General features: G+C 37.3%; 3 protein-coding genes across 7 annotated transcripts; all 3 read left to right on the plus strand.

Annotated features, from left to right (window-relative positions):
• The first annotated feature begins 2,472 nt into the window (after nucleotides 1–2,472).
• Nucleotides 2,473–2,847, plus strand: LOC138904513 (uncharacterized). The gene has a single exon (XM_070193017.1). The coding sequence runs from the start codon at nucleotides 2,473–2,475 to the stop codon at nucleotides 2,845–2,847; it is 375 nt and encodes a 124-aa protein (XP_070049118.1).
• Nucleotides 2,848–23,484: 20,637 nt separating this feature from the next.
• Nucleotides 23,485–55,234, plus strand: LOC104117757 (BTB/POZ domain-containing protein FBL11). 5 transcript variants are annotated; one of them, XM_009628842.4, is made up of 20 exons: nucleotides 23,485–24,091; nucleotides 24,593–24,983; nucleotides 25,069–25,119; nucleotides 27,640–27,760; nucleotides 34,683–34,824; nucleotides 34,949–34,995; nucleotides 40,651–40,739; nucleotides 40,832–40,937; nucleotides 41,799–41,835; nucleotides 41,937–42,088; nucleotides 42,858–43,407; nucleotides 44,147–44,422; nucleotides 45,000–45,145; nucleotides 45,986–46,333; nucleotides 47,742–47,985; nucleotides 52,572–52,627; nucleotides 53,780–53,860; nucleotides 54,176–54,220; nucleotides 54,298–54,366; nucleotides 54,678–55,234. In XM_009628842.4, exons 2-20 carry the CDS (start codon nucleotides 24,802–24,804, stop codon nucleotides 54,849–54,851), a joined length of 2,916 nt encoding a protein of 971 aa, XP_009627137.1. In that variant the 5' UTR covers nucleotides 23,485–24,091; nucleotides 24,593–24,801; the 3' UTR covers nucleotides 54,852–55,234. The 5 variants fall into 5 exon arrangements, with proteins under 5 accessions (XP_009627137.1, XP_033517562.1, XP_009627140.1 ...); XM_009628845.4 differs by lacking the exon at nucleotides 23,485–24,091 and adding an exon at nucleotides 26,731–26,853 and having other exon boundaries at nucleotides 24,926–24,983; XM_033661671.2 differs by having other exon boundaries at nucleotides 23,485–24,983.
• LOC138906811 (uncharacterized) lies at nucleotides 35,004–40,569 on the plus strand. The gene is made up of 3 exons (XM_070196517.1): nucleotides 35,004–38,001; nucleotides 38,754–38,776; nucleotides 38,823–40,569. The coding sequence occupies exons 1-3, from the start codon at nucleotides 36,610–36,612 to the stop codon at nucleotides 39,853–39,855; spliced, it is 2,448 nt and encodes an 815-aa protein (XP_070052618.1). The 5' UTR covers nucleotides 35,004–36,609; the 3' UTR covers nucleotides 39,856–40,569.
• Nucleotides 55,235–72,089: the final 16,855 nt, after the last annotated feature.

The following is a 72,089-nucleotide window of genomic DNA, read 5'->3' on the forward strand; positions in this document are numbered from 1 at the left end:
TTTTTTTTGTGAAGTTTGTTGGGTCTCCTTCTTGTTAGTGATCCACCAGAGTATTTTTGAATATTATAGGGTATTGTGGGGACGAAAAAGAAATCTTGGAAGCTTTTTTACTTAAGAAATCTGTCCTTTTTGTTGGTTTGTTTATGGAGTTGTGTAAAGGTGTAACTTTTGATAACAAATAGTCATTGATAACACTGCTTTTTTTATTACTTTGCACGTATGAGAAGAAAATGGCTTCAAGCCTAATTAACCTACAAATCTACCACAGTGGTAATTTTGTATCGGACCCTGACCTAAGGTATGCAAATGGACTACCTTGTCCTCAATTAGCTACAGTTGATGTTGATGAGCTGCATATTATGTTGTTTCACAAGTTTGCTAGGGACTTAGGATTTTTAGAAGTTGATTTGTTTGGATGCAAAGTTAACAAAAGGGGTGGCTATTACGTTTTAAAAACAGATGTTGATGTGTTAAAGTTTCTTAATACATTGAAAGGTAGTGACTTTGTTGATGTTTGTATTGTCCATAAAATTAGTGATCATATTCTTGTTGAGGATATAACTGAACTAGACCCCACTATACAAACACATGGGCATGACATTGGGTTAAATGCTAGGGCTGATGTGTCACCTCCCAACAATGATATAAATAGGACTGAAAATGATAAAGATAAGGGTAAAGGGATAGATATAAATAGAGAGATAGAAGAATCAGATGAAGGTGAAGGTAATAACTTCTCATCCTATCACTTTCAAACATCATAATCTGATTTTGATGAGGACTTTGATGATTCTAAAGGGTCTGATTCACTGTTTGAGATAGATGAGAACATTAAAGAGTGTAGTGATTTGGAAGATGACTTAGCTGAAATTAGACAGTCTAAAATCAACAAAAAGAAGGATGCCCAAGTAAATATAGATGAGATACCATCTGGTCCAGTTGGTATAGATTCTGATTTTGAAGATATGCATAAGAACAAAAGGGGAAAATATGAAGGAAAACTAGGAGGGGATGACCAGTATTTTGATAGCTTAGATCCAGGTAGTGAGTATAGTGATGATAAAAGAGAACTTGTTGGCACTGATAAAGTAAGGGACGCACCATCTAGGAATCCAAGTAAGAAGGTCTACTTTGACACAAGTTGCAAAAAAATATTATTTGAACTATATATGATATTTGAGAATGTTGTACAGTTTAGGGGGGCATTGCATACCTATTTTATTCAAAAAGGTGTGAATCTTAAGTTGAAACCTAATGAGAGGGAAAAGGTTAGGGCAAACTGCACAAAGAAAGGTTGTCCGTGGCATATCCTTGACATCATAGAAGGTAGCACCAGAAATTTTAGGGTGATTACATACTACCCTGTCCATAAATGCTTTAAGAATACAAGGAACAAGATGTGTAACCACCATAGATTGCAAAGAACTTCAAAGACAGAATAATTAGTGAGCCTCAAATTAAGCTTCATCAAATTCAAGCCTTAATTAGGAAAGCATATGGTCTGTATGTGAGTAAAACTTCTTGCAGAAGAGCAAAAATGATAGCTATGAAGGAGAATATGGGTGATTACAAGAAAGAATTTGCTAGGCTTCATGATTATGCAGAAATGCTAAAGTCTACTAATCCTGGAACTACTATAGTGATAAGGACATCTAAAAATGCAGAACCTGGCAAGGAGGTGTTTATGGGCATTTATGTCTGTCTTGAAGCATTAAAAACTGGATGGTTAAAAGGGTGCAGAAACATAATTGGCTTTGATGGTGCATTCCTAAAGGGAACATGTAAAGGTGAACTGCTTTCCTGCATTTCCAAGGATGAAAATAATCAAATGCACCATGTGGCTTGGGCAATAGTTGAAAAGGAATCAAAGGATACATGGTCTTGGTTTATCAAATGTCTTAAGCATGATCTGAACTTGACAGAATCTGAAGGAAAAGGGCTGACAGTCATGTCTGATATGTAGGAGGTATGGTTTCTAATACTTTGTCTTTAAAGTGTAATTATTTTCATTTATGTTTAAGTTATAACAATATAATATTGTTGATTATAGGGTATTCATCTAGCCATAACTCAGTTATTGCCAAATGCTGAGATGAGGTGGTGTGCTAGATATATTTGGACTAATTGAAAGCAAACTTGGCCTCGTGAGGAAAGGAGAAAAAAATTCTGGCAGTATGCAAGAGCTACATTTGAAGTTTACTTTAGCAAGAAGTTGGATGAAATGGTCCAGCTAGGGGGAAATATCGTTCAAGACTTACTGAAATACAACAAGGAGACATGGTGTAGGGCATACTTCAAAGAACATAGTAAGTGTGATGTAGTGGAGAACAACATATGTGAGACATTCAATAGTTGGATATTGGTAGCTAAGCACAAATCTATCATTACTATGTTAGAGGAAATTAGAATCAAGTATATGGAGAGAATAGCATGAGAGAGTTTTCTGGAAAATGGGTAGGTGGTATATCACCCATGGCTATGGAAATACTTAGAGAGAATGCTCAAAGGGCAGCCAAATGTGAAGTCAAATTTAATGGTGAAACAGGGTATGAGATCCAGGATGGACCATATAAACATGTTGTTGACTTTAGGAGGTGTTCCTGTACTTGTAGATCATGGCAACTCAAAGGAATTCCACGTGCACATGCAATTACATCAATGCATTATAAGAACTATGAGGTTGAGCCATATGTTGACCATTGGTATAGGAAGGACACCTACCTTAAGGCATACAACATATTCATTCAACCTTTAACTAGTATGAATTTGTGGCCAAAAAGCACACTGCCAGCTATTGAGCCACCTGTTATAACTGCAATGCCAGGAAGGCAAAAGAAAAAAAGGTGAAAAGCTGCTGATGAACCAAAGAAGAAGTTTGGGAAGGGTACAATGATAGAGAGACAAATGAGATATTCTTTGTGCAAGACTCTTGGACATAACAAGAAAAGATGTCCATTAGCAGTAAGTATTAATGTTCTTCGTGGTCATTATCAGATGAATTCAATTACTAGTGTTTGTTTTGTTATGTGTATGCAGAGAAATCAAGGGGGAAGGGCTGGGACTAGTTCAGTTGGAGGTGAAACTGCTGAAAATGGTTCATCAACAGCATCAGGTGGAAGGGCTGGAACTAGTGGAAGTGCATCAGTAGCAGCATCAGTAGCTTCAAATATGGAAAATAGCACCTTCACTCAACCAATCACTGATCCAAACACACAACAATCAACTAATATTGCTGGAGGTCCAAAAGGGAAGACCAATGAGCCTAGAAGAGGTGGTGCAAATGCAGGGTCTAAGAGACTAAAGGCAGCAGGATATGGTGTGCTATTTGATTCAAGTGGCACTGTGATACAGAGGGTAAATATTTTCACTTAATTACACAATCAACATATATAGTTTACTAGATAATCCCTCACTCACAACCTTTTATCTTTGTACAGTCTAGAACTACTGACAGAGTAGTACATAATCCTTCTACACTCATAAGTTCCGCCCCTACCAACATTGAACATAGGTTCAAACCCCCAGGCTAATGTGGAAGGTCGAGCTGCAATTACACAAAGGCAGCTGCAAGAACAGAGTTACAGAAGGGCAAACTCTGTTACAACCACTCAACCCACAATAATGACACAATCCACACCAAGCAACCAAGCCACAACAGATATTAATTGAAGTGCTCAACTGATATTTTGAAGACTTAATCATGGATGTATTTGTTGACTGCCTGTGGTAGACAATATTTTGTAAAGCTACTTCATTATGTATGTTTTTGTTGACTGCCTATCGTAGGCAATATTTTGTAAAGCAATTTTCTTATTTTGGATGTTTTATTAACTGCCTATAACATGTCATGATATTAGTAGTTCTTGTACTTGCTGCCGTAATGGAACCTTTGTCAATATATTCCATGAACAAAATTTTACATCAACACAAAATATGTAGCTTAAACCCAGAAAATAAGAAAGTACACTATCAATCTTGAACACATAACATAAGAGATAACATTAGAACAACTACAACCGCAATTAAATAGCAGCAACTCTGAACATCGACCTTCCTTGTCTTCTCTGACAATGGCATCGATCACTCTTCTTAATAAGATCCGCAAGAAGAGTCTTGTAGTGTTCTTCCTCAATCGCAGGATCAACCCATCGGAAAAAGTCACAACTTTCACCAATCTCATATCTTCGGCAGCCTAGGAACCTTCTTCCAGGATTGGTGGATGTTCGTGATATTTTAAGATCTGCAGCAAGTCCACAATAACACAAAGATTCCTTCTTCATTGCTAAATGAGAAGACGCGACAGTAGTTTATTTCTTGCCGGAGAAGAAGAAAATAATCGACTTTCAAAAGAAAAGGAGATGGAAAAAATTTATGGGCAATGAAGAATCCCAGCAAAAAAATTTATTTTGATAGAAATCAGCTTCTATAATGTTCAACAATGGAGAATAAGGTAGAAAGAAGAAGATGGTTGTTAAATAGGCCACATTATTACCGTTAGGGCTTTTTAAACTGCCTTCACACCCCTTACAGGCGTGTGAATCATGCACTAAAGCCAAATATGATACATAGGATCAGTCACATAGGACAAGCGTTTATTATTCACGGTTTGAATGAGTGTAAGTGTTCAATTGGCAAACTTCAAAGTTTGGGGATCGGCATGACAAAGTGGCTCAAGTATAAGTGCCATTTAGGCCATTCTGCCAAAAAAAAAAAGAAGATATCAAACGGAATTCAACACAGTTGCACTACGGAATTCAACATAGCTGCACTCGCCACTCGGCAACCCAAAAATTAGGTTTAGCAAGGAGATATCTATATTTATCTATCTATATACTATATTAATAGCACGAACGCCCTTAGCGAAATGTCGTTCGACTTTTTTACCCTTTTAAAATAGATTTCACATTGGATAAAATTGTAATTATAATTTAATTATTTTTCTAATATTTAGAACTGTAAATTAATTATTCTTTTCCGTAAAATATCCTAATATTTAGGAATATGATATTGAGTTAGAGTTAGATTTTACTTAGATAATTTTTCTATATTTAGTGTAACTATTTTTCTTACATATAACTCTTCCATGTTTCCAAGTTTGTACACGTTAGGAATTGTAATGAATTGCAAAGTTTTTGTCTTCGTGCATGTTTTCAAATTCTAATTCTTTGTCCATTCCTTTTTTGGACCATGTGAGTAGCAAAAATTCTATTTTTTCATATGTAGATAAAGTGTTTAAGGTGACTTGTACATTTTTTATGCTTAGCATAAGCACTTTAAGATGGTGTTTGGCTAAGCTTATAAGTTGGTCAAACTGGCTTATAAGCATCTTTTAGTTTATCTACGCGTTTGATAAATATTCAAAGTACTTATAAACTAAGTGCTTATAAGCTAAAATCAGCCATAATTCATAAGTTGGTCACCTCCAACTTATGGCTTTTCAGCTTATAAGCACTTTTAGTTTGACCAACATTTTTACTAGTTTATCCTTAATAATATTTTCTAATTCACAAAATACTTTTCCCAAAATAAATTTCTTGACTTTCTCTTCATTCCATATTCGTTATTAATTCTTTTCTTTACAAAAAATTTTTTAATTTATAATCTTTTAAAAAAAATTCAATGGTATTTTAGTCATTTTAACAAAAGAATAGCTTATCAACAATTTTTAATCAAACACATCAATTATTTATTATCAGTTTCAGCACTTCTATCCAAACACATAAATACTTATTTTAAAAATCAGTTTAAGCATTTAAAAATACTTTTCAGCACTACAAGCTTATCATCTATATACGATCAGCTAATCCAAATGGGCTCTAATTAATAATGATAGATAACACGTACATCATCTTATATATTAAATATCATTGTCAATAATTATTTTATTTAAAATTCAAAAAATTAAGTGAAAGTTTTGTTATAATAGGAACTCTTAATATTTAGAATTCAAAATTGAATAATATTTTAATTCATATTAATTTTTTACTTGAATTGCATAAAATAACTATAACTCCTTAGTTTAATTCATGTTCAAATAAGAAAAATTGAAATTTTAATTTCAAATTCCTATTTTATCAAGATCTAATAGCAACTAGATAATGTATATGAACGAACAAAGTTACACCGGTTTTGACAATATTGTTTTGAATTAAGGAGTAATCAAAATATCAAGGTATATTTTCTTTTACTTCTAATGATAAATTCAAATAAAATTACAATATTGTCAATTCAAACGAGAGAAATGAGTTTGAATATAATGATAAACAAGTAAATGAAAAATGATAAAGTCCACAAAGAATAAGTAAGAACTATTTATTACTAAAATTGATAATATCAGTCTGTGCTCCTTTTATATTCAATGATATTTTAGGTTCTCAAACTTTGTGTCTTTTGCTTTGTAAATATATACGACTTTTAAATCTCTAGATGTTACTGACATTAGTGCTAAAAATATTTCAAAATTCATAATTATATTAGTTAATAACCAAAAATACAAAAGGGATATTGCATTTTTTAAAGAAAAAAACAACACTGCTTTTGAAACCTTGATTTGAAGAAATACTTGAGGAAAAAGTATGTGTTGTATATTAAGATGAAGCAAGGGAAAATATATAATTATATTCCGACAAATAACATTTGTATATGATTATATAACAATTAACGGTTGAAAAATATCCTTTTTGGAAGTTGGCTTTCAATTATTCTTCACTTTCATGCGCCTAAAGGAGAGAGTATATATCCACGCTCTTTAACACATCGACGTCCAGAGTGTATCAATTATCAAATAGCTAATTTCAGAGGGTAGCTAAAACTACAAATTGTTTAGGAATTTTTTTTAACATACGCTCCATATTTTTTGCTAAGTAGCAAGTCCTTTTAGAATCCATTAATAATAAATAACTTCATTACAATCTTAACCTTCTACTTCTATAAAAATATATATAAATGGTTATGTGCCTGGATAGAAAAAGAAAGCTCACTCCAAAACAAAAAAGAGTTAATATAAAATATAGCGATTGAATAATACCTTTTGCGATAATAATTTAATATTTTGTTAGATTTAATTCTATAACTCAAACACAAATTTTAATATAATATTAATGTAACTTTATAATTTTATATTCATTGAGTTAAGGTACACGCGCAACGCGCGTATCCTAAAACTAGTATAAATCAAATCAACAAAAGTGGTCTTTTCGAGCTCTTTTTTTTTCCTTCAATTTTTTGGTTTTCTCACAACGCGAGGGCTTGTGAAAAAACTCATTCGAAACCTTCAGTAATTGGGAAAATTTTGAAAAAGATAAAGAAAATGGAACGTGGTCTCTTGAATATAACGACTCAATCGGTCATTTTGACTGTTAGAATCTCGTTCCCCTAAATAAGACTCCCCTTATGTGCTTTTACTAATTTATGACTTGTGGAGATGGTTGGTTTCTGGATTTGAAAGTGTTCGGGTTGAAATCAGAGCACTTGGTTCCTTAGTTGGCTTTAAAAAGGATGAGTTTGACTTCGGATAACATTTTTAGAAAAGGACCTCAGAATCGAGATTTGATGATTCCAATAGGTTTGTATGATAATTTTGGACTTGGGTGTATGTTCAGATCGGGTTTTAGATGACCCGGGAACGTTTCAGCGCCTATTGTAGAAGCTGGTATTTTGGAAGAATTTCATAAATTTGGGTTGAAGTGTATTTTAATGTTATCAATGTCCGTTTGGGATTTCGAGCCTGGAAATAGCTTAGTGTGATGATTCTGGTCTTAGGAGCGCATCCGAATGTTAATTTGGAGGTCCGTAGGTCATTTCTGAGTCATTCGGCGAAAGTTAGAAATTTGAAGTTTTTAAGAAGTTTGACGGGGAGTGGACTTTTTGATATCGAGTTCGGATTCCAATTTCGGAAGTTGGAGTAGGTTCGTATGGTGATTTAAGATTTGCACGCAAAATTTGGTGTCAAACCGAGTAGTTTAAGTATGTTTCAGCGCGTTCGGAGTAAGTTTGAAGAATTTGAAAATTTTAAGTTGAATCAATTTGGTTTGAGGTATGATTTGTGGTTTTAATATTGTCTGATGTGATTTGAGGCCTCGAGCAAGTTTGTGTTAGGTTATGGGAGTGGTTGGTGTGATTAAACGGGGGCCTCGGGTGTGTTTCGGGTTGGTTTCAGATCGAATTTGGATAAAAAGTTGTTGTTGGTTTGCTGGTTCTGGTTTTGTTCTTCGCGAACGCGAAGGGAGTCCCGCGTTCGCGAAGAAGGAAAATGGTGGCTTCTATCTTATGCTATGCGAACGCAAAGAAGGGCTCGTGAATGCGGAGGAGTGCTTGATGAACCTACGCAAACGCGGTGGGCCAGTCACGAACGCATAGAAGGAAATAGAGGAGTTGGGCCTGAGGTCGTTGGCCTTCGCGAACGCGAAGAACAATTTTGGGGCAGGGCATTTGGCCTTCGCGAACGCGAGACATTGGTCGCGAACGCGAAGAAGGGGCGACAATGCTGGGCAGTGAGTTGTTTTAAACGGGATTTTGGCCATTTTAACTTCATTTCCGTCATGGGAGCCGATCTTGGAGCGATTTTGGAGCTCTATCTTCATCATCTATGTCAAGGTAAGTGATTACCACCTATTGCAAGTTTAATACTTAGATTATATATGGATTTAGACATGAAAATTTGTAGAGATTTGGGATTTTGAAGAAAAACCTAGAAATTAGTATTTTTGTATTTTAACAACGAAAATGGTTATGGAATTAGATAGAAATTGTATATTTGAGTTCTTGAGATTATGAGTAACGTTTTCCTCCAAAAATTTCCAGAATCCGGGCACGTAGGCCCGGGGTAAATTTTAGAAATTTACCATTTTGGATAGGGTAATTTATTTAATAGTCTAATTTCGAATTTTTGAATATGTATTAATTATTTTTTTATAACATTTGGATAGTTTCGGATTTTTCGGCACCAAATTGAGATTTTTCGCGATATTTGTGATCGGGAAGTGGGCTTTGAGACAAGGTAAGTCTCTTGTCTAACCTTGTAAGAGGGAATTTACCACATAGGTAATTTAAATTAATAACTGTTGCTAATTGTATGGGCTACGTATGCACGAGGTGACGAGAGTCCGTGCGTAGATACTAATATTGCTATAGTCCGGGTAGTTTAGGACTCAAATCATGAATTACTTATGATAATTGTATCCTTATTTAATTAAAGTAATAGAATTATATTGCAAATTGTTAGAGGAAATGGTAAAAGATTGAAATCTCACATACTTGAAATTTTGTTCAGAATATTTAACTGTTGTAGAAATTTATACATTCTCCTGCGTTAAATCTCAAAAATGTATATATATATATATATATATATATATATATATATATATATATATATATATATATTCTCATTCTGGAGCTTCATAAGAAAATGTCTTCATTTCTTGTGGAACGGGCCGAACGCCTCGGTAGTATAGATGCATCTATGGATCGCGTCGCACGTCCCTCGGCAGTGTACACGACACTTTGGATCGAGCCGAATGACCTCGGCAGACATCGTACCTAATAATAATAATTACACGATATCTTGATATTTTATTGCAGCTTGTGAAGCAAATTGATAAATGGAAAATTATTAAAATTTAATGAATTAATTATTTCTGCATATATATATATATATATATATATATATATATATATATATATATATATATATATTCTCATTCTGGAGGTTCATAAGAAAATGTCTTCATTTCTTGTGGAACGGGCCGAACGCCTCGGCAGTATAGATGCATCTATATATATATATATATATATATATATATATATATATATATATATATATATATATATATATATGTATATTATCATTCTGGAGGTTCATAAGAAAATGTCTTCATTTCTTGTGGAACGGGCCGAACGCCTCGGCAGTATAGATGCATCTATGGATCGCGTCGCACATCCCTCGGCAGTGTACACGACACTTTGGATCGAGCCGAATGACCTCGGCAGACATCGTACCTAATAATAATAATTACACGATACCTTGATATTTTATTGCAGCTTGTGAAGCAAATTGATAAATGGAAAATTATTGAAATTTAATGAATTAATTATTTCTGCTGGTTAAGGAACATTATAATCATTTCTATAAATCATGTTGATTTAAATATTTCCATTTTTAATATTATTGACCCTTAGTGAGTGTCAAAGTCGACCTCTCGTCACTACTTCTTCGAGGTTAGGCTTGATATTTAATGGGTACACGTTGTTTACGTACTCATGCTACACTTGCTGCATATTTTTGTGCAGGTACATATATGTCTAGCGGCCTTGTGGGCGCATAGGTGTGGTTAAAATGCGGGGACTTAGGTAAGCTGTATTCTATATTACGATCCGCAGACAACATAGTCTCCTTCCGAGTTATTTATATTTTCCTGTCTAATTTATATTCCAGACAGATGCTGTATTTTATTTTACTCTCTAGTTAATGCTCATGAACTTGTGACACCGGAGTTTGGGAGTGGTTATGGGTTGTTTAGTAATTTTAGTTGCAAAAATATTTATCACTTACTCTATGGGTTCTATCTTTACTATTTAATTGAGGAAAAATTTCGATTCAAAAATACTAAATTGAGTAACTAAATTAATTAGTCAAGGTTAGCTGGCCTGATAGCGGTGTTAGGCACTATCACGACCTTCAATGGATTTTAGGTCGTGACATTGAACGGACTAAACAAAGACTCATAGAGTATAATTTAAAGAGTGCAAACTTAAATTGATGAAAGAAAATGAATTATGGTCTGACCAAATATGTAATGGAATATATCTAGCACAATGAGAGAGAACAATAGGGAAGTAGTAAGTTTTTTGGGATTTGGCTATACAATATCATTTTTTTTGAGTTACTTTTGTGGGACGTAATATAAGGTCAAAAATTTGTTAATTCTTATTATATATTGTCGCCCGATATCAATTTCTCTTTTTATTTTAGGGAAAGGGTAAAAAATATTCCTCTACTATGCAAAAAGGATCATAAATGTCCTTCGTTATGTCCGTCCATTATTACCATTATAAAATTGGTGCAAAAATATCCTCACCCAAATATCCTCCTCCATGACCAACACCATCCAACGTGCCCTGACATGGTATGCCACGTCACTGACCCAATCCTATTTTAACCCTCTCACCCAGTTCTTCCACCCCTACCTCCCCTTCACCCAACCACTCACAACCCAAATCATTGTTTTCCCACAATAATTTTTATTGGAGATAGAGAAGTATAAGAATGTATCAAATTGTGTGTCCTCCAAGATTACAAAACAAAAGATCTAATGTATGAGTGTACAAGAAATGAAATCTCATCGCTCTCGAAAACAAAATATTGCCTCAAGACATGATTGGTTTTGGATAGAATGCTTTTGCTCTAAGTATTCAAAAAAAAAAAAGGAATCCCCAACGTTATAATCATTGTTTCTAGTTTCTTCTTTGTCAATTGATGAAAAATATAACTTTTGTTTATTGATTTCTCTACGGCCATCTTCAAAATTAGCCATTTACGCATGTTCTTAAACAAAGCAAAATTAAGGTAGAACAAGGTGTATACGGTTAAAATCGAGCCTACCCAATTTTTTTATCTGACGAGACCGAGGAACTGCATCGAAGGTCGGCCCCGTAGTGGATCAGACCAAGGTACGAGGATAAGGTACCAAGTTCGGGATTCGAGGTACCTGTCGAGATCGAGGACAGCAGCGATCGAGACCGAATGAGACAGACATCGGGCAAGATCAAAAATAACATAATAATGGAAATGCGAAATATCCGTGATTGGTCAAAAATCATGGCGAAAATCTCGGAACGAATAAAATTAGGAATGGTTAATTAGCTAATCATGGAATTTCCTTCTGTAATTAGAGTTATACCATAAGTAGAATTCCTTTACTATATAAAGGGGAGTATTAACCATTTGTAAGATACAATGTTCTCACATAAAAAAGCCACTCTCTCTTTAGCTTATACTCTCTTGTTCATCAGCTTGCTTTATTTTTAACTATTTTGGTATTAATCAGTTCGAGGGCACCCTAGCTCGAGGGTTGAATTCCATTTCAACACTTGTTCGCTGTACTTTATAGTTCATTTCTGTCATTAATCTTCATATTTATCAATTTGTATTAAGTGAAATTACGTATCTTTAGAACCTCATTATAAGTTTAATTGTTATCCAATTTTAAGGATAAACAGTTTGGCGCCCACCGTGGGGCCAAGGATAATAGTGATTGCTTAATACTGATTCCGATAACACACACTGTTTTACACTTGTTCTCGTAAGAATCTTTGTTTTCAGGATAAACATGTCAAACTCGCAAGTAACGCCTACACATGGTGACAACAGCCTCAAATTTCACGAGAAAAATGACAATATAGTCGCCCCAGGAATTGAGGTGCTTCGGGCTAACTTCGAGGGAGCACCAATTGCAAATCCCGTCGATGTCAGTTCACATGTCGCCCTAAATGCAAATTTGGGCGTGGATCCCGAAGGTAGCGTACGCAGGGAAGTTCGATCAGGTAGTCGAGGTACGCAGGACAGAGAAGATAGTTAGCCTCCAATTGATATTAGAAATGTTACATGCTCAACAGGCCGCTATAGCACAACTACAAAATCAGTACCGAACACCGAGTAGGATCGAACCAGAAGTCGTCCACAGGACCGTACCTGTGCCGGAAAGGTCGAATGCCAACGAATCGAGGACTGACCCCGTCGTTATAAAAATACTCGAGGAGCTCACTAAACGGATTGAATCGGGAGAAAAGAAAATCGAGGCAAATAACAAGAAAGTAGAGACATACAACTCCCGGGGTGACCAAATATTGGGGGCACCGCTGATTCTAAAGGGTATGGATTCAAAGAAATTCATACAGAAGCCTTTCCCTCTAAGTGCGGCTCCGAAACCCATTCCAAAAAAATTCCGAATGCCAGAAATTCCTAAGTATAATGGGACCACTGACCCTAATGAGCATGTCACTTCTTATACATACGCAATAGAAGGGAATGACTTGGAAGACGATGAGATTGAATCTATTTTACTGAAGAAATTTGGAGAAACCTTGTCGAAACGAGCAATGATATGGTAAAATAATTTGCCGCCTAATTCTATCGATTCTTTTGCCATGCTTACATACTCCTTTATAAAGGCACATGCCGGAGCAATAAAGGTTGCAACTAGGAAGTCGGACCTCTTCAAGGTGAAACAAAAAGACAACGAAATATTGAGGGAATTTGTATCTCGATTCCAGACGGAACGCATGGAACTACCACTGGTCACAGACGATTGTGTTATTCAAGCCTTTACTCAGGGTTTGAACGAACGAAGTTCGGTGGCATCACGACAGCTAAAGCAGAATTTAATTGAATATCCAGGGGTAACCTGGGCTGATGTACATAATCGATACCAGTCAAAGATCAAGGTCGAGGATGATCAATTGGGGACCCCTTCCGGTTTCGTTTATCCAAACAGACCCTTCGGCAAAACTCAAAGGGATATCGACAGAGAACCCCGGTCGAACAGAGATCAGTATCAACCATACAACGCAGATCATAGAAACGGCGGCCCAGGAAGCAATCCCACCCGAAATGATCGAATGAACGATCGAGGACAGAGCTCTCGAGGGCTTATGAGCAAAAGCGGCTTCGATAAATATGTCGATACCACATAAGCACCACGATTATCAGAATACAACTTCAGCATTGACGCATCAGGTATTGTGTCAACCATTGGGAGAATCAAAGATACTAGATGGCCCAGACCCCTACAAACTGATCCATCCCAAAGAAATCCCAATCAAATATGCAAATACCATGGTACACATGGTCATAGAACCGAAGACTGCAGACAACTAAGGGAGGAGGTGGACCGTATATTCAACGAGGGTCACCTTCGAGAATTCTTGAGCGACCGAGCTAAAAACCATTTTAGAGTCAGGGATGCAAACAGGAAAAACTAGCTAGAAGAACCATATCACGTGATTCACATGATCGTTAGTGGGGTCGATATTCCACAAAGGCCCGTGTTCAAACGCACTAAAGTATCAATCACTAGGGAAAAACAAACTCGAGACTATGTGCCAAAAGGCATTTTATCATTCAATGATGAGGAAGCAGAAGGGATCTCACAACCCCACAATGATGCTCTAGTAATCTCTATCCTTATCAATAAAATTCAGGTTAATTGTGTTTTAATTGATCCAGGAAGCTCGGCCAATATTATTCGATCGAGGGTCGTGGAGCAACTCGGCCTACAAGATCAGATCGTACCCGCGGCTCGGATTCTCAATGGCTTCAACATGGCGAGGGAAACAACTAAAGGTGAAGTCATCTTACTAGTAAATGTAGCCGGAACTATTCAAGAAACAAAGTTCCATATGATCGGCCTAATTCAAGAGCCTAAATGGCCATTTTATTTCTGAGTTCGAGAAATCATCCTTACTCAATTAAAACTTAAGAGTCATCCTACTCCGAGTTCGAGCAAGTACTCACTCGATTAAAACTACACTAGTCCGGCTTCGATCAAGTTGCCTAAGCCTCGAGCTTATGAGCAAATTTTTCATAAAGTATGAATGAAATATAAAAAAAGATATTTTATATATACGAAGATATTTACGAGGACCGATCAGGGTCCCGCACAAAAAATCAAAAAAGAAAAAGCCTAAGATTCCTAATTTTCCTCAAGGGCAGCTTCTTCTCCATCGAGGTCCTCCCCATTCTCGGATCCGCTCTTGCTGCCATAATCATCATCATCATCGGAAAAGGCCAGTGCTCCAGCATCAGCTTCATGCTCTCTAGCCTTTATTATCTCGTCGGTAAGATCGAAATCTCGAGCGTGGATCTCCTCGAGGGTTTCCCTCCGAGATTGGCATTTGGCGAGTTCAGCAATCCAATATGCTCGAGTTTGAGCGGTCTCAACTACCTCTCTCGCTTGGACTCGAGCGGCTTCAGCTCGGTAGACGGCCATGATCGCAATTGCCTCATCCTTTGCCTTTTCGGCTTCAGATTTGGCCTTTGCAAATTCGAAAGCCAACCAAGCCTCGAGCTCCTCTATTTTCTTTGCTTGAGCCGAGCTCTTCTCCTTCATGCCTCGAAGCTAACTTTCGACCGATGACAATTGGGCTTGAGCAGTCTCTTTTTCAGCAGCAAAGAGGTCTATATTTTCTTTCCACCCCAATGTCTCCGCCTTCATCATGTTGACCTCCTCGTGGAACTGCTCGATCCTCTCGACCTTCTGTTGCAGATGTGAGATTGAAATGTTAGCCACCATTCCCGAATCGAGCCCATGATCTTTTAAGATTTTCATTACTTGCTCGATCAAGTCGGTCTTATCTTTGTGAGTCGTGGCCAACTCGGCTCGGTGGTCCTTGATCTTTTCTTCTTTTTGCCCACCGAGAAGGTTGAGGGCATTCCTCTCCTCGGTAAGCCTTTGAATGTCGGCCTCGTATCGACTCAGCTCAGCTCGAGACAAAGAAAATGCTTCCCGATGAAGTGTTGAGGCCTACAGAGAAAGAAGAAAAGAAGTTAGACATGAAGAGAAAATGAACACAAAGGTAATACCAAAAAAGGAAGTTAAGGCTTACCCGATTCAGAGCTTGCTGCGCTTCGTTAAAAAGGCTCAATGCCTCGCCCGAGTCCTTTCTCGAGACCTCCAAGTCGCTCAGGCCGGTAGCATCTTCAACCCCAGTAAAGTAATCACGGAAGGGGTCCTCCCTTCCGTGGACTCCTTCGATGGAGGGGATCTTCAAGGCCCGAGCCTCTTGAATCATCTCCTCAGAAAATGAGGGGAGCAGCGGGGAGCCTCCAATTTCTATTGCCCCAAGTGGATCACTTGGGGTGTTCTCTTATCCACTTGGGGCGTTCTCTTCATCTCGAGGGGCCTCGAGACCAGCCCCTACAGTTGTACCCACCGTTGGCTCATTATGGTGGGAGGCATCTTCAATCCTTGATGACTCGGGGACTTCGCCAAAATCTCTTCCCGAGACCCCCTCATCTCGAGATGGAGTCTCTGCAGCCTTCACCGATTCAGTGGCCTTTGGTGCCTCAGTGCTCATTCCCACCCGGGCTACTAGCCCGGAGTCGTCCTTTTCCTCTTCTTCGTCTTCCTCCCTTAGACGCCGAACAGAGTCTTCGGTCAGAAGGATGATGTTTATCTTCGGCTTACGAACCTTCTTTTTCTTAGGTTATGGATCCTCGGAGGTTGAGGTCTTTTTCCTCTTTTTGTCCTTCACCGGTTTCGGTGCAAGGATCGAAGTCTCCTCCTCACCAAATAGGGGTCTCATGACAACATCTTTGCCAAGGCCTGTATGAAAGGAAATTAAGTAAGAAATGCTTTAACAAAATCATCAAAGACATGGAAAAGGGGCTTACCATGAGTCTTGGCCTCCCATCGACCCTTTGATAAATCGCGCCATGAGCGCTCTACGTATGTAGAGGTCGAGGCTAGGTTTCAAACCCAGCCCTCGAAGTCGAGAATCGCATGGGGCATCCAAGCGACCGCTATATCATGGAAAAAGACATCGATGAAAAAAGACAAAGGACCAAATAATACATGGAAGCTAACAGTGAGATGGTACTTACGATTCATGTTCCATTTCTCAGGAAATGGCATCTTCTCAGCTGGGATTAGGTCGGAAGTCCTCACTCGAACGAACCAGCCCATCCAGCCTCGATCATTGTCCTCGTCTATGCTCGAGAACAACACTTTGGTAGCCCAACGTTGAAGTTTTATTAACCTGCCTCGATAGAGGCGTGGGGCTATACAATCTGATAAGGTGATCGAGGGTGAAAGGGAGCCCCTCGATTTTGCTCACGAAGAATCGGAGGAGACTAACAATACACCAAAAGGAAGGATGGATTTGGCTTAAGGTTATACGATATTGATGGCAAAAATCAATAATGACTGGGTCGAGGGGTCCAGTGTGAAAGGGTAAGTGTAAACACTTAGAAACCCTTCCACATGGGTGGTGATATCTTCTTCGGGGGTCGGGATCACCACCTCTTTACCCTCCCAGTTGTAGTCTTTCTTTACCTGCTTAAGGTATCCCTCAGTTATCGAGCATATATACCTCGACACTGGCTCGCATCGACCAGGAATCGACGAGGCTTTATCGATCTTGAAATAGGAGTTTAGCACGCACCCCCCAAGAATACATTCCTCAAGACGGGGTTCCACCGGCGTTTTCCCGCCGGCCGGTTGAAAAGATGAAGCAACTTCTTTTTGTAGTACCGTTTTTGATGTTTTTGCCATTTTTGTGATAGTTTAAAGAAGAGGAAGAAAATAAGACTTAATGTTTGAGAAATGATTAACGTTTGAGAAAGGATTAACAGCAAAACCTGAAGATTTTTAAAAGGGAAGAGCTTAAGAGATGTAAAAGCTTTGGAGATTATAAGGAAGTAAAAGTAAAGTTTGAATCAATGAAGAAGGGGTCTATTTATTGGATTCACGGCGACGGTTCAAAGGCACTAGTGGCCGACCACCAACTGACACTCATTAATGATTTGGGAAACTGTACCGACGGGACGTTTCGGTCACTTCCGTCGCTCACGTCACGAGGATGACATCATGACAGGTCGAGGTAGAAGATCGAAGACTCAATTCGTTTCTTGTCATTACACTCCAACAAATGAGGGAACTATCTGTATACGGTTAAAATTGAGCCCACCCAATGTTTCTATCTGACCGGTACCGGAGAGCTACATCGAAGGTCGGCCCCGTAGTGGATTAGACCAAGATACGAGGACAAGGTACCAAGTTCTGGAATCGAGGTACCTGTCGAGATCGAGGACAACATCGATCGAGACCGAATGAGACAGGCATCAAGTAAGATCGAAGATAACATAATAACGGAAAGGCGAAATATCCGTGATTGGTCAAAAATCATGGCGAAAATCTCGGAACGGATCAAATTAGGAATGGTTAATTAGCTAATCATGGAATTTTCTTCTATAATTAGAGTTATACCATAAGTAGAATTCCTCTACTATATAAAGGGGAGTATTAACCATTTGTAAGATACAATGTTCTCACATAAAAAAGCCAATATAACGCTCTCTCTTTAGCTTATACTCTCTTGTTCATCATCTTGCTTTATTTTTAACTGTTTTGGTATCAATCAGTTCGAGGGCACCCTAGCTCGAGGGTTGAATTCCATTTCAACACTGGTTCACTTTACTTTATAGTTCATTTCTGTCATTAATCTTCATATTTATCAATTTGTATTAAGTGAAATCACGTATCTTTAGAACCTCATTATAAGTTTAATTGTTATCCAATTTTAAGGGTAAACAAAGGTTATAATGTATCAAATCTTGAATGTACCAAGTTTCTTCACTTTAATCTTTACAAATACAAGAAAAGAACATTCCAATTAATTGAACCACGCAATAGTCATTTCCTTTGATTGACTGCAGTATCATAGCTTTTCTAGTTCTACAATCAAAAATGTTAAAACTTGGACCCACATTTGTAGAAACCCACTGTCAGAATGAGGAACATAAGTTTTTTTTCTTGAGGACTTTAGAAACAAACTACCAAATTTTCACTAACCATATAGTAGAATTACAAATAAAAATCAAGAACTATTAGTTAATAAGAATTAAAAAGAAGAACAAAATTATCATGGAAAGAGGGGGAAGAATTAGATATCCATTGGCAACGGACCTCAGGCAGAGGTGATGTGGACGGTGGTGGTTAGGTGAAGGGGAGGTAGTGGTGGAAGAAGTGGGTGACGGGGTTAAAATAGGATTGGGTCACTTCGGTGTTGGTCATGGAGGAGGGATTAACAGAGGGGGGTATTTTTGTATCAATTTTTAATATAATAATGGACCGAAAGTATAACAAAAAATATATGATCTGTTATAAAATAAAAACTGTAAAGTAAAGACAAGTATAGAGAGAAACTGATATATTATTTAAATTTCAAACTTATGTACATAATGAACTGAAAACTCCTCTATTTATAGAAGAAAGGAAGCAGTTGCGAGACTTTTCACGAAGCAGCTGTAAGGCTTTTCTTTAGCTGCTTGTAAGCTGTCTGCATGAGCTGCTTGCAACCTGCCTGTTTAATAAGAAGCTGCTGCAAATTATTTCATTGAGCTGCTTGCAACCTGCCTGCATCAACTGCTTGTAGATAAACTTCAACAGAGTACTAAATGGATAATCTTCTTCAGGAAGATTATCTATAGCGGAGTAATAAATGAACATTCACAATATAATTATTTTCATAACACTCCCCCTTGGATGTTCATTAAAAGGTATTGTGCCTCGTTAAACCTTACTAGGAAAAATCCAGTAGGAAAAATCCTAATGAAGGAAAAAGAGTACACATATTTAGTAATACGCATTTCTAGCTGCCTCATTAAAAACCTTATAAGGAAAACCCTGTGGGAAAAAACCTTAGTAAGAAAAAAAGAGTACATCGCGTATTTTACTCTCCCTGATGAAAACTTTGTTTCAAATATTGAGTCTCCACATTCCAATATTGTATATTATCTTCTCAAAAGTTAAAGTTGGCAAAGATTTAGTGAACAAATCTGCTGGATTGTCACTTGAACGAATTTGCTGCACAACGATATTACAACTCTTCTCGAGATTATGTGTGAAGAATAACTTTGGTAAAATGTGTTTCGTTCTATCTCCTTTTTATGAATCCTCCATTTAATTGGGCTATGCATGCAATATTGTCTTCGTATAAGATTGTGGGTTTCTTATCACATTCCAACCCATATTTTTCTCGAATAAAATGAATCATTGTTCTCAACTATACGCATTCCCTACTTGCTTCATGAATAACTATTATCTCATCATGATTTGAAGAAGTAGCAACAATAGATTGCTTTGTGAAGTTTCACGATATGATAATACCTCCACATGTAAACGCATACCCGGTTTGAGATCAAGCCTTATGAGGATCAGATAAATAACATGCATCTGCATAACCAACAAGATATGCACTACCTTTGTTAGCATAAAACAAACCCATATCAAGAGTTCCCTTTAAATATCGCAAAATATGCTTAATCCTATTCCAATGTCTCCGTGTAGGAGAAGTTCTATATCTTGCTAGTAAATTAATAGAAAATACTATGTCAGGCCTTGTAGCATTAGCAAGATACATAAGTACACCAATTGTATTGAGATAGGGCGTTTCATGACCAAGGAGTTCCTCATCCTCTTCCAGAGGTCGGAATGGGTCCTTATTCACTTCAAGTGATCGGATAACCATTGGTGTACTCAATGGGTGTGCTTTGTCCATGTAAAAGCGTTTTAAGACCCTTTATGTATAGGCAAATTGATGCATAAAGATCCCGTCTGCTAAATGTTCAATTTGCAGTCCAAGACAAAGCTTTATCTTTCCAAGATTTTTCATCTTAAATTCTTTCTTAAGATATTCAATTGCCTTTTGGAGCTCTTCTAGAGTTCTAAAAAGATTTATGGCATTAACATAAACAGCAAGTATAACAAATTCTGATGTCATTTTCTTTATAAAAATACATGGACAAATAACATCATTTATATAACCTTCTTTCAACAAATATTCACTAAGGCGATTATACCACATGCGCCCAGATTGCTTTAAACCATATAAAGATCTTTGTAATCTGATTGAATACATTTTCCTAGATTTTGAATTTGCTTCAGGCATTTTAAATCTTTCAGGGATCTTCGTATATAATTAATCAAATGAGTCATGTAGGTTACGACTTATATTTAAATGGCATGACATCTTAAGGTGTCTGGACTACAAGTTTGATCCTCACAATCTTTTACAATATTGTACACTATATTGTATAAAATATATCGTCGACGATCATTTCTTATCAGTTCGCAAATGACATAACTTGTTGAAATCTCATCACTTTCTTTATTTTCAGGTACCTGAACTTCTTCTTGAGTTTCATGAAATGTTATGTCGGGGGCTCTTCCAAAGCCTATTTCCTCCTTATTATGATCATTTTGATCATTTGCTCCTATTCTTTTCAAGGATTGTTACCTTTGGAACCGATTGGTCTACCGCGCTTCATGCGTACAGTAAACTCTATCCTTCAGGGACTTTAATTTTAATATAAGCGTTTGCAGCTGAAATATGATATTTAATTTTGGATCAGCAAATGCTTCTGGCATTTGACTTGAATTATCTTCTAAGCGAGAATCATATTAATGATAATTCGATCCATATAGCATATTTTTCAGCTGTTTTATTCCATCCCCCAAATGTTAGAAAAACTAACTCATTTCCCCAATCTTCTTTGGGAAACATATCTTTGTGCATTGTGGTAGAGAAATTAATCATATACCACACATCAAAAGTTATTAGATAGTAAAAATATTTAGTTTCTGATCCTAAACCATTTGTGAGGGGAGGACTTATCATATTTTGTTGGTCTGATGCATACAAGTGTTGTTGTATGCAATTTAGAAAATCTTAGACCAACACATGAGGCTTTGTTCTCATAAGCAATAGTTTAACCATTAATAGGAGGTATTCAATGCTAACCTGGCTTGGATATAAACCAACATCATCAAGATGAACTATCTTGATTTCATAATCTGAAAATTATGCTCTTAATTGAGAAAGACAGTTTCAAATGCCAAACTGCAGGTTAACAATAAACATACATGTAACCATCTTATATATGCATCTATAAGTGGTTCACATGATAGGTGAATGGACCCATATTCACCTTTTATATATTTTAGAATTCGGGGATTTTAGTCCCAACTTTAGCTGGTATAATCAAGTTATTATGAGAACAAGCAACACAAGAGAATTCTTGAAGAATCTTCTAGTTCTTCAGTATATGCTTATCTGAATTTTCAAATATCTCATTTAAAAATGGTAAATGAAAACTTCAAGTTTATCATGGCATGTGCTATCTCTAAGTAAACTTCTGGTTTACTATGGCATAAACTTTTGCATCAGTAAACTTCTGATTTACTGTGGTTACTTTTGTATCAGTAAATTTTTGATTTACTGTGACTGCTTTTGCATTAGTGATACATGATGTAGTACAAATTTGAAGAATAAGGAAGGTAATTTCGCACATACATATTTACACTATATGATTGTGAAAACACGAAGATTTTTAATCTTTCAATCATCTGTAGTCTTAGTATGATAGTCATATGTATTAGTAAACTTCAGTTTATCATAACATATGTTTTGACCACAATAATGACAAATAAGCTCTTCGGGAGCCTTCCATTTATTGTCCACAATCAAATATTATTCAGACACTACTGTGTCATGTGTCTTCTAGACAAATAATTAGCTCTTTAGGAGCTTTTGTTGTACTACCAAATATTGCTCAGACACTTCTGGTGTCATGAGAGAAAATCATAATCAAATGAACAATATAAAGTTAATTCTAAATTTATAAATGACAAAAATTAAGAATTTTAATATTTTTACTACTAAATTTGTGACAAATATCTCCTTCAAGGAGAAATATTATTAACATCTGAATATTTTGTATCAATACGGCAACCACATAGTCATTGCATCTTTTAAAGAAAGATGCATGAGTTGTTATTTCCTTCGGGAAACTCAATAACTAACCATAATATATTATTGTGGTTGTAGTAAAAAGCATTCTACAAGAATGTTTTTGCCTTAGAATGATACATAATAAAATTATCCAAGATGTTTTACGTACAACAGGTACGTGTAGCAATGATCTTTATGCCACAAAAATAATATTTATATCATTTGTTATTCTAGCTCTCCCGGAGGTGAGTTGTAGTATTTCTTCATTCACTCCAGGGAATGAAAATGTGCTTCAAAAATAATTTTGAATAGCTCATTATTTTATTTATGCAGAGAAAGACACAGTTTTATAATATATTCCTTCTTCAGGAGAAAAATTCAATTGTGTTACTTCTTCAGGAGCAAATTAAAATACGAAAAATTGAGTATATATTCTCTCAATCATATTACCTCTTCTGGAGGTGAATCGTAATATATTTACATCAACAGCGCGCTCATATTTATGCCTTTATTAATATTGTCACATTCACTTCGGGGAATGGCTTAATATTTATAAAAAATTTCATCCTTCAGGAAATCAAACATAATTATCTGAACATGCATTAATCACATCAAATTGTGATGCTTCAACTTCTTTTAAAATATTTACTACTTCAGGAGCAAATCGAGGCGTGCATGTAATATAGAGAATATTTCTCTAGCTTATCTTTAATTGTAACCATAGAAAGTTCAAATTATCACTTCTGGTGGTCATAGGCATATACCACTTCTAGTGGTTAACAAAATTTAGTTACAATGAGATATACGAAATATAACCACTTCTGGTAGTTGTATATTTCTTGCAAATTCTGCTGGAGTTTAAGTGGATGTAACAATTTTATCCACTTTGTAATCCTTTATTAAGATAATTAGGATGAAAACAAATACCAAAATAGGTATTGTATATGTAACATATAACCAAGCAAGCGATGATAAAGATATTAAAATATAAGCATAAGGCTCAAATTAAATTACGTAAATTTAGCCACTCTAAATGTAAGTGATATCTACGTCACTATTGCCAAGAAGAAAAACTCACCACCTCAAGAATATAATTTGTCTTATGATGCTCGGAATGAACAAGATCTAATCACGGACATAGGAGTCTCGCATCGAAGATGAACACAACTAACAAGGGATCGCTGGAGAAGGTATGCCTTTGGGATTTTACTCTTCATGTAGATGGTCAAAGAGTTCTCTCCAATGAGACGCGGCTTCTTCTAGGGTTCGAAATGACCACAGGTAAGGCTTTGCTTTCTCACGTGTTTCCAAAATTTCCTCCACTTCAGAAGATCTTTTGGTTTTTAAAGTGAGACAACCAATTAGAGCACTCCACTTCTGACTACAATTATCAAGGACACCAACTCTATAGTACTGCTGCACCTGATGGACCGGAGAGTAGCAGAACCAGAGGGCATCAAAGTAAGGGGCGCATAATACTCGCCGTGGTTGCTTTTTTGAACTCATCTGAAAGGTTTGCTGAATTCGTCGGTAGAAACGTTGATGGCAAATAAGTATAAAGATCTCCGATTAACCGGTGATGTCGGTAAGTAGCAAAATCGGTAAACTGCATGGGCCCATTAGCTCAGTTGGTTAGAGCATCGTGCTGATAACGTGTTATAAAATAAAAATTGTAAAGTAAAGACAAGTATAGAGAGAAATTGATATATTATTCAAATTCAAACTTATGTACCTAATGAACTGAAAACTGCTCTATTTATAGAAGAAAGGAAGCAGCTGCGAGACTTTTCACGAAGCAGCTGCAAGGCTTTTCTTTAGCTGCTTGTAAGCTGTTTGCATGAGATGCTTGCAACCTGCCTGTTTAATAATAAGTTGCTGCAAATCATTTTATTGAGCTGCTTGCAACCTGTCTGCATCAGCTGCTTGTAGATAAACTTCAACAGAGTACTAAATGAATAATCTTCCTCTATAGCGGGGTAATAAATGAACATACTCAATATAATTATTTTGGTAACATGATCATTATTGTATAACAGAGGCGTATTTTTTGACCATTTGCATCTAACATATTAAAATTTTATTTCAGAAGTGAAAGTTCTTCAATGAATAGTACTCCCCATTTTTTCGCTTTCCAATTGGAATGGTACCGCGAACAAAACAGGTTCAGATTTCGAAAAGCCAAAAATATAAAGGGGTAAAGTGAAAATAACACCAAAAGAGCAGCTGCAAGATATTTTTGCATTTGGCACCAATTCACACACAACACTGAAGCTGAACTACCTGAATACTTCCGGTATGGAGTCCAACGCCGGTACAGCCGACGGCGAGACTGTAATTCTCAACTGTATCGAACCCAACGGCTCCAGTCTACATGAAGATCACGAAGAGATTGTCATTTCAACAGTTGAAGTCGGTCAGTGGGACTTACCATCACTTGCTCATCGCCCAATCATTAAAATTAAAGCTAATCGGCAAAGGTAAATTACGTATTTTATACCTTTAACATTTGTAAAGAAGTGTTTGCCTTTTGCTTTTCGTTTAACTTGATCTTTGAACTTTCAGGCTCGTTCAGCAGTCGTCATATTTTCACGGACTATTGTGTGGAAGCTTTAGGTATAATTTCTTTTATTCATCTTTAGTTGTTTCTTACTCCCACAACAACAACAACAGCAACAAACCCAGTTTGATCCCATAAATGGGGTCTGTTTCTTACTCCTACATGGTAAATAAATATTCTACTATTAAGTACAAACTTAATTTTCTGTGGAATGTTATGGGGCATGATAATATGAATATGGTTAATAACTCTCCCCCTCAAGTTGGAGCATATAGATTGCGAGCTCAGAACTTGCTATACATAAATGTGATCCTCGGGGTTCATAATTCATTCGTAAATAGTGGTGATGAGTGAGGAATGTGTTTTGCCGCAGATAAAGTGATAATCAATCTCAATATGTTTCGTCCTCTGATAGGATACTGGTTTAGATGCGTTGTTATCACATCTTGATTGTGACAAACTAAAATTCATTTGAATTAACTCAAGTATATGGTTTAGCCGCATAAGATTCATGGTGTTGTTAGGACCATAGCTCTATATGCAACTTCTACACTTGATCTAGTAGCCACATTTTGCTTGTTACTTGTCCAAGAGACCAGGTTTCTACCATTCAAAACAAAGTATCAAGACGTAGGTCGCTATCTGATGGAGATCCAACCCTATATTCATTTACAAACCTGAAAATTTTACTATTTCCTTGATCTTGTAGAGTATTCCTTGTCCTAGATTACTCTTGAATCATATCAAAGGATGTGTACCACTTTATCTCATTAACTATCACAAGTGCCTTGAAAAAACTGACTGATAATATTGACAACAACGCAATATCTAGACAATGCTAAAGATAATTCAACCTACCAATCTTAGGACTCCTCAGCCTTGAAGTTGCTTGACTTTAGGATGTATAGGTGAGTCGATTGGTCGATAGTTAGGCATACCGGTTTTGCCCAAAATAGCCGGAGCAACTTTCCTCTATAGAGAGGGACAAATGAATTGGACTAACCTACCTTTATCCCCAACAAGTACTTGTGTTATTCCGTATGGAAGTAAGTGAGAGATGTTATTTTATTACCTAAATATTTACTGTTGTCTCCGGTAATAATTTATCATCCACATATATGGCAAGGTAGAGACATCAACTCTGCGTAGAGTGTCGATGAAAAATGGAATGATCTGACTAGATACGGGCTAATCAAAATTGTTGAACTACAGAATCAAAACGTCCAAACCAAGCTCATGGAGACTGGTCATATCGTCTGAGACTCCTGAATCAAGAAGTCACCCAAAGGATGAAGACTGGGGTAGATATGTAGCTGAATTACCTTTATGTGTGAGAGAGATGGTAGAAAATATGTAGGGTCCTTAAATTTTAGGAATATGTTGCAATTGTCATTAGAAACCACAATTGACTGATCTCCTGAAGGGGCTTTCTATTTTTATTTGACAATATAGTATTTATGATTAGAAAAGAAGGAATAACTTGTCTTTAATATACTTTAAGGAGTGGATTTTGACAAAATCCAACTGAAAAATAGATCCAGCACGTCGAAAAATCAAAGGACCTTTTTTGGTCTTGTACTTGCTGTCATGTCATTGACTGTACTACTGACATGGGCTAACTGGACTATTGAGTGAACTAACTGATTAATGATGTGGCGGCTGGCTAGGTTTACCGTGGCGTTGGCTGAACCTAATGTGGTGCTAACATGGAATATTACCCGAATAAAAGCTGGTGACTAGATGAATGCCCCGGCAGTGATGGACTCTGTTGGAGCATGAGGGCTCGTATGGTATGCCTTTTGACCAGTATCCTTTTTTGACTATCATGTTCATCACGACGAGATGCATCTCCAGGTGTAGTGGTTGATTGGATGAGACACAGATCTTGAAGCGACGGGCGTACACCATACTATTTTTGTCAGAAAACTCTTTTGGTGATTGAAAGCAACTCAAACTTCGATATTCCCTCCCCTTAGTTCTTACACCTTGTGAAGCACACGAGAATTAAATGAATTTTCCTGTATTGACTATTGAGTGAATAATAATGTACTAGAATAACTTCATATATAGAAGTTTTAGAGTACGTATAATATGTAAACAGTTATTTCCTTCTCCTAACGCGATAAGTAAATGTTCTCCTATTCCTTATGTTTCATTTTATATGACAATGTTTGATTGGTATGGAGTATAACTAATAAAGAGAGACTATTGACACAAGCTAAATATGTATACCATACCGAAATACCTTTTATCTTGTGGTTGTATACATGACATATCATGCTTATAAGAGAGTGCTTTAAAGGTAAAATGTGAGTGTTAGAATTAAGGAGTTACCAGATATAGTAAGATGTCAATTTTTTGGAACGTACTAAAAAGGAAAGGCTGTTATATGAAATATAATGGAGGGAGTAATAATTATATAGAATATACGTAGAATATTATATGGGATGTTACAAGAGATAATGCATGAAGAAGATTATAACATAATTACTTCTTTTTTTAAAATAAGTATTATAACGTAATTGCTTTCTTTTCTGAGATTACCTTACCTCTTAATTGTATGGTTACTGTTTCAGTGAATCTTGCTTCGACTCTATATCTATTCATTGGGACATGGAGTCTCTTTTGAGCATGTTGAGGTTTCTTTTTGGATGTTCATTGGACCTTACTTCAGAGAGCTTCCTTCCGTTGTATGAGGTAAGAATTCCAGTTGCCAATATATTTTCATCACTGAAGGTGTCAACAATTCCTTTTATCTGCTGAAGAGGTATCACTGAATTTCTGAGTGTATTTTCTGTTGGTCACCTGGAAACTTCTCAGAGTACTTTACCATTTTTTGTTAGCCTAGTAAGGTCATATTGCCTGCGGAGTAAGTAGTGCCCTTTTAGTGGATAAGAGTTCAGTATGCCTCTTTTTTTTGGGGGTTAGGAGGGTGGGGTTAAATAAGGTAATTTGTTCTATCAATCAAAACAGCACCTAGGAGGTATTGAATGTGTATCATTGCAAAAACTCAGTCTTCCATCGTAAATGTAGGGAATTGAGGAAATCTAATTTAGGGTCTAAATCATTCATTCAGCACGGTATACCAAAAGTGTGCTGCGTTTGCATTGAGCTCAATGCTGCTAGAGTATTCCAGGACAAAAACATGCTCCAACTTTAGTTTGGGAAAGGTTCGTCTTAGCATCGCAATGTTGTAACTTAGTGGAATATTTTTCTGGGATAACATTGACTTCCCTCCAAAGCAGTTACAAACTATGTTGCTCGGACTCCCCGTGCGAGTATCTGATATTGGTGCTGATTTAGAGATCAAATTCTTCAGCACATAAATTTTAAGATTCGGGGCTATGGATCCGAGTGCAGATACGGAACAATAAATTTATATATTTCGATTAGTTAAAGTTATTGAACTAAAACTAATTAAAACATAATTCTTTATAAACACCTAATATTTTTTTCATAAGATATCTCGTGTAATAGAAAAGCATTCTCATACATTACGTATAACAATGTCATATATATATTAAACATTGTTAGTGTCCCACATCGGTTGGGTGGGAGGCCATTTGTCTCCTTATATGTCCTTGGGCAATCCTCACCTTTTAAGCTAGCTTTTGGGGTTGAGTTACGCCCAAGGACCATTTAGCATGGTATAAGAGCCAGCCCCCCCAAATAATCGTTTCACCAGATGTTGGACCCCCATATTATCTTGTCCACGCTCCAGTTACCAGGCCTGGACGGCAGAGGTGTTAGTATCCCACATCGATGGGTGGGAGACATATATGTCTCATTATTTGGACTTGGACAATCCTCACCTAGCTAGTTTTTCGAGTTGAGTTAGGTCCAAGATCCATTTCTTTATCATGGTATCAGAGCCAGGTCCCTGATGTTGGGCCCCGGGATAGATTGTTCACGCTCCAACTGACAGGTCTGAGCGTCAAGGGGGAGAGGTGATGGAATCCTACATCAGAAATGAATGGGTTCCTTGGATTCTTTATATAGCTTGGGCAATCCACATCCTTTGAGCTAGCTTTTGGAGTTGAGCTAGGTCCAAAGTCCATTTATCATGGTATCAGAGTCAGGCCCATCCCAATTTATTATTATCGATGTTGGACCCCTATTTATGTTGTCCACGCTCTAGTTTGCAAGCCTGGGCGTGATGTGGGGGGGGGGTTGAGTCGTGTCCCATATCGGTGGGTAATGGGTGTCTTGGTCTCCTTATATAGTCTTGTGCAATCCTTACCTCATAAGCTAGCTATCAAACCAAATACCCAATCAATCTATATTTCTTGGTCATAAAATGTAGTTAAAGTACCCAAGGTAACCAAATTCGGTATGGATTCCACACCTACACCCATGTTGTGTCGACACAGATGCGATAGAGATTTTGAAGAGTCCGCACAACATATGTTACAAACATGTTTATTTAAAGTTTCATTCTTTTATATTCAGATTTTGTCAATTAAGGATGTTAGATAGTTATGTGTAAATGATTCTAGTCCCATATGTAGTAGGAGTAAAATATGTCATAGTCGCATATGTAGTAGGAGTAGAATATGTATTATATATAGGGCTCATTGTATCATTGTTAAAAAATAGAATTTTCTCCTGTGCATTCTCACATGGTATCAGAGCTTCAGTTAGAAAGTTATCGTTGTGCGTCATTCCAACGACATCCGGAAAGAAAGATCTCGTGGCCGTGCAATTTTCTGGCAACTTCGTCTTGTTCCCAGGGTTCATCACTGCTATAGTGGTACTGTGCATATACAAGTATCACCATTAGATTCGAAACTCTTGTGCGACCAAACCCCAAAAATCCCAGAAATCCCAGTCCTATCGAAACAGAAAAGTCAGTCACCGTGCGTCTTTCCGATTGACGAATCAAGATTGATTTGCGTTATCTCCTCATCGATAAGTGTTGTGCGAAAACTAACACTACCATCATGTTCGGAAAAGTCAGGCGACAAAACCCCAGTCAATTGCTCTGGCAAAAAGTCCCTCACGCGCCATCAGAACTAGGGTTCCGGTGAGCGCGTCTGACACACGCGCCGGCGCGTGGAGCACTTTCCAGCTAGAATTTTCAAAAAATTCTTCAGGACAGTCGTTTCATGGGGTGATTCCGAGTCCACTGGTATAATTTCCTACAAATTTCGAGAACTTTGGAGTTTTCCGGCGAGTTACAGTTAGGGGTGTTCATCGGTCGATACGGTATTTAGACTATTCGGTTCGGTATTTCCGGTATTCGGTTTCCTAAAATGCTGTACCAATACCGTTCCTAATTAAATTTGGTATGGTTCGGCTTTTCGCCTTTCGGTTTCGGTTGATTCGGTACGGTAACTTCGGTTTGTTCGGTTCTAAAGCAACTTTTCAAACGTAATATTTAGGGGAGCATAAGTTTAGAATAATGTTTACAAACTTCATCAACATGTAAATATGTCTGGTCTAAAGCTCTAACTTGCATCTCTATAATGCACCAGACACCAGTAAGCTTCTCAACATGTGACCAAAATAAGTATTTACAAGTGTTGTTTACAGAAACCATTCGTGTACCATCCATTAACCACATAGACAAAAATAGGTGGCGCACAAGCTTTAGCAAAAGAACACGGAACTAGAAACATTCTCCTGAAAACTTCGTGTTGCAAGGGTGACAGAATATTTAAAATTAATCCAATATCTAACAAAATAAATTGATGACATTTATCAACTAAATAAAAGCTTGACTTACCATATGTGTTGCAACTAACAACTATGCATCAACGATGCAAGGCTCTGTTCCATTGTTGGGCAAGCCTAAAGAGAATTCAAGGTAATTTGTTATGCAATATGAACAATAAACTAATTGCAAATATCAATATAGAGCAGTGTTGTGAAGAGCGTTAAGCGAGGAAAAACGACAACCCCCATTTCGCTTAAAGCAAGAAGCGAGAAGCGAAGCGCTCGCTTTTTTGAAGTGAAGCGGAATTTTAAAAAAATATTAAAATAAATATACCATTTGACTATTAAAATATACCATTCTGTTAAAAACTGGGCAGCATAAAAACAGTGAAAGAAGAACTGGGCAGCATTTCAACGAAGAGGAGAAGACTGAGAAAGAAGAACCGAAGGGAAAAAAAAATTCGCCAGCATTTCGCTGCTATTTGGACGCTGAAACAGTGAAAGAAGAAGAAGAAGAAAAAGAAGGAGGAGGAGGAAGAAGAAATCACATACCTGTTGCTGCTGGTCGTATGTTAAGTTGAAAAGTGTACAAGACTTGGAACCCTAGTCGCCTCTTTCTCTCTGTTGCTGCTGGTCGTATGTTTTAATAAAAGAACACCTTTCTTTTTTAATTAAATAGGTTGGCAGGTGTTTAAAACAGAGAAGCGCTCGCTTCGGTCGCCTCGCTTTGCGCTTTTTAGTGGGAAGCGCACGCTTTTGCCTACCTGAGTCGCTTCATATAGCAGAAACGGTCGTAGGGTCGCCTCGCTTCGCTTCTCGCTTTAAGCGAGGAAGCGACCGCTTTTCACAACCCTGATATAGAGTGCATACAAATAAAATATTCTTACCAAGTTTAAATTGTACGAGATAATCTATATCTTCCTCAACTCTAACAGGAAGTAATTCGTTTCGAAGCCAATCTTGACAACACACAAGAGCTTGTACTAATTTGGGAGTCAATGAGCTCCTAAAACAATCAAGAATACGGCCTCCCGTACTAAAAGCACTCTCTGATGCCACACTAGACACAGGACCAAAACATCACTAGCAATCTCGGCAACAATCGGAAATCTAGGTTTGTTCACTTTCTACCAAAGCAAGATATCAAAACCATCACCTCCATCATCACATTCTTCATCTAGATACTTCTCTAACTCTGTTTTAGCATCTGAATTTTCATTTTCAGCTTTGTGCCTCTTGTATTGTTGTGAAAATGTTGCCTTTAAAGTTTTAGATTGAGTTCCATGACTACTTGCACTTGACGTCTCTGATGAGCTACTTGATGAAGAAGATGAAGCATGATCATTTTTTGAGTGTTTCTTTGCATACTCATTAAACAAAGTAGGCATGTAGCTTTTCACTTCTCCTACTATATTTTTTCCTGTTTCTTCCCCGAACATGCTCACAAGTGCATAAGTAACATACTCAAACTTATGGCGCGGATCCAAAATACATGCAATAAAGATCATCTTATTCATCTTTTCTGGAGTACTCCAATACTTGTCAAATTTTTCTTTCATCTTTCCTGCCATTGAACTCAAGTCAACGTTATCTTCTGCTATCAAACTTTTCAAATTATAATGAAGTTCACATATTTCAACAAAATGAACATTTGATGTAACATAAAGTTAACCAGAGATCTTCAAGGTAAGTACAAAAAAAGTTTCAAGAAATCTCACCATGAGCCTCACACTTTCCCAATCAGAACTTACAAGTGAACCCACTGATTTTCCATCTTCACACACATGAGTAAGAAGATATTGCAACAATCCATGATCAAGAGCACCATAACTTGCAAATGCATGCTCGAATTCTTTTGCCACATTTAACATCAAGTAGGTGGAGTTCCACCTAGTAGGAACATCCAAGCATAGTGATTTCTTACATGCAATCTTTTCAATTTCACAACATTCTTTAAACTTTTTCCACCTCGCAGGAGATTGCCTAATATATCTCACTGCTTGTCTAACGCGTTTCACAGAATCACCCACTTCTTTCAGACCATCTTGAACAACAAGATTGAGGATGTGAGCCATACATCTCATATGGAGGTGTTTACCATCCATCATATTAGTTCCCCATTTGGTAAGTTGCTTAGACAACTCTTTTCACTGTGACATCATTTGAACTTGCGTTATCAACTGTAACAGTTCATATGAGACTGTTACATATGTAACAGATATTTTAACAAGTCCCTCGTTGGTCCTTGTATTAGTTACATATGTAATAAGCTCAGTACATATGATTTGTATGCACCGGCTTGAGGGAGAATGTTAGATAGTTATATGTAGATAATTCTAGTCTCATATGTAGTATGAGTAGAATATGTCCGAGTCCCATATGTAGTAGGAGTAGAATATGTATTATATATAGGGCTCATTGTATCATTGCTAAAAAATAGATTTTTCTCCCGTGCATTCTCATAAAGGACATCTTGTCAATATAATAGTTTTTGATTAATAATTCGAATCTTGATTTTTGTTCCCTTCCCATTCTTATTTGCCCTGGTGTTGGACGCACTGACACACCATATTCAAGGAGAGGTGCCATGGTGTATGTTATTCGCTGATGACATTGTTCTGATTGATGAGACGCGAAGTGGCGTTAACGAGAGGATGGAGGTTTGGAGACAGGCCCTCGAGTCTAAGGGTTTCAAGTTGAGCATGACGAAGACGGAATATCTTGAGTGCAAGTTCAGTGCCGAGCCGAGGGAAGCGGGCATGGACGTGAGGCTTGGATCGCAGGTCATTTCCAAGAGATACAGTTTCAAGTACCTTGGGTCGGTTATCCAGGGGTATGGGGAGATCGATGGGGATGTCACACACCGTATAGGGGTGGGGTGGATGAAATGGAGGTTAGCATCTGGAGTCTTGTGTGTCAAGAAAATGACACCGCTACTCAAAGGTAAGTTTTATAGAGCGGTGGTTAGACCGGCCATGTTGTATGGGGCTGAGTGTTGACCAGTTAAGAACTCATATATCCAGAAGATGAAAGTAGCAGAAATGAGGATGTTGAGGTAGATGTGCGGGCACACTAGGATGGATAAGATTAGGAATGAAGATATTCGGGAGAAGGTGGGTGTGGCTCCCATTGATGACAAGATCCGGGAAACGAGTCTCAAATGGTTCGGGCACGTACAGAGGAGAAGCTTGGATGCCCCGGTAAGGAGGTGCGAGCGGTTGGTGTTGGTGGGTACGAGGAGAGGTAGAGGGCGGCCGAATAAGTATTGGGGAGAGGTGATCAGGCGGGATATGGCGAGGCTTCAGATCTCCGAGGACATGGCACTCGATAGGAAGCGGTGAAGGTCGAGCATTAAGGTTGTAGGTTAGGAGGTTGTTGAGCATATTTAGTCTACTAGTGTGAGGCTAGGCTGATAGGATTTAGTCTTAGACTGCTAGTGGTCAATGTTGTGTTTACACTACTCTTTCGTTTTTATAGTGTCGGGCCTTATTTACTGGTTATTATTTTCTGCTTTCCATCTATATGCTGGTTCTTGTGATGTTATTATTTCTATGGTTTTTTGTTGATGGCACTGATATATTGTTTCTTTTCGTTCTCTTGAGCCGGGGGTCTATCGGAAACAACCTCTCTACCCCTCAGGTACAGGTAAGGTCTGCGTACACACTACCCTCCCCAGACCCCACTTGTGAGATTTTACTGGGTCGTCGTCGTTGTTGTTGTTGTTGTTCTCTCTTCTTCCGTGAGAGGGTAGAAAGGAGTGATCTATGTCACGTTGGAAAGATGTTTCATTTTTCTCTCTTTTGATGTTTTACCACAACTGAAGGTCTCTTTAGGTCTCTTTTGTTGCTCTGCAAGTCTCTATCACGTGATTAGATGCAATCTGTTGTTTGTTCAATAATTTCTAATATCTGATCGTAGACATTTTTCTTGATAAATCTCTGATCTTGCACACTTACTGCGTCAGGCTGCATTATTTTTTGGAGCGGAAAAGCTTCTTTTGGTTTGTCGAAGTTGGCTGAACTATGTAACATCAGAAGGCAGGATTCGGCCTCCTCAATTGCATTTAGGAGATTTGGTCCATATCTGGGAGTATGGTAGAGAGAATGGTAACAATGTCTTTGATTTTTGGTTACTGGAAAAATGATAATTGCAGCATATTGCTATTCATATTACATTTTTAATGTGATACCATGGGTTGTCTCTTATAGATTAACATGGGATATCATGCAGCAACTGATTTTATTCCACAATTGACTGATTGTCTGGCGAGGAACTTTGTAAGTGCTTAAATTGTACTATGTCCCAGTCCCCAAATTGTTCTGTTATTGAATGTTTTCTTGAATTGATTAGTTTGATTCAAATGTATATACACACAGCATGCCTCTATAGGATGGTCGATTAAACCGTACTGCACATCCTTTAATGTTTCTTCGTCCATCCTTTCTCTTCCTTGATTTCGCTCCTTCTCCAGCTTCATTTTTCTTCTCCTCCATCCAGTTACTATCTCTTTTCCATTTCCTTCATGCTTCTTTCTTCTCTTTCCCATTGGCAACTTCAATAAAGACAACTTGCAAAAAATTTGGCAACAATTTTGCTGTTTAGTTGCAGAACTCACTTGATGTAATTATCAGATCAATGGTGTTCTCATTTTTTGACAAGTTATCTGGAAACACTGATATCGCATGTGGTTAGGATTGGATGAAATGTGAATTTTGAGACAGTTGTTACCAAGAAAAATTTTCAGCATAGTAACTGCAACAAATTTGTCTTTCTGAGGGGTCTTTGATAATGGAAGAGGTTCTGTTCATGTTCTTGTTTTGAGACTATTGTAAGCCGGTGAGAGAATGTTGTTTTGTTACTTTTTGTTAAAAATATATCTCTCAAAACGTTTTTAGGAAAAGGACAACAACAACAAACCCAGTAGTTTCCCATGAGTGGGGTCTGGGGAGGGTAAGATGTACGTAACCTTACCCCCACCCTACCCCTGGAAGGGCAGAGAGGCTGTTTCCGATGTTTTTAGGAAAAGGACCATTTTTAAAAAGAAATAGACAAAATGTGCACACTTGCTTTGAAAACCATCCTTTTCTCCACACCCTTACTACAGCTTACCTACTCACCCTTTGTTAGTCACTCCGCATTTGTTTTAAAGAAATTTTCATGCCATTAGATCTGCTTCAGCTTTTCAGTCTTTTTTTTTATGTCAGTTCTGCCGAAACAACAAAAAATGTATTACTTTGAAATATTAGCAGGAACATTTCTAGCTATCAAACAAGCCCAGGAGCTGTTGCAGTGATTTACCAAAATAAGCCAGTGAAAACATGTTGTCCTTCATATTAGTTTTAAGTATTTTGAATTTTAAGTTGCGATGTCACTGTTAGTTTACAGCATGTATATAGTGTAGTATTGTCCCACATTGGTAGAAGAGTAGTATGTCCTTGTATAGTATAGCTATAAATAAGGACCTCTTGTATTGTATTGTTCATCTAATATCAATAACATATTTTCTCCCGTGCCTTCTCACATGGTATCAGAGCAATTGTGAGAGACTTATCGCTGTGCATAAATTCCAGTGATTCCGGGAAAGAGAAATCAGTACTTTTTTAAGGCTGTTTTCTATCTGCTTCATTTCTGTCAGTGTTGTGCAAAATCCAACACTACCACAAGAGTCGTTACTGTCCGGCGAACAAACCCCAGTGAAAAACTCCGGCAGCAGCCTCCTCACGCGCCTCCACGCGCCACCAGAAGCTCAGTTATGTAGCATCTTGTGGCGATCTATTGATTCCAAGTTGATACCCTCGTTTCGTCCATTCCAGACATGTTATTTGGTTTGGGCAAAGGCACGGACCTTATACACTAATGACATATCTCGCTTCTATGATGTGATATCACGGATGACAAACTTAAAGAAGCAGGAATTGGATATGTCTACTTACTTGGGTCAAGTACAGGCAGTCATGGAGGAATTTGAGAAGTTGATGCCAGTTTCTGCTAGTGTGGAAAAACAACAAGAGCAGCGACAGAAGATGTTTCTCGTTCTTACCCTCGCTGGACTTCCTAATGATCTTGATTCAGTACGCGACCAGATTTTGGCTAGTCCGTCTGTCCCGACAGTTGATGAATTATTCTCTCGATTACTCCGCCTTGCTGCAGCACCAAGTCCACCAGTGATCTCATCACAGATACTTGATTCCTCTGTTCTTGCATCCCAGACAATGGATGTTCGGGCATCTCAAACTATGGAGCATAGACGAGGAGGAGGTCGTTTTGGAAGATCTAGACCCAAGTGTTCTTATTGTCACAAACTTGGACACACTCGTGAAATGTGTTATTCCTTACATGGTCGTCCACCCAAAAATGCTTACATTGCTCAGACCGAGACTCCAGGTAACCAAGGATTTTCTTTATCTAAAGAAGAATATAATGAGCTCCTTCAGTATCGAGCAAGTAAGCAGACATCTCCACAAGTAGCCTCAGTTGCTCAGACTGATACTTCTGTTACTTGTAATTCTTTTGCTTGTGTTTCCCAGTCTAGCACTCTTGGCCCATGGATCATGGACTCCGGCGCTTCTGATCACATCTCTGGTAATATATCACTTTTGTCAAATATTGTATATTCACAGTCTCTTCCCACTGTTACTTTAGCCAATGGATGTCAAACTAAGGCAAAAGGAGTTGGACAAGCTAATCCCTTGTCTTCTATCACCCTAGATTCCGTTCTTTATGTCCCTGGCTGTCCTTTTAGTCTTGCATCTGTTAGTCGTTTGACTCGTGCCCTCCATTGTGGTATATATTTTATTGACGATTCTTTTATTATACAGGACCGCAGTACGAGACAGACAATTGGTACAGGACGTGAATCAGAAGGCCTTTACTACCTTAACTCACTCAGTCCTTCCACAACATGTCTAGTTACAGATCCTCCAGATCTAATCCACAGACGTTTAGGACATCCGAGTTTATCCAAACTTCAGAAGATGGTGCCTAGTTTATCTAGTTTGTCTACATTAGATTGTGAGTCGTGTCAACTTGGGAAACATACCCGAGCCTCCTTTTCGCGTAGTGTTGAGAGTCATGCAGAGTCTGTCTTCTCCTTAGTTCATTCTGATATATGGGGCCCTAGTAGAGTCAGTTCATCCTTGGGATTTCGTTATTTTGTCAGTTTCATTGATGATTATTCAAGATGTACTTGGCTTTTCTTAATGAAAGATCGTTCTGAGTTATTTTCTATATCCAGAGTTTCTGTGCTGAAATCAAAAACCAATTTGGTGTTTCTATTCGCATTTTTCGCAGTGATAATGCCTTAGAATATTTATCTTCTCAATTTCAGCAGTTTATGACTTCTCAAGGAATTATTCATCAGACATCTTGTCTTTATACCCCTCAGCAAAATGGGGTTGCTGAGAGAAAGAATAGGCACCTTATTGAGACTGCTCGCACACTTCTAATTGAATCTCGTGTTCCGTTGCGTTTTTGGGGCGATGCAGTTCTCACAGCTTGTTATTTGATTAATCGGATGCCTTCATCTCCCATCAAGAAATCAGATTCCGCATTCAGTATTGTTTCCCCAGTCACCCTTATACTCTCTTCCACCTCGTATTTTTGGGAGCACGTGTTTTGTTCATAACTTAGCCCCTGGGAAAGATAAGTTAGCTCCTCGTGCTCTCAAGTGTGTCTTCCTTGGTTATTCTCGTGTTCAGAAGGGATATCGTTATTCTCCAGATCTTCGTAGGTACCTTATGTCAGCTGACGTCACATTTTTTGAGTCTAAACCTTTCTTTACCTCTGTTGACCACCATGATATATCTGAGGTCTTACCTATACCGACCTTTGAGGAGTTTACTATAGCTCCTCCTCTACCTTCGACCATAGAGGTTTCATCCATACCAACCGTTGAGGAGTCTAGTGTTGTTCCCCCTAGTTCCCCGGCCACAGGAACACCACTCTTGACTTATCATCGTCGTTTGCGTCTTCCATCAGGCCCAACTGGTTCTCGTCCTGCACCTGACCCTGCTCTTGCTGCGGACCCTGCTCCTAGTACACCGATTGCACTTCGGAAAGGTATACGGACCACACTTAACCCTAATCCTCATTATATCGATTTGAGCTATCATCGTCTGTCATCTCTCCATTATGCTTTTATATCTTCTTTGTCCTCGGTTTCCATCCCTAAGTCTACAGGTGAAGCGTTGTCTCATCCAGGATGGCGACAGGCTATGAGTGACGAGATGTCTGCTTTACATACAAGTGGTACTTGGGAGCTTGTTCCTCTTCCCTCAGGTAAATCTACTGTTGGTTGTCGTTGGGTTTATGCAGTCAAAGTTGGTCCCGATGGACAGATTGATCGACTTAAGGCCCGTCTTGTTGCCAAAGGATATACTCAGATATTTGGGCTCGATTACAGTGATACCTTCTCTCCTGTGGCTAAAGTGGCTTCAATCCGCCTTTTTCTATCCATGGCTACGGTTCGTCATTGGCCTCTCTATCAGCTGGACATTAAAAATGCCTTTCTTCACGGTGATCTTGAGGATGAGGTTTATATGGAGCAACCACCTGGTTTTGTTGCTCAGGGGGAGTCTCGTGGCCTTGTATGTCGCTTGCGTCAGTCACTTTATGGTCTAAAGCAGTCTCCTCGAGCCTGGTTTGGTAAGTTCAGCACGGTTATCCAGGAGTTTGGCATGATTCGTAGTGAAGCCGATCACTCTGTGTTTTATCGGCACTCTGCTTCAAGTCTCTGTATTTATCTAGTAGTCTATGTTGATAATATTGTTATTACTGGCAGTGATCAGGATGGTATTACCAATCTGAAGCAGCATCTCTTCCTACACTTCCAAACTAAGGATCTAGGCAGATTGAAGTACTTTCTAGGTATTGAGGTTGCCCAGTCTAGCTCAGGTATTGTTATTTCTCAAAGAAAATATGCTTTAGACATTCTTGAGGAGACGGGGATGATAGGTTGCAGACCTGTTGACACTCCGATGGATCCGAATTCTAAACTTATGCCAGGACAGGGGGAGCCGCTTAGCGATCCTGCAAGCTATAGGCGGCTGGTTGGAAAATTAAATTATCTCACAGTGACTAGACACGACATTTCTTATCCTGTGAGTGTTGGTAAGTCAGTTTATGAATTCTCCCTGTGATAGTCATTGGGATGCAGTTGTCCGCATTATTCGATATATAAAATCGGCTCCAGGCAAAGGGTTACTCTTTGAGGATCGAGGTCATGAGCAGATCATTGGATACTCAGATGCTGATTGGGCAGGATCACCTTCTGATAGACGTTCTACGTCTGGATATTGTGTTTTAGTAGGAGGAAATTTGGTGTCCTGGAAGAGCAAGAAACAAAATGTAGTTGCTCGGTCTAGTGCAGAAGCAGAATATCGAGCAATGGCTATGGCAACATGTGAGCTAGTCTGGACCAAACAATTGCTCAAGGAGTTGAAATTTGGTGAAATCAGTCGGATGGAACTTGTGTGTGATAATCAAGCTGCCCTTCATATTGCATCAAATCCGGTGTTCCATGAGAGAACTAAACACATTGAGATTGATTGTCACTTCGTCAGAGAAAAGATACTTTTAGGAGAAATTGCTACAAAGTTTGTGAGGTCGAATGATCAACTTGCAGATATTTTCACCAAGTCTCTCACTGGTTCTCGTATTGGTTATATATGTAACAAGCTCGGTACATATGATTTGTATGCACCTGCTTGAGGGGGAGTGTTAGTTTACAGCATGTATATAGTGTAGTATTGTCCCACATTGGTAGAAGAGTAGTATGTCCTTGTATAGTATAGCTATAAATAAGGACCTCTTGTATTGTATTGTTCATCTAATATCAATAACATATTTTCTCCCGTGCCTTCTCACAGTCACATCACAGGATCTTTTCTAGTCTCCATCAACTGTTTCAGATGGAATTTTCTTTCTTACTGCAGATATGGATGACTTCTTGCGACTCCTTTCACAATGTCCCTTTTGAATTGTTGCTTTCCTGTGTAAAACATCCTTGTTTGACAGTAGATAGGTTGGTACTCTCTTTATCTGTTAAAATAAAGGGTTGCCTGATGCAATGTCTTATTTCAACTGCAATACTGATTCCATGGTGACTTTTCACAGTGAGAAACATCTTTGTGATGCTATTCTACTATGGCTTGCCGCTAACACCATCCCATATGATCTTTTGAACTCCACTGGGGATGCTCGCGTTGCAATTTTCACAGAGGTATAAGATACTGGAGAGATTGTGTTCAATCACATGATATTTTCAATTGAATTTTGTCTGTCTTTGTGTGTATCGAGAGAGGCTTGGGGGGGGGGGTGACAATTTCTCAGGGTATTCTTTCAGAATTGAAGAAAACTGGAACTAGTCATGCACGGCTGCATGCTAAAGTGAGAACGCATTAGCAAATCAGGTTTAACAATCTGTGTAAGAATAATCTAGCTTACTTGGTGAGGTTAGTAATCACTGCTGGTTTGGACATTTGCAATATAAGATTCCGGAAGTGTATATCCTTAATAAAAAAAAAGGAGGATTCAGGATGTTTTTTTTAAAACAGGCAAGAAGATTTGGGAAGTGGATATTCTTTTTCTCTTTTAACAAAATAATAGTGTTTTTTCCTCTTTGTTTTTGTTGTTTTATGACATCTCATATGCGTGGCTCTTATCTTAGTTGATGACATGCCTATTTAACAGATTTTGAACCTCACACTCCGTTTTCTTGTAGAAAAAGAATATGGAGCAGCTGGTGCTCAGTTGTTTGGTTTTCTTTGCATATCTGATTTACGTATAATATTACAGGTGCATTGATCTCAGTCCTGGTCTTCCAGTTGACAAAGTGGTCCAGTTTGATAATTAACAATTATATTATATATGGAAGGTATTAATGTGAAATGAAACTCACAAGCAACTGAATCCCTTTTAGGTTAAAGGAAATTTTTGCCACTATTGCTTGAAAAATTAAACATCTAAAAGCTACAAGCTGAAGGCCTATGATTCTTGCACAGATATCTCTGCTATGTATGCATTTGAATCCTCTCTGGATTACACGAGTAATTTATGTAACCTTCATTGTCTTTTTGAACAGATCCGCACTAGCCTTTTGCCATTGCCATTTGCTGCGGGTATGAGCAGCCCTTTAAGTTGTTATTTTCAAAGCACTAACGCTCAAGTGTTATGTATCATCTGATCATTTCCTTTTTTTTATTTTTTATTTTCATTTCAGGGAAACGGAGATGCCCCCTCTTCTCAAAGTTTGCAGAAAGAAGTGTGAATGCTATTCTTAGTTTAGCTACCTCCTCTTCCTTTAGCTTAGCAAACATTCTTGGAGGTGGTGATTTTAGTCAGCTCAGAATCCGCTTGAATGAATATACTAAGGTTTACATTTAGCAGCATCCTTTCAGTTCTTGTGGATTTTGGCTTTCATTTTCTATTTTAGATGCCAGAACAATATAATCAGTGTAACAACTCATGGTTTTCTTCTTTATCCCTTTAGAATGCTTGAAATCTTGGGACTAAAGTGGTAAGTCTGACCACTTAATTATGAAAGTCATTTCACTAAAAAATTTTAAATACATTTTTTAAGGTGTTGTTATTATCTGGAAGCAAAAGGAAAACAAAAGAAAAATAAAATTAAGGAGTATATATAATTTAATCTAAACCTAGACATATTGGGAGGTGGAGTTTCTTCGAATTATGATACCTTAACTTTTTTGCCGTTGTTTCTTCACTCGCTGCTGGTATTATGCTAATAATTGAAATGGGAAATAATCTGCTTATAGTTTTCACTTCATCATATCTGTTCTTGGAGACTTTCCAAGAATTGAACTTGCTAGAACTTTGGGGATGATTTCTAAATGTAACTTTCTCCCTTTAATCAGTTGTTGGAAACTAAAAGATTAACCCATTAAACATCATCAAGAACATGCTTGCTTGCTTGATATAAAATGTTACTTAACAGTGTCAAAGTGAAGATATATTTTTGAAGTTTTCCTCTTTTACTGGAAATGTAGTTGTGAAATTTCATATAATGTAATTAACACTTACAACCATTTTCATTGCTTAGTTTCTTTTTTTTTTCCTTTTCTGAATTTACTGTTACCATTCTAAAAAGAAATTCTTTTTTTTTTCTGAATCTCCTCTGTAGATATTGGACCTTTCCGGCTGCCCACAAATTAGCTCGCCTCTTCTTCTCCTGTCCATGCTTCCTTTTTCCTATAGTGTGGACACAATGCTGACAAAGAAGCTTAATCAGCTTTCCCTCAAACTTGAGCGCTCTAATATGGATGTATCTCGGATTCCGTGGGAAAATTTTCCTGTTTTGACTTTTGAAGCAGTGGAAGTGGTGGATGTTTCAAATTGTCCTATGCTACATCTTGAGGCTGCCATTGAGTGCTTTTCCAAGTCATTTCCATCCCTAACAACATTGAAAGCAGCTTATACTTTGAACTTCAGAACAATGAAGTTGTACCAATTGTTACAGAAATGCCCACTACTCTCAGACATCGATCTAACAGTGGAGAGTAATCCTGTGATACCAGCAAAGGTGTCAGTTATATCTTCATTCCCTGCTGTAAAGCTGCAGATATCAACATCTTTCAATGAAGAGACATGTCCTGCTGTACCAACGTTTCATTTTCCTAGGCGGCTCTGGAATATTACAAAACTCATATTGGAGGGTCGAACAGATATTTATGGTATGATATTTGTAGTCCAGCAGTCCTAGCTAAAACACCTTCCCACTACCAAAGAAAAGGAAAAGTCTCATTTCGAGAAATCGTTTGTTAGTTTCTGGCCCTTAAGATGAAACTTTTCAAAGAGACTAGTATTTTTCCTGCTGTACTTGATTCTTGGTGAAAGGGTATGAGCCTTAAAGCATATTTTGGTTATGAAAAGAATGCTAGGGAGGATGCCCCAAAAATAATACTTGATGTCTTTTTTCCGTTTTGCTATTTAAAATAGTACATGATGTCTCAGATAGCTTATATTCCGAAGGGGAAGGGAGGAAGACCAATTTAAAAATAATTATCCTCTTATATTGGCAAAGTTTCCAGCCATCAAAATCATGCAATCTATACCATTGAACAACCAGACTCAAAAGACTAAAAGAAAAGAACAGTATGAAACAGAACTACTGCTGCTGGTACCCAAAGGATTCATTTATGTTGTGTGGTTCCTTTGCTTTTTCCAAAACTCTAGCTATGTAATGTTGAATACTGTTTTTAGCTTTTATGTTGTGTTTTTTAAGTGAGACCACTTCCATTTTCTCATGCATATACTTTAGGGGATCTCATCTGTATGTAGTCTTGGAATCTCGTCTGTACTCTTCTCAAGCTGTTAGAAAATGTTTATTGCAAATTCAGCTTTCACGTATACTCTTAATAATATGATGCTCTCTGCATTGACCTAACATTTCTTCTCTTTGATATTCTCCAGATTCGGATCTCCACAATATTGCAGAGTGCTGCCCTTCCTTGTATTGTATTAACCTCAATGCGTGTACTTCCATAACGGATTCTGGAATATCCGTTATATTGCTGAAATGTGTTGGCCTACATTCAATCTTCGCTTGTGATACTTTGTTTGGGCACAATTGTGTTCTGTCGCTTTGTCGCGATATCTCCAGATTTGATGGTGTGGCAATGAAAATGGAAAAGAACACCAATTCATCAGCTTACAAACTTCAAATTCTGCATATAGGAGGCTGCAAAGGTGAGCAATGTTCTGGCTTTTGTTTTCTGCCTCGTATCCTCCATGTTAATGTTTGTTAACAGAACTAAAGGTTGCATTGTAGAACTTTCAATTTGAAAATATGGTTAGCAGTTACTGCTTTGCATCTTCCAATGTGACTGTTGATAAGTTTTAGTTCATTGTGGATACAAGAACTCCTTTTTCCAAAATAAAACTGCGAGCTTGAAATGCTAGTCTTTCTGAAATAACAAAAGTAAGGATTTAGTGGAGGATGCTGCATGTTTTAGTTTCCACCTGAATCTCAGTCGAAAACAATTTACAACTCAATTAATGTATTGATAACTTAAAAAGTTTTTCTTTTTGAATGATGAGAGTTGAAACTTACATTTGAATCATTGCACCGATGACAAACAAAATTCTTGCTCAAGTGCATTCAAGAGAGCGTTTTTTGACTGATGGAATCTCATGTAAGGCTCTACATTGTAAGATAAGGAAGCTGAAAGTTATATTTGTGGACATGATTATATCTTCTTTTCCAACTTCCATGTGGTTTCTGTTATCTTTGACTTCAATTTTCAAAAACACTCCTCATTTGCAGGTATCAGTGAGATTACTCTTTTGGAGCTTATCGCTCAAACACATAGAGTAAGAAGTCTTTGTTTGAGGGAAACTCAGCTTGACGACAATTCTCTCTACAAATTTTCAGGATCGTCACTCGAGATGCTTGATGTATCTGATACTAAGGTTTGTGAGTAGTCCTAGATGAACTTAAAGTCTTCTTCCTCCAAGTTATTCTGGAAAAGATGTGGATTTTATTTTATCAGTGTGCTCTAGGGAATAAGCTGTTGCAAGTCCATGAGAAATACTTGTTGAATTTTGTGCTTGAAGCTTTTAGGGTGAGCTGTTGAAAGGGTGGAGGTCTTTGGTTGAATCTCACGACCTGCCATAGTGATAATAATATTTCTTTGTATTTGGCCCGTATAAAAGAATCCGACAGGCGACAGTACATGACAGAGCTATCAAAGACATAATCAAATGAAAAAAACTTTCCCCCTTTAACAGTTTAAGCTCTTAAAAGGGTTGTTCCCACACAAATCTGTACTTATGTATTTCAGGACATTTATATATCTAGCTTACTTTTGTACGCCCTAGTGAATCTGTTGACAGATGAAGTAGAAGCTAGAGTAGATCAGTGGACTTATTCAAACTTCACCAATCTTTTAAAGGTTTCTGGAAACTCAGATCCATGCGTTTTGAAGAAACTATTTAAAATCAGCAACCATCTAGGTACTTTATGTCACTAAACTCTCCACATCTCCATTTAAGCTCCCTCTCCACTACATGGATTACTGCCAAAGACGCCAAGGCCTTTCACTTGCTTTTATTGAGTTGTAGTATCCCAGAAGGGAGCAATTTTTGGGGGCTTTGGACTCTATAGGTGGAGCATTTGAGGTAGAATGATACTTATAGACAGATGATTTGTGTCTAGCATGAACTCGAAAAGTTCTTCCTTACACCCGGACTAAGATCAGCACAGTACGGCATGTCTGTATGACCAATATATTGTAAACTTTGGAATTTCAGGTTTCTTGCCATGCAGTGGGTCATGTTGTCCGCAGAAGTCCTCATCTAAAGTGCTTGATTGCCAGAGGCTGCAGGCATCTATTACAAGAGGAAAATAATATTCTAGAGAACTCTCCTACTTTGTCATATAACTGTCCTGTATTGTATTATGAGCTTGGAAAGTCCTGCAATTTGGAGGAAATCTCAATTGGTTGGGGATTCTCATTCTTTTCATTGGAGGCCCTGCGGCCAGCAATTAAAATGTTGAGGACATTTATTGTTGGTTTAGGTGGATCTTTAGGTGAAGATGGGCTCAAGCTGGTACCCACTTTTTGTCCTTGGCTAGAGACTTTGATTCTTTATTTCCAGGTAAAGTGTTTACATAAAACTTCTTGGTAGTTTTTTTTCCCTTGTCTCGATCCAGTTAGTTGTGTGCATATTGAACAATGTTCAATGAGCTTATGGGTTGAAGGCCTGAACTGGTGTTCAATCATCTAAATTGTAAGGAAATATGATGACAGAACTGTATTGTCGAAAATGATAAAAGCTGTTGATCCTTGCAACTCATTTCTAGATCTTTTTCACCTTTTGTTATGTTTATTCCAAGGCATGGTTCCTCATGTCCAAATACTTTCACGAACTCTTTTCATTGTTTTGAGTTCTCTTTTTGTGGTGTACCACCTTCAAGTCTCTATTTTATTTATTTATAAGGACCACCTTCAAGTCTCTTTACCATAATGACAATGGATGATTTATATTTCATGATCAATGGTTTCTTCAAGTAACATGAAGTGTGATGAAAGTTATCTTTCCCTTGGGTATTTATCCTTGAAAGTTAAGCTGAGGGGTTGCAACCTGTTTCAAGTCTGAAACTTACTTACCTGGGCTTGGAAACTAAAGGCTTTTTCTGTCACTAAATCTGTTCATCTTTACTTGAGATTTCAAAAGCTTGGAGAGACACCTTTTAATATCATTCAATAAAATGAAGGTATGACATTTGCTAATTTGTCTGTATATAGTTTTTTTGTTCTTTGAAAGTTCTATTCTGAATCTTACAATTTCATAGATTATTCGAGACTGGAAATCTGGTCCTTAAGTTAGACTTTGATAAAGCCACCACTCTCATTTTCTACATAAATGATTACATTTTTAAAAAATGTTTAATATATAATTTTTCTTGAGCCGAGGGTCTTTTGGAAACAACTTCTTTACCTTCACAAGGTAGGGGCAAGGTCTGCATATACTTTACTCTCCCTAGACCCCACAATGTTGGAATACACTGGGTATGTTGTTGTTGTTTAATAATTAATATATAATTTTAGAACTTGTGGTCAAATGTACTTATCAAAAAACAAAAATTGTGGACAAATTTATAAAGTTTTGACATTAAAAAGCAAACCAACAAAGAAATCAGACAGAGGGAGTATACTTTTGGTAATTTTATTAAATTAACTTGCAGTAATGGGACTTATCAGGAGACAATAGTGCTGTGAGATTCTTCTCTCCAAACTTATTACTTACAAAATCTTACATACACATTTATATTTAGATCTGAGTGTACGTAGGTTTGTATGGATTGAGAGTGTCAGTTATTCATTTCATTGAGCATAGAAAAATAGGGCATCCAGTTGTTAACACAATCTACTATACCTTGTTGTGCCTGGAAATCTAACTTCGGTTGCTAATGTAGTTTATCTTGTTCGAGACTTAAATGATGTGCATTTCAGACTAGTGCTTGAAATCAGTGTTGCCTACTTAGTGTTACTGATCTTAACAGGTAATATCTGATTCTGTTGTAAGAAATATCTTGGAGACCTTAAAAAACTTGCAAGTGTTAGCTCTTTGCTATTGCTTTGGTGAGATTTCCTCACTAAGCTTCCAGTTCAGTGCACCGTGTTTGAGGAAATTGAAGCTTGAAAGAGTAACAGCACAGATGACCAATGATGATTTACTTACCCTTGCTCAGAATTGCATGAACATAACTGAGCTTTCGCTGCTGGGATGCAGATGTCTCAATTCAGGTTTGCACTACTCTCAAGAACATCTTGTTTGAATTTTTATGAGGTTTGGAAAATTCTCCTCTGTCTGAGGTTCATCCAGTTGTAACAAACAAATCCATTTTTCTGTTTTTCTTCTCCAGATCAATTAGACAATAACAACAGCTATGCCTCAATCCCAAGCTAGTTAGGGTCGGCTATATGAATCCTCGCTATCAATGTTGCTCCATTTATCCCGTCAATCTAATGTCAAAACGTTTAGGTTTTCTAGCAGTAGAAGTGTCATGACCCCAAAATCCATTAAAGGTCGTGATGGCGCCTAACACCACTGTCAGGCAAGCCAACCATAATTGATTAACTTAATTACTCATTTTAGTATTTTTGAAACCATATTTTCCTTCAATTAAATAATAAGAGATAAAATTTACAGAGTAGATGGAAATGTTTCCACAACTACAATACTGAACAACCCATAAGTACCCCAAAAACCCGGTGTCACAAGTGCATGAGCATCAACGAGGAAGTAAAATAAATACAGCATCTGTCCGGAATATAAATTGGACAGGAAAAATATAAATAACTCTGAAGGAGACTCTGCAGGCTGCGGATCGTAACAAGGGATGCAGCTCACCTAAGTCCCCGCAATAATCGTGCCTCTGCGCTCACAAGGCCACTAGACATATATGTACCTGCACAAAAATGTGCAGCAAGTGTAGTATGAGTACGTAAATCAACGCGTACCCAGTAAGTATCCCGTCTAACCTCGAAGAAGTAGTGACGAGGGGTCGACTCTGACACTTACTATGGGCTAACAATAAAATACTGATATTATGCTTAAGCATGGATTGTATGAAACAACTGTAAACTCAATAACAAGAAGTGAGTGGACAATTCTTTTATTAATATGAAATTTTTCCAAATTTATTCTCGTCATCTAACATTTTGTATCTCAGGTCAATGAAGCAATTCAATTATTATCAATTCCAAAGATTTATCATGCGCAAATCATGCCGAGGTTGTACGGCCCGATCCAACATAAATATTTAAACTGTGCACTGCTGAGGGTCGAACGACGCGAACTATAGATGCATCTATCTGCTACCGAGGCGTTCGACCCGCTTCACAAAAGAGAAAATACATTTGAAGCAACCAATTCAAGATTTATTTAAGGGGGCAATTATTCAAGGAAATACCAATTCTCATTGAGGGTCAAGAAAATGAAGTTTAACCTTTTACAGTTCCTTTACCAAGTTTCAATATGATTCAAGCAATTAAATTAACAAGTAGGTTGCAAACATCGCAAGTATAACATGATTTGGGTTCTAGACTACCCGGACATAAGTATAATAGTAGCTACGCACGGACTCTCGTCACCTCGTGCGTACGTAGCCCCCACAAATAGAAGCACACATTAAATCGATTCACCTATGGGGTTAATTCCATCTTACAAGGTTAGAAAAGAGACTTACCTTGCTCCGAAATTCCATAACCGGCTCCAAAGCCTTTCCAACAACTCAAACCGATGCCCATCGCTCCAAAACTAGTCAATAAATGTGCAAATCCATAAATACATACTCTAATACTTATTACAATCCAATTTACAACAAATTTTCAACTCCGCTCGAAAAGTCGATAAAATCACCCTCGGGCCCACGTGCCCGGATTCCGAAAATTTTCGAAGATAAACACTACCCATAGCATTACGAACTCAAATATATAATTTATTCTCAATTTCATGCCCAAATTCGTGGTCAAAATCCAAAAATACCAATTTCTAGGCTTTTCTACAAAATTCCAAATTTCTACAAATTTCCATGAATTTACAAGCCTAAGTTCGTATATTTAACTCACAAGTAGTAGAAATCACTTACCTCATTATTGATAGTGAAAATGGTGCTCCAAAATCGCTCCCAAGGTCGGCTCTCAGGGAGGAAATGAAATGAAAATGGCCAGACCTCGTTTTATTAAAAAACCTCACTGCCCAGCCATGATTTCTGCTTCTGCGGTCCAATAGCCGCTCCTGCGGCTCCGCACCTGCAGAAATTCCATCGCAAGTGCGGTTTAAGCTCGGCCCAATAGCCCCTCGCATCTGCGCCCTATGCAGCGCATCTGCGCTTCCGCTTCCGCGATCCTCAAGCGCATCTGCGCGCGCGCACCTGCGCGTTTGTGCCCATTCTGCGGCCGCAGGCCTTTTGGCCAACCTCCGCTTCTGCGCTTGCCTTGCCGCTTCTGCGGCGCCGCACCTGCGACCCTTTTTCCGCAGGTGCGATTCCACCAGCAACCAGAAAATCCCAGCATTTCCTTAGTCCAAAAATCGATCCGTTAAGTATCCGAAACTCACCCGGGGCCCCAGGGACCCCAACCAAGCATACCAACAAGTCCCAAAACATCATACGAACTTAGTCGAGCCTTTAAATCAAATCAAACAACGCCAAAACACGAATCACCCTCCAATTCAAACTTAATGAACTTTGAAACTTCAAACTTCTACAATCGATGTCGAAACCTATCAAATCTTGTCCGATTGACCTCAAATTTTGCACACAAGTCACATTTGACATTACAGACCTACTTCAACTTCCGGAATTGGAACCCGACTCCGATATCAAAAAGTCCACTCCCGGTCAAACTTTTCAAAAACCTTGACATTCCCAATTTTTGCCAAATGACCCCAAAATGACCTACAGGCCTCCAAATTATCTTCCGGATGCGCTCCTAAGGCTAGAGTCGTCATACGGAGCTATTCCCAGACTCGCAATCCCAAACGGACATTGATAACATTGAGATGCACTTCAACCCAAATTTATGAAATTCTTCCAAATGACAACTTTCCACAATAGGCGCCGAAACGCTTCCGGGTCATCCAAAACCCGATTTAGATATACGCAAGTCCAAAATAATCATACGAACCTGTTGGAACCTTCAAATCCCGATTTCGAGGTCGTTTACTCAAAAATCAACCTTTAGCCAACTCTTCCAACTTAAAGTTTCTGGAATTAGAATTTTCTCTCCAAATCAACTCCCAACTTCCCGAATTTCAATTCCTACCACACGCACAAGTCATAATACCCGAAGTGAAGCTACTCATGGCCTCAAACCGCCGAATGCCGCGCTAAAACTCAAAACGACCGGTCGGGTCGTTACAAGAAGTTCTCTGCATTTTTACAGGCATACGAATCTCTAACAACACTAAAAGACTCCTAACAAACATTGGACCCAAAGTAAGTGTACCAACATGATTAAGCCTTACTCCGAACTAGTTGGTATTGCTTACGTGGGTCCTTTTCGTCCATTGTGCCTTTATTTTCACTAAGTCTACCTAGTTTCGAGAAGATTGTAGGTCTTTTGAAACAACTTTCTTCCATTTGATTTTAGGTGTACCTCATCCCTTTTAACTGCAATCCTGTCTTATCTCACCTCAACTTCATTTTTTTACGTTGGCTAATCTTGCGGTGCATATAATCTATCTTCTGCTTATCCTAACTAAATCCTCACTCTCTAGAAAGTATCTCTAATTTTCAAGTTTGTTGACATCGTCTCTAATTTCGCCAATTAAAACAATATTGTTTGCAAGTAGCATACATCATAGGGACTGATCTTGTATATTGTTAGTGCATTCATACTTGGGGTAAACAACGGGCTAAATGCAAATAAATTGTGTAAGCCTATGGTTAGGGGAAACTCGTTGTTTCTCCTATCACTGTTCTTATACTAGCGATAAACAATGAGAAACTAAGAGATGTTAGGAATGAATTGCTTGACTATTCCCCCAACTACATTGGGGTTTGAATATAGTTTACAAGTAATCCAGACAAGAGATGGTAACTCAAGTGAAAAACATCTCCACCTCCAACTTTAAGGTTGTGGGTTCGAGTCACTAAGGGAGCAAATTACCATATAAAAAAAAGTTTACTAGTAATCCAAAAAAAAGAAAGGAAAGTAATTCCTTTTCCTAAGTACTCAATTCTAAGGATTCTAAACCTTTCCAAAATTTACAAGGAAAGGGCTCTTGTTATATTAACAATTTCCTAATTCTTAATGCTAGTGATGGCTTCTTCGTTCTTATTCTTTATATATTTAATATGGATTCAGTTCTTCTCCAATATCCACCAAAGAACATTTCTTTGTCATTTTATGATGTGCTTGCTCTAGATCAATAAATATAATGCGTGGATCTTCCTTCTTCTCCCTATTAATTTCCATCAATTGTTTTAGCAAGAACATAAACTATATTATAGATCTACCAAGCATAAAACAAAATTGGTTCTTAGTCACTCTTCTAGTGTTCCTAAGCTTACCCTCTATCCTTCTTTCACAAAGTTTTAATAAGTTTAATGCCTTGGAGCAACGGTAAGGTTGTCTCCGTGTGACTTATAGGTCACGTGTTCGAGCCGTGGAAGCACCACTGATGCTAGCATCAGGGTAGGCTGCTTACATCACACCCCCTTGGGGAGCGGCCCTTCCCCGGATCCTATGTGAATGCAGGATGCTTCGTGCACCAGGCTGCCCATTTTTTTTTAATGCCATGATAGCTTGCGCAACTTTGAAGATTCCTGTTCTCAAATACGATGAAAATCCTGGTTTTATGACCTTATAATGTTTCTTTGCAGAGTCGCAAGATACTATTTCAAATGGTTGGCCAGGGTTGATCTCCCTTCACTTAGAGGTTTGCCATTGCTATTGTCACTCCACTTGTTGTAAACCTGCTTTTCATGTTTCTTTTTGAAATTTCTAATTCTTCAAGCTGAAGAAAGAATAATCTTTTGTTTAAATTTGCCTAGGTGATTGGATTCTTAAATGGCAATTGGGAGGAGAAAATTACTAGCATGTTAGGTGTATTCTTTTAGGCCTTTAAATATTTCTTCACATGCAATTGTTGCAACTTAAGTTTCGCGACCTGTTAACAACATTTCTAACAAAAGAAAAAAGGTTATATTCAGAAGAGATGCATATACGGTAGGAATCTGAAGATTCCGTGGGTGAAAAGCAGAGAGAAGCATTAGTCAATGGATGCAGACCTCCTATTAAGCCATGTATCCATTGTCAAGTACAGAATTCGGTATCAACTGTAGTACTACAAGAGAATTACCAGAGATCAGAATCTCTACGAAGTTGGATGCTTAACAATGCAAGTGTCTCATACAATCCCTGGTATAAGAATTAAGATGCTCCTAAGTAAAATTGCTGCAAAATCAAGAAAAAAGATAAAATAGAGAGCTCAAGCACTTTGATCAATGTGTGCACAGAGGTTTAGCTGGCTGGCAATCCACTACTTAGAAATAGTATCAAACTCCCAACGAGAAGTGTAATTTACCTGAGATCACGAAATCTTAAATTAGTTGGCACAGACAGACCTAAACCATCTTAAGTCCTAAACTGCAGCCTGACAATTTTAGATCAACTGTTTCCGGATCTAGGCTTCTAAAGTCGGAACATAATGTCCTATATCAGTTACGGAGGTCTGATGCATAAGAAGCATTTATTTAATGAGTTTGATTTCATTCATAATTTGTTTTTTCTGAAGCATTTAGTTAATGACTTCGATTTCATGTCACATTTTGTTTTTTCCTGTTAGTTATTTTGAAACTCCTGTGATAGAATATATAGCTAGTTTCATTTTCAGACTTCCTAGATATAGATTAGATTCCCGACCCAAAAAGTTTTCAAACTTCAGTCTTTTCAAGTGTTCTTTGTAACTTGTTGCATCACTAGTATCTTTGAGCCAAACAGTTTGGTACTTATTTTGTTTATTTCCTCAGGAAATGTAATTTAGTTGCCTCTGTTCTCTCACAATTTCATTTGGTCTAATCTTGTTTAGGACTGTGGTGAAGTAACTGCCAAAGGTGTCACTTTGCTTATGAATTGTCAAGCACTTGAAGATCTTTTACTACGTCATAATGTAAGTCTTCTACTGTTGAATGTCCTGCACTTCTGTAAATCAAATAAACATCAAATTGGGGAGCATCAATAATAATGGATAATAAATTCCAAAGGGCACATTAAATATGATATAAACTTAAATCTGATTCTTTTTTCCTTTTTGTTCTATGCATGAGGACTTCTAGGAAGTCTGAGTGAATCTAATCCCACTATTTGACACTTTACAAACTTAGGGATATGATTTTACTATTATGTGAGACACCTATATGCTCTCGTTGAAGAGGTTCTTACATAAATGTTGCTACTGAACTGAAGTTCAATTTTTGAATGATAGGGCCTTGGAATAGACAGAAATTTTATTATCTGTGCCGCTTCAAGGGTAAGCATAGATAATGTGTTTTTCTCTTCAAAGACATGAACCTTAAGTTGTCGTAATAATATTTCTTATGCAATTAGATGCCACTGCTTCGGAAGGTAGCACTTGATGTTTGCGATGCAAAGGATGGTGACTTTGATCTTCCAGATGTAAGAATTCTGACTGTTATGCTCTTATATTGCTCTAATATACATATTCAGACCCCTTTCTTTCTCAAAAGTTATTTTTTCATTGTTAATATCTTTTGCAGCCGCAATAGTTGTATTACTCTAGCTTCTTGGATATCTATGAGTAAAGTGGTTCAAATGAATCTTCTTTTTAGTGTCTAGAATAGTGCTTGGTGTCATAGTTTTTCTATCACCTCATATTCTAGTATTGCTTCACAAATATGATTGCAAGAGTCCTAAGTAATCTAGACAGCCTCTATAATCTCGTCCTGATATTTGTATTTTTGGTTCAGTTTACTGACAGGCGCTTCTTAAGCATTGTGAAAATAGCAAGATGCAATTTAAAAAGGCGCACTTTATATTCCATTAAATCGGGGCCTTGCACAACTCCAGTGCATGCAGAAACTTTGATATTGACATGGGACAGTGAGAAACTCTCGAGAACTGTTGTCAAGGAAAGATTATAGCAATTATGGTGAGAAATGTTAATGTGGCGACTTGAACGTATACACACTTACTGGAATGAAGCTTTGGTAGCAAAGCGGTCAAGTCATATTGCTGGGCTCGTGGAGACTCTGCATGAAAATATTAGGAGTTCGAGCTCCTAATACAAAGAGCTCTAATGCAATACTTGGTATTCTTGGTCTGTTGCAACCTTTTTTATTAAGTTTTAAAGGTGCCTCAGTTTGGTTTAACACAATATGGGGAAACACATTTGCACTTGTGAAACCAGCATATTAGATTATTTCTGCAACCAGTCTTGCCTTAATTTCTTGGGTGGGGTGATGCAACATTCCTCAAATCTATAAAAATTTCAAGACACGCTCAATATAGAATTTAATTTTTTTAATCTTGCCTTAGTGCATAACAAATTATACTTCTATTACGGATTTAAACCCTTATGATTGACTTTTGCGTTACTTCTCTATTTATAAATAATGTGATATACTACTACAACAACAACAACAAAAACAACGACCCACTAAAATTCTACTAGGGTTGTCTGGAGAGGGTAGTGTGTACGCAGATTTTATCCCTACCCTGAGGACAAATAATGTGATATACAAGCAGGGGAATATTAATAATTTTAATATTACTAATTATTAAAAGTAAGTATTATTAATTATTAGTTAAGCCAAAATAAAAACAAAAAAAAGGGAGGGGGGGACACAAGCCTAAAGCCCATAAAGGGCTGTTGGAAGGCAAAAGAATTAAAAAGCCTTATACGAAAAACAGAACTAGCGTTTTGTTTACTCACGAAACAGAGGCAGCCTTGCTGCTTACTCACGCAGGTAACAAAAAGTTCTGGGTTTCTTTACAAATCACTAGTTCTTGAACTCAGGTATATAAAAATTTTTATTGTCAATTATCCTACAATAGTAATAGGTAAGAATTGAATTGTTAATTCCCGTCTTTCTCTATATCAACAGTAAGTTCTATGTTTAGGTGTGAAACTTTGAAATTAATTAAAATGCACCGGCTATTGTAGAATCGATTGTTTGACGGGTATAAATTGGATAGCGGCCTACGTATTGGTTCGAAGAATTTTGAGGTGAGTTGATATAACCCTTTACTAAAGTGGTTTAACTCACAAAAACACGCATACAAGGTGTTTGAGGAATTGCTTAAAATAGTTAATATGTACTTAATTGGAGCGAGTGAGTACCTAGTTACTTAGAATTGTTCTAGCTAAAGTTTAGATGATTTATTATAATATATGTGCATAAATTTTCAGATTTTTGTGTTATTCTTATATGCTATTTTCATGTTGAAAATTCATAAAGAAGCAAGAATCTTTAGAAATACTTTTGAATGTTTATTTTATGCTTTTGCCATGTTTTACATTTAAGGATACCGGTATGAGTATGTATAGGTTGTTCCAAAAAAGATTTAGACTTGAATGGTCAAGAAAGTTGAGAAGTTGATTTAGATCCTAGCGATGTCACACAAAACAATTTATTATTAAAGTATTTTTGGGTGTATCCTCTATTCTGAAAAGGGGTCATCGTCTAGGCCGAGGGTCTTGATCAAGGCGTTGACTTCCTGAAACTACCTATGCCAAAGTAGGGAGAAAACGAGTCGAGGGTCTCGTTGCTGACAATTTATCTAGCCAGTCTAAGGTATGATACATGAGCGCTGAGAATCATGAATCGAGTGGTGGCACCTCGTGGATTGGGCCTATTCGATCAGGTTAGGATCGAACCATGCCGATCACATAGTGACAAAGATAGAAATAAGTGAGGATAGTTGGAACTTCCGAAGCATAAAGTGAAGTATTTTTTTTAGATAAGAAAGAAAAAGAAAAGAATTTCTTTTAGAATATTCTTAAATTGCTGTTATGCTATTATTTTAGAATTGTTCGTAGAAGCTTTATGTTTTTCATGCATTTAGAATCTTTGCTTGTAATGTATATTTTATTAAAGTTTCGTCCCCTGTCGTTGAGACACGCCGAGTACAATGGATGGTACTGACGTTCTCTTTTGGAAACCTGTGTTGGTCTACGGTACAACGTAGGAATCAGTTTTATAGGCGAGCAGACTATAGGTTAGGACTTCCCTCACTTCTAGTGTTATTGGTGAGCTCCGCTTTTGTTCGTAGAGTATTCCTTTGAGTCGTTATTATTTAGCTATTTCTTTGTTTACTAGGAGAACTGGCCAGTAAATCTCATACATGAGCAGTGCGTCAGTTTATCAATAGAAGCTTCATAGACATAGTCAGTGGGTTAAGATTCAGGTATTTTTTATAATAACTTTGTAGTATTTCAGTAGAGACTATGAATAAAGTATTGGAGCTGGTTTATTTTAGATATTCAAATTAATAAAAAGTATTTGATTAAAGTATTTCCTTATTGCATATAAATTTTGAAGTTATAATAGTTTTGATAGGCACAAATGGTTTGCTCGGTCAAATTTAGCGATCGGGTGCCCGTTACGGCTTGTTCAGAAAATATGCCATGGCAAACTTGGTATCAGAGCATTAGGTTTATGGAGTCCTAGGGGTTTATGAAGTCGTATCAGTAGAGTCTTATTTATGGGTATGAAGTACACCATACTTATAAATAGGAGGCTACAAGCATTTAGGAAGAGCCTCATTTTTTTTTCATACTTTAGATCGTTCAATAGAACCTACCTCTAAGAAATTATTTAATGTATTCGTTTCTCCAAAACTCGCATAAATGGCTCGTACTCGCAACTCTGATACTGACACTCAGGATGCTACTCAATAAACTATTGCTACTATTGTGGCTCAAAGTAGAACTAAGAAGTCTTCAACTCAGAAAAGAAAGGGTAATTCCACAAAGGGGGTTTAGGTATCCCGGGTTGAACATGAAGAAGGAGTGGAGCATGATGAGTAAGTACCTCAGGATCCAGTGCCAACCCCAACGGCAGTTCCAGCTCAAACAACTACATCTCCAGAGGTGGGTCAGATGTTTAATGCTGTCAACGGTGCTATGGAGATGTTTAAAGCCTTCATGCTAACCAGAACGAGAGAACAATTGAGATACAACCTCAATCAAATAGACAGAACAATTCTGAGTCCTCAACAGTGAATGAATTTGATGATGAAGCTGTGGAGCCTCCATTGTTCCGTGGTACTATAGTTGATGAAGATCCAATGTTGTGTCTAGAGGGTGTCAAGAAAGCCCTACGAGCGATGGAGACATTTGATGATGAAGCTGTGGAGCTGGCTGCCTACTAGCTTAGAGATGTGGCTGGCGCTTGGTTTGAGATGTGGGAAAAGGAAAGAGATGAAGATGATGGTCCGCCTACTTGGGAAGAATTTGAAGAGGCCTTCATGGCTAATTTTATACCAGAAGAGGATAGGTAAGCTAAGGCTACAGAGTTCGAGCAGCTCAAGCAAGGGAATAAAAGTGTGCAAGATTACTACATAGAATTCATAAGTTTGGCTAAGCATGCTCCTCACATGGTTAAGATAGAAAAAGCAAAGATATGCAAGTTTGTTGGCGGTTTTGGCTTACCACATTAAGGATACGACATAAGTTGCAGCGGTAGGAATGACAACTTTTTCCTCTGTTGTGGGTTTCGCCAAGCACTTAGAAAAAGACAGACAACAAAGGAGAGAAGAAAAATAGCATAACAAGAAAGCCCGGACAGAGGACGGGCTTATTGGTACATCCAGCGGAGGAGGAAGGGGTTCCTTCAATAAGGGGTCATTAGCACCAGCTCAGTCCAATCATCAATCAGGTGGTGGGTCTTCCTTCAGACGTACTAAGAGTTATGGAAACCAGTCTCGCTAGAATTAGAATTTTAGGACACCATCCTCATATAGCCATAGTCATGTTGAGCAAAATTCACAACAACAAGGTCTTTGTGGTACATGTAATCGGCAACATTCAGGTCAATGCAAGCTAGGGTTTCAAGGTTGCTATCATTGCGGAGACAGTGGTCATATAAAGGCAAACTGCCCAAAGTTGCGACGTAATTTCAGTGGGGGATTAGCTCCTCCTTCTAGTTCCTTAGCTACTACAGTTGCACCACCTCTGGCTTGTGGTTTTCATAATCAGACCGGGCATGGGGCATGCAGAGGTGCAGATCAAGTTACTCAGGGAGGGGGATAACCCCGTTTGTTTGCTACACTTGATCGTCAGAGTGCAGAGGCATCTACAAAGGTTATTACATGTATACTTCTAGTCTGCTCACATAATGCTTATGCCATAATGGATCCAGGTTCAACATTTTCATACGTGACTCCATACTTTGCAATTAACCTCGGGCTAGAACATTAACAGCTTAGTGAGCCATTCCTAGTATCTATTCTAGTTGGCGAGTCAGTGAAAGCCATAAGAGTCTATAGAGGTTGTATAGTTTCAGTCCAAGGTCGCAGCACCGAGGCCGATCTCATAGAGTTAGAAATTGTGGATTTCAATGTGATTATGGGTATGGATTGGTTGTCTTCCTGCTATTCCATGTTAGATTGTCATGCCAAGATAGTCAGGTTCCAATTTCCAAATGAAGAAATCTTAAAGTGGAAGGGTAGTTCAGCATCGCTTGTAGGTAAGTTTATTTCTTACCTTAAGGCAAAACGAATGATCGGTAAGGGGTATCTCGCCTATTTGTCTCACATCATTAATTTAGAATCAGAACCACCAGTTCTTCAGTATGTGCTAGTTGTTAGAGAATTTTCAGAAGTTTTCCCAGATGACCTTCCCGGACTTCCTCCAGAAAGAATTATAGACTTTGGCATCGATTTCATGCCAGGCACTCAGTCCATATCTATACCTCCTTATAGGATGGCTCCAGCAGAACTTAATGAGTTGAGGGAATAGTTGAAAGACCTTCTTGACAAGGGCTTTATCATTTCGAGTGTTTTACCGTGGGGTGCCCCGGTCCTGTTTATCAAGAAGAAATATGGGTCTCTTAGAATGTGCGTCGACTATCGGCAGTTGAATAAAGTTACCATTAAGAACAAGTACCCACTATCAAAAATTGATGATTTATTTGATCAACTTCGGGGTGCAAAGTACTTTTCAAAGATAGACTTGAGGTCGGGGTACCATCAGTTGAGAATCAGAGAAGAGGATATATCTAAAACAGCCATTAGACTCGCTACGGGCACTATGAATTTCTAGTAATGTCCTTCGGGTTGACAAAGCTCCAAATGCATTCATAGACCTCATGAACAAAGTTTTTAAGCCATTCCTTGATACCTTTATTATCGTGTTTATAGACGATATTCTGGTATACTCTAAAGGCAAGGAAGAGCATGCAGAACACCTCAAGATAGCCTTGTAGACCTTGAAGGAGAATGAGCTTTATGCCATGTTTTCAAAATGTGAGTTATGGTTGCAGTCAGAGGCATTCTTAGGCCACGTGGTATCTAGTGAAGGCATAAAAGTAGACCTTCAGAAGACAGAAACAGTCAAGAACTGGCTAAGGCCGATAACGCCAACTGAAATAAGAAGTTTCTTGGGGTTAGCTGGCTACTATAGAAGGTTTGTAGAGGGATTTTTCTCACTTGTAGCTCCATTAACTATACTCAGAAAGCAATTAAGTTCCAGTGGTCAGACGCTTATGAGCAGAGTTTTCAAGAGTTAAAGAATAGGTTGCCCATTGCCCCTGTGTTAACCTTGATGACAAGTTCGAGTGGGTTCACAGTGTATTGTGATACCTATAGAGTTGGTCTTGGTTGTGTTGTTATGCAAGATGTAAAAGTTATTGCCTATGCTTCTAGGCAGTTAAAGAATCATGAGAATAACTACCCCACACACAACTTGGAGCTTGCAACAGTGGTGTTTGCATTAATGATATGGCGACACTACCTTTATGGCGAGCATTCTAAAGTGTTTACAGATCACAAAAGCCTCCAGTACATTTTCAAGCAGAAAGGGTTAAATTTGAGACGGAGAAGGTGGCTCGAGCTATTGAAGGATTATGACATCAATATTCTTTATCACCCGGGCAAAGTTAATGTGGTAGCAGATGCACTTAGTAGGAAGTCAATGGGTGTCTTGTCCCATCTTGCAGTACAAAGGCGAACTTTGGGTCGAGAAATTCAAAAACTAGCAAAGGATGGAATTAGATTGGATAAGACCGAAGAAGGAGGTATAACTGCTTATGCCTTAGCACAATCGTCTCTTGTTGTGCATGTTAAGTCTAAGCAAGACGAAGATCTGTACTTAGTGAAGTTAAAAGAAGGAGTCAGAAACAAAGAAATCACTGCTTTCACTCTAGGAAGTGATGGAGTTTTGAAGTTGAATGATCGGTTATGTGTGCCTGATATAGATGGGCTTAGGAAGGCCATAATGGAAGAAGCTCACAACTCGAGGTACTCTATCCACCCAGGTTCTAGTAAAATGTATCTGGACTTGAAAGAGTTGTATTGGTGGAAAGGCATGAAGAAGCAAGTAGGAGATCATGTGGCCAAATGTTTGAATTGCCAGCAAGTCAAAGCCGAGCATCAGAGGCCCGGTGGCCTAGCTCAGGACATAGAGATACCACAATAGAAATAGGAGATGATTAATATAGATTTCGTATTAGCTCTGCCTCGCACATACCGTAAGCATGATTCAATTTGGGTTATCATAGACTGACTCACAAAGTCCGCCCATTTCCTACCAGTAAAGACGACAGATTCTGCAGAGCAGTATGCACAGTTGTACATCAAAGAAATAGTCTGATTGTATGGTACTCCAGTTTCAATCATATCTGACAGAGGCCCTCAATTCACAACACATTTTTGGCATACATTTCAGAAAAGATTAGGTACCGAGGTCAATTTGAGCACTTCTTTCCATCCACAGACTGATGATCAGGCAGAAAGGACCATTCAGACTCTCGAAGATATGTGGAGAGCATGTGTTATAGATTTTGGAGGTAATTAGGATGATCACTTGCCACTTATAGAATTTGCTTACAATAACAGCTATCGGGCTAACATTGGTATGGCTTCTTATGAAGCGTTGTATGGGCGAAGATGTAGGTCTCCAGTGGGTTGGTTTGAACAAGAAGAGGTGTCGTTGATTGGTCCAGAGTTTATTTATGAGGCCTTAGAGAAAGTCCAGCTAATCAGAGAAAGACTGAAAGTGGCTCAGAGTCGTCAAAAGTCCTATTCTGATAAGAGGCATCATAACTTAGAGTTCATGGTTGGTGATAAGGTATTTTTGAAAGTTTCACCAATGAAAGGAGTCATGGGGTTCGATAAGAAAGGGAAATTTAGTCCTAGGTTTATCGGGACTTATGAGATTATAGAAAAGAATGGAAAAGTGGCTTATGAACTAGCGTTGCCCATTGAATTATCCTCTGTTTTATCATGTCTTTCATTGTGTATATGCTTATAAAGTACATTCATGATGAGTCGCATATAATACCTGCAGATACCATAGAAATTAAAGAAGGCTTGACTTATGAATAGGTACCTATAGAAATTCTCGATAGGCAAGTAAGAAAGTTGAGAACAAATGATATAGCTTCGGTAAAAGTTTTGTGGAGTAATCATGATTCAAAAAAGGCTACGTGGGAGGTCGAGGAAGATATGAGGAAGAAGTACCCTTATTTATTTGAGGAATAAGGTATGTGAACCTAGGTTTGGCTTGGCATTTATATTTCATTTATTAAATACAAGTTAGCATGTGTTTATGTCCTTGCTAGATTATACTTAGTTTTTGAAGTAATTTAGTTTCTGTTAGAGTATATTTAGTTATTAAATAATTTAGTACCATGCTAGAGTACATTTAACTCATTAAAGTGATTTACTTTTTTGTTGAAGTGTTGTGCTTTAGATTTTTGTTGGTTATTGTGGCACCTCTTTGCCGGAGTGCGAGTAATTAGTTTATGAGATGTGTATGGTGCCTATGAATGGCATATTATGATATATTTGGTTGTTGGTGGTGTAGTTGTAGTATTGGTGACCGAGATATTTTTTTGGATAGTCCAATTTACAGAGGAGACTCTGCCGAAATTTTTAAAAATTTAGGGAGTTAGCCAAAATTTTGAGTCCCTTAGGAAAGTGAGTAGTGCTAAAAAAACTTAATAAGTTCAAGGACTTAAGGAATGATTGTTGGCTTAAGAATAAGGCCCTAGCAATATTAGAGGGCGAATGTATTTAAGGAGGAAAGATTGTAACATTTCTCAAATCTATAAAAGTTTCAAGACACGCTCAATATAGAATTTAATTTTTTTAATCTTGCCTTGAGTGCATAAAAATTATACTTCTATTACGGATTTAAACCCTTATGATTGACTTTTGAATTACTTCTCTATTTATAAATAATGTGATATACAAGCAGGGGAATATTAATAATTTTAATATTACTAATTATTAAAAGTGAGTATCATTAATTATTAGTTAAGTCAAAACAAAAATAAAAAAATATGGGGATTAGTTGGGGGGGATGGGGGGAGGGGCAAGCCTAAAGCCCATAAAGGGTTGTTGGAAGGCAAAAGGATTAAAAAGCCTTATACGAAAAATAGAACTAGCATTCCGTTTACTCACGAAACAGAGGCAGCCTTGATGCTTACTTACACAGGTAACAAAAAGTTATGGATTTCTTTACAAATCACCAGTTCTTGAACTCAAGTATATAAAATTTTCTATTGTCAATTATCTTACAGTAGTAGTAGGTAAGAATTGAATTGTTAATTCTCTTCTTTCTCTGTATTAATAGTAAGTTTTATGTTTAGGTGTGAAACTTTAAAATTATTTAAAATACACTGGTTGTTTTAGAATTGATTGTTTGAATGGTATAAATTGGACTGAGGTCTAGATATTGGCTCGTGGAGTTTTGAGGTGAGTTGATATAACCCTTTACTAAAATGGTTTAACTCACAAAAGCACGTATACAAAGTGTTTGAGGAATGCTTAAAAGAGTTAATATGTACTTAATTGGAGCGAGTGAGTACCTACTAACTTAGAATTGTTATAGCTAAAGTTTAGATGATTTATTCTGATATATGTGCATTAATTTTCAGATTTTTGTGTTATTCTTATATGCCATTTTCATGTTGAAAATTCATGAAGAAGCAGGAATCTTTAGAAATACTTTTGAATGTTTATTTCATGCTTTTGCCATGCTTTACATTTAAGGATACCAATATGAGTATGTATAGGTTGTTCCAAAAAAAGATTTAGACTTGAATAGTCAAGAAAGTTGAGAAGTTGATTTATATCCTAGCGAGGTCACACAAAATAATTTATTATTAAAGTATTTTTGGGAGTATCCTCTAATCTAAGAGGGGGTCCTCGTCCAGGCCAAGGGTCCTGATCAAGGCGTTGAGTTTCTGAAACTACTTGTGCCAAAGTAGGGAGCACACGAGTCGAGGGTCTCGTTGCTGAGAATTTACCTAGCCAGGCTAAGGTATGATACATGAGCGCTAAAAACCATGAAGCGAGTGGCACCTCGTGGATTGGGCCTATTTGACAAGGTTGGGATCGAACCCGTGCCAATCACACGGTGAATAAGACAGAGATAAGTCAGGATAGTTGGAACTCCTGAAGCATAAAGTAAAGTAATTTTTTTTTAGATAAGAAAGAAAAAAAAAGAATTTCTTTTAGAATATTCATAAATTGTTGTTATGCAATTATTTTAGAATTGTTCGTAGAAGCTTTATGTTTTTCATGTATTTAGAATCTTTGCTTGTAATATATATTTTATTAAAGTTTCGTCCTATGTCGTTGATACTCACCGAGTACAATGGATGATAATGACGTTCTCTTTTGGGAACATACGTTGGTCTGCGGTACAATGTAGGAACCGATTTTGCAGGCGAGCAGGCTATTAGTTAGGACTTCCCTCACTTCCAGAGCTATTGGTGAGCTCCGCTTTTGTTCGTGGAGTATTCCTTTGAGTCGTCATTATTTAGCTATTTCTTTGTTTACTTGGAGAACTGGCGAGGAAATCTCATGCCCTAAGTAGTGCGTCAGTTTATCAGTAGAGGCTTCATAGACACAGTGGGTTAAGATTCAGGTATTTTTGATAATAATTTTGTAGTGTTTCAGTAGTTACTACGAATAAAGTTTTGGAGTTGGTTTATTTTAGATATTCAAATTAATTAAAAGTATTGCCTTGCTATAGTTTTGATAAGCGCAGATGATTCGCTCGGTCAAATTTAACAACCGGATGCCGGTCAAAGCTCGTTCAGAAAATGGGTCGTGACAGGTGAGGGGTTTAGTTTTACCTGCCATTTACTGTGCTTTTGACAATCTGTGTATTGTTTCATGTACTTTTTCAGAGGATTGGTTAAAGGAGGAAGACCTCCAAGTTTAAGGATATTCACTTGGCCAATATTCTTTTAACTTATATGAGAAAGTAGATTGACTTGTCTACATTTAAAGTTCTTTTATTTATGGAATTTAATGGAAGAAGAAGAATAGGCGGCATGAGTTAGAAAATGCTGTTCTCACCATTGACAAGAAGATATGATCTCTACCTCCCCCTCCCCAGAGTGTTTGCCTTTTCAATTCACTTTAAATATATCATTTCTTTGTTCAGAGTTTTCCCTTAGTTCGGTGCTCACCTAATATATTTTTAGGTTTCCCTTTGTTGTCACTATATTAAATTGCACTCTTTTCTTCCTATCAATCAAACTAGTCTTCCTTCCTTCCTTCCTTTTCTATTTTGGGTGTTAAAGACTTCAAGGGAACAAACTGTCATTGTATCATTTCTTCCAGCGCTTACTTAAACTGAGCCTTTTGGTGGAATTTATTTTAGAGGAATTAAAACTTGTAATTCTAATTTAACTACATACTTTACATTTTGATACGGCATAAATGCACTTATGTAGATGAGTCTTAATTAAGAAGTGGATTATAATTTTTAAATAACGGAAACTGCTATTCTTTTTAAAAAAAATTGTGCTGTTGGTAAATATGTTTGCCCCCTGTATGAATGTGTAGAAGAAACACCAATTAGAAAATCAAACCAACAAGTTCGAGCATCCATCCTGATGAACTAGGTTCTAGGAGCAAACCATTAGCAACAAACACCATATGAGAATACATCGGATGCATATCTATATCTATCTATCTATCTATATTTATCTATATTATTATAAAAGCACAAATAATTTATGCTAATGTTGAGCGACTAAAATATCCCCAAAAATTTGATAGACTTTTATGCCCTTAAATATTTATATAATTTAAGGATCTAATTGTAAATTACTTAATGATGGAATTCTTTTTCAATTTGAACTTCATATACACTGTGTATAAATTCCTACTCTACCAATATCGAGAACTTCTAATTCAACTAAAAAGTGGTAGAGTTGGAAATAATTATGAATTTGAACAAACTTCTAACACCAATCACGTTCTAACTTTTCATCTATTTACCATATGTGTTCTACTTATAATGTGGAAGTTATGTACCAATCCGACATGGATACAAGCACTTTTAAACACTTATCGACATGGAGAAGGACACTTTGTATAATTTATATATGTCTACCTCTGTCACGACCCAAAATCCCACCACAGGCATCGTGATGGCACCTAGTCTCTAAGACTAGGTAAGCCGATTTCTATTACATTTTGAAGCCATTTTTTTTTTGAATTAAATAAGTAACCAAAACTAACATCGGAATAAATATGAATATACAACCTCCCAAGACTGGTAGTACTGAGTCACGAACTCTAACTGAATACATGGAATGATCACGAGGACCGAATATATAATACTATTTAATTACAAATTAACAATACAATGAAATGGAAAGACTCCAAGGGACTACGACGGCCAAGCAGCTCTACCTTGAATCCTTATGATCCCGCTTTAACTCTACTCAAGTCCGATATCTCCAATACCTGGCTCTGCACAAAAATGTACAGAAGTGTAGTATGAGTACACTACGGTCGGTACCCAGTAAGTATCAAGATTAACCTCAATAGAGTAGAGACGAGGTACAGTCAAAACACTCACTAGTCTAATAACCTGTGCAATATAATATACAAAATACTAGGAAACAGATAGCAATAAGGGCAGGATAAAATAACCAGTGGTATGCGCAACAAGACAACAAGAATACCATAAATATCACACACAATTAATCAATACATGTACGCCCAATTAATTCAAGTTTTTCAAATAAATATCCTTCACATATAATTCTTCCAAATAACTCTCTTTCAAATGTAGTTTTCTCAATAATTATTTTTCAAATATAATTCTTTCAATAAATCTTTTAAAATATAGTTTCCTCAAATAAATATCTTTCAAATACAATTCTTTCATATAATTCTTTTTTAATAAAAATCCTTCCAATTAAATATTTTAAATATAATTCTTTCAATTAAATAGTCACCATGTGACACCTCATTTCATAATCATAAAAATACGGGTCTCATCCCATTTTTATATTTTCACGGCACCTCATGCCCATAATTAAATCATCATATTTCTCCCATAACCTCGTGCCCTAATTTCATATCACAACTGCACGGATAATTCATTTGACAATTATCATTATCGTTTCATCACAGCACCTCGTGCCCACATTTCATATCACAACTCCACGGATAATTCACGTGCCAAATATTCTCATTATTTACTCACGGCACCTCGTGCCCACATTTCAATTTATAATCCGCCTGGCAATAGCCACAGGCTCTCAATTTCAACATAAATCAGATTGTTATCAATTTACCAACAACAAGACAAATTACACAAGGTATAAAAGTAAACACAAGAAAATCACAACATCACATAAAAATTATCAACACCACAACCCCACATCATCACATATCGTCCCTGACAATAGCCACCCTTATCCTCATATTGCCACCCGTATCACTCCTATAGCCACCCTTATCGCTCCGCCTAGGCAATATCAATAGCCACCCTTATCGCTCCTATTGACACTCTTATCGCTCCTATTGCCACCCTTATCGCTCCGCCCAGACATTATTCCAACAACACAACAACAGTGAAATGCCACCCTTATACCCACATAATATCAACGGTGAAATGCCACCCTTATCTCCCCCAAATAATAACTCATACAATACAATAATTTACACGGCAAGATAATACAATCAATTCATATCACAATGTGCCCAATGGCCACAACCAAATTCCAAAGATATAACAAAATCAATTAATTTTACAACAAATAGCCCAAGGCTCCACACAATGTATATAACACCCAAAAATAATCAATAGAGATAGAAATTACTCAACATAAAGCAAAACCTTCATTAATACAAATTTAGATAATTATATTAACACTTATTCTTAAGCTCGCTTAAATTAATTATTTGCATAAGAAAATTCATATTGGAATTAATTTTCAAGAAATATTAAACCAACAATACTCACAAAATTTCATAAATATCTCAAGTAACAATCACATCAATTTATCATATAAAAATAAATTCAACAATAAAGATTTAGGCATGGCAAACAGATGATTTAATAATTTTTCACAATTTTTCAATTTACTACACAATAATGCCTAAGACTTTAATTCAATAAATTTTGCACGTATAAGCCCGACTACGTACTCGTCACCTCGCGTACACGGCTTTTCACATTTCACAAATGGCACATAAGACTCAATGCCTAAGGGGCAATTCCCCCACTCGAGGTTAAGCAAGACACTTACCTTTTTGAAGTTATGTCGATATTCCAAAATAGCTTTCTCACGTGAATTGACCTCCGGACGGCTCCAATCTTTCTTGAGCCTTCCTTACATTACTATGAGGTGCCGAAAATTCTAGCAACTTCAATCTATTTAGAAGCATAACAAAAGTGAACCATAATTAGGAATATTTTCATGATTTCAGCTCATTTGAGCATTTTATCAAATACTAGGTGTGCAAATTTAGGTACAAGGTTCTTCTACAAGATTTTCTTCATTCCACAACCCAATCGTTACTTATTTGATCTCAACAATCTTCCTACAAACCTTATTGGTACAAGCATATATACATAATACTCTAACACCCAAGAATCATACTCTCAATTACCAAGCTTTAACCCTAAATTTGAAATTGAAGTCTAGGGGTTGAATCTTACCTCTTAGATGAAGATCTTGTGATTAGCTTCCTTGATTCTTGAAGATTGGATGATTAGAATGTTAGGTTCTCTCCTTCTCTCTCTAAAATGCTCTTACATCTCTCTAGAACCCTCAGAAAAATACCCCAAAATAAGCCCCAAAGCCTATTTATCAAAATGGAGTCGGGTTATGAAAATAGAAAAATTAACCCTCCGAAAGCAGGTCTGCGGTCGCATAATGGACCGCATAATGGGTTTGCGGGCCGCACAATTGATCGCAAAATCGATGCCCAGAACTGGGCTGTTCTGGTCCATTCTACGACCACTTTTGCGGTCGCAGAAGCAATTTCGCGATCGCATAACGATTTTGCGATCGCATAATTGATCGCAGAATCGCATTTTTCCAGCCTTTGGTAATTTAGTCATAACGTCTTTTAGGAATGTTCAAATGACGAACGGTTTGAAGCGTTGGAAACTAGACACATAGAACTTTCTTTTTATAGGTAATACACTATATAACTCTTTATATCAAGAGAGGTATGATTGTTTGAAGTTAGGTCTTGTGCGAACTCACTTGAAACTTTAGTCTATTATGAAATTTTCAACTTCTACATTCGATGTCGAAACCTATCGAATCAAGTCCGATTGACCTCACATTTTGCACACAAGTCATAAGTGACATAACGGATCTATTCCAATTTTCAGAATCGTATTCTGGCCTCGTTACAAAAAAATTTAACCTTCGATCAAACTTTCCGAAAATCGTCTATTTTCCAACTTTCGCCAAAATGCGTCAAATTGACCTACGGACCTACAAATCCAAATCCGAATACGCGCCTAAGTCTGTATTGCCATCCTCGAAATTCTATTCCGAGGTCATTTGCTCAAAAGTCAACTCTCCGGTCAAACTTCCCAAAAATTTAACTTTCGGTATTTCAAGCTTAATTCTACTACGGACCTCCAAATAATTTTTCGGACATGCTCCTAAGTCCAAAATTACCATACGGAGATATTGACATCATCAAAATTCTATTCCAGAGTCGTTTTCTCAAAAGTCAACTCTCCGGTCAACTCTTTCCATTTAACCTTCAAATTAAGGATTGTTCTTTTAATTTAATTCCGAATCTTCAGTAAATCAAACTCGACCACACCCGCGGGGTATAATACATATTGCGAATCTACTCGAGACCTTAACTCACTGAACGGGGCATAAATTCTTAAAACGGCAAGTCGGGTCGTTACAACCTCAAACAAATTAGGTAGTATTTATTGTTTGGAATATCAATCTTCTAGAGGTAATTTAGTAGTTTTGTTCGTTACATAATTTTCCCTCAAAGATTAGTTTCGTGTATCTAACTCAACAAGTTTAGACATAAACGAAGCATCAAACTCGCAGAGGAAGCAAGCGCACAGCTGCATGTAGTAGCATTTGAGCTTTGGCGGAGTGAGTAATTTACTTCAACAGCTTTGTATGTTAAATCTGGTTAAGATTTTTTTTTAAAAATAATAATTTCATAACATGAGTTCCTTCTCGAGATTAAAAATAAAAGGAACTGTAAGTTGTAACGATCTCAATAAAGAATAAACTATGTCAGCTTGGCTTCTTATTCCGGTGTATTAGTTATCCGTCCCGATATGATGACTTTATTTAATAATGCGCTTCATCATCTGTTGTTACACTCAGAGGACATAAGTCAATCCAGAGGTAAATATTTTTTTTTCAGAGGTAATTTAATTTCTTAATTTCATGAATTTTCTCTTAAATATTAACTTAATATATCTAATGGAGAATTCATGAAGTATATCAGCATGCAGTACATTGCTATTGTTGTTCTTTCTTTAAAGGTAATTTAAAAAAAACTGATATCTTCTTTGTTTTGGTTGATCTTACGCTTCACTTTAACATACCCAATGGGAATATCAGTATAAAGTTTTAACACAGTTCTGCAAATTAGGACTTAGGAGGGTATCATTTATCCAGTTCTCTTTTCTGTTACAAAATTATATTATCATACATGATGTCTTTCTTAAAATACTTGTATAATAAAATCATCTAGAATTAAGGATTTCACTCTTCTCAAGAATTTGTTTTAAAATTTAAAAGCCTAAAGCAAGTTGTCCAAAGATCTCACAAATCCTATTCTAATACATATCTATATTGTACTTGTCAATCGATACATAACTTGCATCATAAACAATATTAAATAGAGATACTATGAGAGACCTCCCTTCAGGTTTGGTTTCATAACACTAACATCCTTTGTGGTTCACCATATTACGTTTACCTCCCTTATTTCATATTTGGTGTAACAAAACTATTAATTGACTAAAAATAGACAAGTTTTCCCTAACAAGCTTTTCTTCTATTTTGTATGACAAAGCTTCTTTTACTTTTTTTAGTAACCACTTATACGAACAAATAATACATTCATGTTACTCAATTTTTATATCCATGAATGTTAAGTGATAAAATATAATTGCATATGTATTTAGAGGCCCTACAACCGGAAAGTCAAAAATTTTAGCGATCAAACATCAACGTGACATTGTTATCGTGCAACGCACGTTCATAGAAACTAGTTATTATAAAAGCATGAATACAATGTCGGTTTACAAAAATAACCTTATAATATTAAGCGTAATAACTCATAATAAAAGGACATAACCGGAACTCTAGATATTAACCTTATAATCCTATTAATTTTAAGACATAATACTACACGTTAGGAATCATATATGATTACCTTTAGGAATCCTATTAGTATAATTACTTTCGGACGGTCTAATTCATATAAAATTGAACAAGTAAATATCCTTAGTCATGTAATCCTATTACTTTTAGGATATACTTCTTAAAAATTTCTATAACTAATTTAATTCGAAAACGTATTATAATGTCATACTATTAATTTAATTTAAAAATGTATTATATTGTCCAAATCCAATTAGAAAAAGGAGAGTCTATTTTATTATAAAAGCATAAATACAATATTAATATACTAAAATAGCCCTAAAATATTAAGCGGAAGAACTCATAGGGAAAGGACATAACTGCAATAACCTATTTTTTAGACTACAATATCTTTTTTGCTAATTTTTAATATTTAAGATTTAAAATTAATAAAATTTTATCTATTAAATTCTTATTAAAAATATGTATGAAGGTTTAATAAAATCAATTTCATAAGAATCCTCCGTATTGGCAATACATTACCACTCCATAATGTCCAATACCAAAAAAAATAAAAGTAATATT

The sequence above is a fragment of the Nicotiana tomentosiformis genome, chromosome 2 (genome assembly GCF_000390325.3).
Source record: "Nicotiana tomentosiformis chromosome 2, ASM39032v3, whole genome shotgun sequence".
Classification (NCBI taxonomy): domain Eukaryota; kingdom Viridiplantae; phylum Streptophyta; class Magnoliopsida; order Solanales; family Solanaceae; genus Nicotiana; species Nicotiana tomentosiformis.

Coding starts and splice junctions, on each gene's coding strand:
- LOC138904513 (XM_070193017.1), top strand. CDS start 2,473: ATGGCTATGGAAATACTTAGAGAGAATGCTCAAAGGGCAGCCAAATGT.
- LOC104117757 (XM_033661671.2), top strand. CDS start 24,802: ATGGAGTCCAACGCCGGTACAGCCGACGGCGAGACTGTAATTCTCAAC. Junction 27,761..34,682: donor GCTTCCTTCCGTTGTATGAG/GTAAGAATTCCA, acceptor TTACTGCGTCAG/GCTGCATTATTTTTTGGAGC. Junction 34,996..40,650: donor ATTGTCTGGCGAGGAACTTT/GTAAGTGCTTAA, acceptor TTCTTACTGCAG/ATATGGATGACTTCTTGCGA.
- LOC138906811 (XM_070196517.1), top strand. CDS start 36,610: ATGACAAACTTAAAGAAGCAGGAATTGGATATGTCTACTTACTTGGGT. Junction 38,002..38,753: donor TGGTGTTTCTATTCGCATTT/TTCGCAGTGATA, acceptor CCCTGCTCCTAG/TACACCGATTGCACTTCGGA. Junction 38,777..38,822: donor ACCGATTGCACTTCGGAAAG/GTATACGGACCA, acceptor TATCGATTTGAG/CTATCATCGTCTGTCATCTC.